This window comes from Sarcophilus harrisii, chromosome 1, assembly GCF_902635505.1.
Source record: "Sarcophilus harrisii chromosome 1, mSarHar1.11, whole genome shotgun sequence".
NCBI lineage: Eukaryota > Metazoa > Chordata > Mammalia > Dasyuromorphia > Dasyuridae > Sarcophilus > Sarcophilus harrisii.
In genome coordinates this window covers 130190386-130262474 of record NC_045426.1, presented here as the reverse complement: position 1 = coordinate 130262474, position 72089 = coordinate 130190386, and the positions used below count along the sequence as shown (strand labels likewise).

At 37.1% G+C, this 72089-nt stretch overlaps 1 long non-coding RNA gene across 1 annotated transcript; it reads left to right on the top strand.

The window, feature by feature from the left end:
- The first annotated feature begins 44494 nt into the window (after positions 1-44494).
- On the top strand, positions 44495-62565 carry LOC105749325. The gene is made up of 3 exons (XR_001120482.3): positions 44495-45014; positions 59558-59692; positions 61290-62565. It is a non-coding gene; the product is annotated as an uncharacterized LOC105749325 (long non-coding RNA).
- The last annotated feature ends 9524 nt before the right edge of the window (positions 62566-72089 follow it).

Here is a 72089-nt window from a genome sequence, read left to right as displayed (position 1 = left end):
GAATTTGAACCCAAAGGCATTTGAAATTGAACATTAGGTCTATGAAATACAGGCTAAAACCATTTGGTCAAATTTAAATCCACTTCTCCATAACTTTGGATATGTCTCTTTGATTTCAAAAATTATCTTACTGTAAAACAGAGATACATAGATGGGAAGAAATTCTGTCAACTCTACCTTATACTTGACTGTCATAGTCAGTCACAGGCAGATTGTAAGTTCTATCATAACTTCCACACAGTACTTGCTTCTGAAGGTCAATAAGCAAAACCGAGGTGGAAGAGCCATTTACTGTTTTGAAAAGGAAATGGAATTTTAAGTCCAGAGGCTTGGGATTCAATATTGACTTTTCCATTGGTTTGAATAAGTCACTTAATTTTCTGGGGCTTCCAGTTTCCATTTATAAGACAGAAATATTAATTATAGCAATATAGATTTAGAACTATAAGGACCCTTAGAGGTCTAGGTCAATATTTTCATTTCACAGAAAAGGAGTCCAATGCCATGCAGAGGGAGATTATGAGGATTAATTTTTAAATTTAATCAACAAAAAGACATTATCATCATCAAGAAAAAATTGTTAAAAATCAGGACATTCAATAGGCAGATACAAATTAAATATGATATTTGTTCTATTTCAGGGATATTTGAGTAGATTAAATATTATAGTAGATGCTAAAACATATTATGTCTATGGTCCCTGGTTATTCTAATTAACTGAATAACAAGTAACATTGTTTCCCATAAGAAAATAAAGGCTTATGTCATTTGCTCTTTAAATATATTCTCCTTTCTTTTGAATATATTTGGAAATTGTTGCTATTTAATAATGTCTGACATTTTAGTCATGTCCAGCTTCAAGGCCCAACATGGAATTTTCTTGATAAATTTTCTTGACATCCACTGGAGTGGATGAAGGGAAAATGAGGTTAAGTGATTTGTACAGGATCACACAGCTAGTGAGTATCCAAGGCCACATTTGAACTCAGGTCTTCCTGACTCCAAGCCCAATACTCTATGTAGTGAGCCATCTAATTGCCTTAAAAATTATAGTCTTTTTCAAATTTAAGTCAAACCTAAATAATAATATTTATATTTATATTTTGCTTGAAGGTTTGCAAACTACTTTGCAAATATTATCCCAATTTATCTCAAATAAAAGCCATGAAATAGGATGACCACAATTGCTATACTATATAGGTTATATTATTCTTTAAATGTCATTGAATTTGCAATTGGAAGAACTGGGTCAGAATTTTGGCTCTAATTGTTACTATTCAGAAGTGGGTACCCAATATATTCCATATGGATTTCTCCATCTTAGATGATTTGGATGTTCATAAAAATCTTATTACACTCATTATTTCCCTTGGTAGAGCCAACCTGGCCTACTTGCCATCCCTTGTACATATGATTCTATCTCTGGCTTCTTTGTCTTTGCACAAACTGTCTCCACATGTCTACAATATAATCCTTTCTCACTTTCATCTCTTAGAATCCCTAACTTTGTTCAAAGACATGCTCAAACATCCTTCCTTATACAATATCAGCCTTTCTTAATCCTCACAGCTGATAGGATCTTCTCACAAACCTCTCTTTTGAAAAATACCCTTTGTAGAAAGCAGGTGGTGCTAGTTAGTAAGTCAGGCTGAACTCAAATGATTTGGGGGGGGATTTACTGTAAATATGGCTTTTTTTTTTTTTAAAGCTCTCCCCTCTCTCAGGTATGTCCTTCCCATCAAAAATGGTAGCTAGTGTTCTGCAAGTGAAAAGAAGCTTACCCTATGTTTCCTAACCTTGAAGCTTTCCACTTTTATCAATTTATAATTTATTTCTAGGAGGATTTAATTATTAAATTCATATACCATGTTTAATATAAAACCACTCTCTCACTGTCCATATAAGCCCCCAGATCATCCCCAAATCATCAAAGTTTTATCTCTCCCTAGAAGAGAAATTCTTAGCAGGTGTATGTGTGTGCATGAGCATGTGTAGATATGTATGTATAATAGACCTTTGAACAGTAATTTGAAGCCTAGAGACCCCTTCTGACAATCATGTTTTTAAAATAAAATAACTTAAAATACAAAGGATTACAAAAGAAACCAGTTAATTGAAATGAAATATTCTCTCTCTCTCTCTCTCTCTCTCTCTCTCTCTCTCTCTCTCTTTTTATCCTCTCTCTATTTGTAAATCTTAAATAAAAACACGCACATACCTTAGTATTTTTGTCAGCCAACAGGGTTTTATATCAAGTAAATTCTAAATTGAAGCAACAGATAAATAATAGACAATCTAACACATCCAGCCAAATGTGAGGAGGAAAAATTGCTTTGTTAGGAAGAAGTCCTTACATTGGTCTGTCTTTAAGACCAGCTCAGTGCCTCCAGAGAAAAGGATTTTAGGTATTATCACTTCCATGCCTATGGGACTGTGCTGAATGCCCCGATTTTATGATAGCTTCTCTCCCAGTTTATTTCCTCTTTTCTGGTGTATTTTCCAGCTCTTTGGTATCCCTCTGCTGTTTGCCCAAGTCTTGAATCACCTTTTCCCATAAATTCTTTTTCAAACAAAACAAAACAAAACTGAGGGACAAGAATGGTAGTAAATCTCTCTCTCTCTCCCCTAGTTTCTTTTTTCTACAGGCAGATTTCATTCATGATTTATATAAATTTTGCATCTACTTATATGAACATTCCCCTCCTCCTTCCTCCCCCATAATGGAGTGCATGTTCTCTGAAGGTAGAATTAGGATTATTTCATCTTTTTTCTTTGTGTCCCATGTACTGAACACTGTGCCTGGCTTATAGTAGAGGGTTTTAAAATACTTGTTAATAATTAATCTCCAAGATTCCAACTACCTCTAAATCCTATGATCCTATCCTATGTAAGGAGAAGGTAAACATAATGGTACATGAATCTAAATCTGAGCCATGGAAAAATGGATTTCTAATGTGTTTTAAGCTCCTGTCGGTTTCTTTAAACTATCTCTTCTTATAGTAAAACAGTCTGCTGAATTTATCAGGGTTCCTTTTTAAGAGCAATAATAAGCCTTAAATTAACTTTGCATTTGGGGAATAACTTTCATCTTGCTGGTAGTGACTGAAAAATAGTATAAACCAGCAAGTGATAGTAACAAAACTGGGTTGCTTTTGGCTCTTCCCATTCCCACAAAACTCACTACATCCTGTCTATTTTCTTCATATAGGTTTTTGCTTTCTAGATGAAGTGGAGTATGCTGGAAAGGGCACTTAATAAATAGTAAAGGCTGTCTGGATTCTACTTCTAGCCTCAGAAGAGTCAGTAAGCCTTCCTGTGACTCAGTTTCCCTACATTATTACTGACTCTGTTCATAGGATTCTTGGGAGGATCCAGGGAAATGGTAGGCAATGAAAGTGCCTTGAAAAGCACAAAACAGGTTATAAACTAATCAGGCATTCTCATGTCCCTCCCATTCCCTGAAAGCTTCTTATATATTGTCAGTAAACACTGAAAGCTCCTGCAGGTCAGATGCTTTGGTTTATTTATCTACACATCACTCTTGGCACCTAGCTCAGTGCTTTACACATAGTAACATTTAATAAATCAATTGAATTGAGCTGAACTGCCCTGAATGAGTAAGAGACGACTGAGGTGAGAGGAGTAGACATGTTATATTAGCTGTCTTCAATTATTTGATATTCTACCAAGTGAAATAGGGATTTGGTTGTTTCTGCTTGGCCCCAGAGGATAGAAGTAGGAAGGGCAGATTGGCTCCATTCAGGGGATCATTTCTTAACAAAAGTAGAATGGAAAAGCTTCAGAGACAGGGGGTCTATCTCCAAGCAGAAGCTAGATGACATTTGCTGGGTATATTGTGGAGGGATTTCTTGTTCAGGTGGTAATTGGCCTAAATAGCCACTGAGGTTCTTCCCAGCATCAAGATTCAAATCATTCTGTGCGCATACTTTTCAGATTGTGATATTTTTCTGTTATTGCAATTTATTTGGCTTAACTATGGCTTGTTTTCTATTTTAACATCTGGGACAATGATCTGCGTATCTAAATAAATGTTTCTTTTTTTTTTTTTTTTTGTAGCTCTCTGGTTCTTATATCATAGGTAATTAGGAGTTTTATGTTAAATTTATATTTTATATGGCGTTTAGTTACCTAAATGTGGGGCTTAGTGTCTTTAATAACATAGAGACAACTAGGTGGTACAGCAGATAGAGTACAGGATCTGGAGTGAGGGAGATCTGAGTTCAAATGTGACCTCAGATAATTATTGGTTGCATGACTCTGGACAAGTCACTTAACCTCTATCTACCTCAGTTTCCTCACCTGCAAAATGGAGATAATTATGGCACTTACCTCCCAGGCTTGTTGTAAGTATTAAATGAAATGAAAATTTGTACAGGACTTAGTAAAGTGCCTGTCACACGTAAGTGCTGCATAAATGCTATTATTATTATTAACATTGACTATAGTTTTCTCTTATAATCATTATAAAGTTTTAGAGCTGGACGAGATCTCAGAGATCATTTAATCCAATCCCTTCCATTTAATCCAAGTACTTTGAGGCTTGCAGAGTGTTTCATTCACAGTTTCTAGGTAATTTGCTCAGGGGCTTTTATTATATCCTCATTCTATAGTAAGGAAGATGAAGACAACAAGATGCTTTAACTTTCCAGATCATTATAATTAGTAAGTGTTTGTTAGTGTTATCAACTGATAAAAATGAGTCAAGTTGGAAGAACTTTAACTTGGAAGTCTAGTTACTTGGGCTTGAATCCTGGATTCTGCTACCTTGGACAAATGACTTTATCTCCATATCCCCTGGGTCCTTCATGAGAAAAATGAGTGTTGAACAAGATGTTCATCTAGGGAGCAAAAAGGAGGAGTCCATGGATTTCAGGAGTCCATAAAAACAATTACCTCTCTATTTTCACTATAGTTGGTTTTCTTTGTAATTCTTTGTCCTTGTTGTTATTTAGTCCTGTCTGACTCTTCATGACCCCATTTGGTTTGTTTTTGTTTTTGTTTTGTTTTGTTTTTTGGCAAAGATAATGCTATGGTTTTCCATTTCCTTCTCCATCTAATTTTACAGATGGGGAAACTGAGGCAAAGAGGTTTAAGTCACTTGCCCAGGGTCCCACATCTGGTAAGTGTTTGAGGCTGTATTTGAACTTATAAATATGAGTATTCCAGACTGCAGGCTCAACACTATCTATTCTGCCAACTAAACATAATTCCCAAGGCATTATTAAACTGCTAATCTATGATGGATATAGAAAAGGGTTAAGAGCTCTGGTCTGATTGATCTCCAGTTCTAAATCTATAGATCCATGACCCTATTTAGCACTGCAATGGTAATAGGAAAAAGAAAACTTTTGGTGTTACTTTTGAAGAAGAAAAAATATTGGTCCTTTAGCTTCCATGAACCAAATCATCTTGAAGGTCAGAGGAAATGGGGAAGAGAGAGGCAAAGACTTATAATAGTTGTGGAATTCTTTTTCCTTTCAGAATTTCACAGGGGATGGGTGCAGAAGTGCAGGGAAAAAATGAGCCAGCAGAGAAGGGGACGCCTTTTAGCCTGCTGCTGGATGTATAGAGTTTACTCCCACACTGAGAAAGAAGTTGGCTGTTTCTGCAGCTTCCAGCCTTACTAAGGAAGGTTTCATGTTTATCTTTGCAAGGACAATTAAGTGGCAGGAATGTGTAATAAAGGGCTGGGCTGCCAAAACAAATAGCATTCTCAAAATGTAATGTAGAAATGGCCATTGTTGCCGTTGCTTCTGCAGACTTCAGAAACCACTCTTTAATGACTTAATCCCATTTCTCTGCAGACAGACCTATCCTATAGCAGAAAAGAGACCATGTGGTCTGATGGTTAGAGTTAAGGCCTGGAAACCAGAATAAACCCAACTTTTTACAGCATAGCTGAGCAACTGACTCATTCTGTAACCTGGGGTAAAGTACATAATCTCTGGGGGTTCTTATCAAGCCAGCTGAAAAATTTGGTAAAATGTAGGATTGGACTGAAGACCATGTGTCAGATAGCTGTGCTGCTTTTCCATAGGCTAAAAGGTACAAGGGGAAGAGTCAGATGGGCAACCCAGCAAGTTCTAGTGACCTTTTACAAAAGTGAGCCTTGAAAAAGAAGTTGGCTGGAATTTCTAAATGAAGAACGAATCTTTTTTGTTGGAATTCTGGATGAATGTTTCTGTCCTGCATTGTTGGGTAGACCTCCTGGATTGGAGGGCTTACAAGGGGCCTTGTTTCTTTTTAAACAAGGGATCTTGGTTTTGCTCAAGAGCCTTTTGCCAGCATTTGTGTTGGGGCTATGCTTATCATATGATTCCCTATATGGAAAAAGGGAGATGAGGGAGGAAAGGAAGGAAAGAAGAAAAGGAGGAAGAGAGCGAGGGAGGAAGGAAAAATAAAGGAGGGAAGGAAGGAAGGAAGAAAGAAGGGAAGGAGGGAGGCATGATTAAAAGGAGTAAAAAAGGGAAGAAGGTAGAAAGGAAAGGAGGAAGATAAGGAAGAAGAGAAGGAGGGAGGAAAGAAGAAAGGAAGAAGGAAGGAAGGAGGGAAAGAAGAAAGAAGGAAAGAGGGAAAGAAGAAGGAAGGGAGGAAGGGAGGGAAGATGAAAAGGAGGAAGAAAAAAGGGAAGGAGGTAGAGAGGGAGTGAGGGAAGGAAGAAGGAAGAATAGAAGAAAGGGAGGGAAGGAAGGAAAGAGCTACGCTGCCCAACTGGAACTAGCCAGTTTAGTCCATAATGGAGCAGCTATTACAACTCACACATCATGTCCTTCATTCTCAAAGAAGACCGTGACACCGGGAAGGTAATTCTCTGCCCAAAGCAATATAAATTTTGATCTTTGATATATGGAATCTTGCAAGATATTTTGAGGTTTATGGGCTAGATTCCTTTTTTAAGGGACATGACTTAAACTCAAATCACTCTGACTTTCCTTGATTGGCCAACAGTAAATAAATCCTAGCCCAAATCTTATTTGATCATTTTTTTTTTTTTTTGGTTCTGATGGCTCAAAGTAAGTATAAATAGCAATTGTTTGTTTTTGTTTTGACCAGAAACCTTGCAGGTCTTTCCTTCCCAGATTGGTTTTTTTTGTTTTTTGTTTTTTTTTTCTTTTGGGGGGAGAGGGTTGATTAGATTTAAAAAAAAATACTCTTTGCCTCATTTTTTCCTTACCCTTAATCAGTGAATGGGTGTTGCCTTAGTCAAATTGCGACTTGTTGAAGACCTTAGTTTTAAAAGGCCAAGATCTCCCATTGCATCCAGGTCCATCTCCAGTCATCTTGATTTATATCTTGCCATGGACTCAGATGGCTTTGGAGAAGAGAGTGAGACTAGAGACTTTCCACAGCCCTGGGTTACTTAAATCTAATTCACTTGCAAGTTATGACATCAAAGTTATCTTCTAGAAGGAACGACAAATAACTAATGAACATTTATAATACTTTTGAGGGCCTGGCTACGGGATCCTTTTATAAAGTTGCCAAGGTTTTTGAATGGTCTGTAAAGATGTAATCACTGTAGGATTTAGAGTAGGAAGCAGCTTTCAGGATCACCTAGTACAGACATTCTTGACCTTTTTTATATCATGGATGCCTCCAGCCATCTGGTGAAGCTCTGAACTGCTTCTCAGTCATGTTTCTAAATGCTTAAAATAAGATATGTAGTATTATAATGGAAACCAAATTTATCAAAATATAGTTATTTTTTTAAAAAAAGAAACCTAATGAGTTTATAGAACTGAGGGCAATAACCTCTGATCTCATCCAATTTCCTCATTTTACAAATGAGGAAACAGATCCTGAGAGTTGAAATAACTTGTCTAAAGTCACACAGGCAGAAAGCTGCAGGGCCAAGATTCCCAACTAGCTCCTGCTTTTATTTGCTTAAAAGAAAAAAATCAAAGCAAAGCCTTTAGCAAGTTAAGTTGTTTGGCAGTTTCCAAGTGAAGAAGAGGCAGATTAGACTAGGTGACTGCTGAGACCATGTTCTGGGAATTTCTTCTATCTTTGTTTTAAGGCACCCATTCATGTGAAAATTTGAGCTCTGACTTTATTTCTTACCCTGTGTGAATTGGATGATTGGGAAGAAACCGAGGAAGAGAAATTCTAATTTTAGTTTTGACATGTAACAATTTTTTTCAAATTGTGAAATAATTATGCTAATTTGTAAATGAAAGGCCGTAACTTTTGACCAATAAGAAATTTCCAATGGGGTATTGAAGTTGGAAGATATATTAAACAGTTTATTCTTCATCTTTTAGAGAAGGAAATCAAAATCCAGAATGATAGTGATTTATTTGTTCAAGCACACAGAGCAATTTGGGATTACAAGCAGGATTAGATTTCAGGTCTCCTTTTATGTATTTTAAAGCCCTTTTTTTTTCTTGAACAAATATTTTTATTTTTAAAATTAATTTTAAAGATTTATCAAGGATTTATTACATTTTCTTGCTTTTCATTCTTTATAATCTGTTATATTATTTCTTGGTCTCTTAAAGTTTCACTAGTTTTCCCTTGCCTAATTCTAATTTTCATAGTTATTTTCATCTTTGAGACTCTGCATTTCCTTCTCTAGTCAACTTTTCCCCCCTAATCTTCTTGTTTTTCTTGGATGGATTTTATTTTTTATTTTTTCCTCAATATCTCTCATTTGATTTTTAAATTCTTCTATAAATTCTCTCCAGACAGGGAGCCATTTCACAGTACTCTATGGAGTAGAAGTTTTTTTTTTTTTTTTTTTTTTTTTTTTACTTCAGTGTCCTTCTCTGAAGATGAATCTCTGTCTGCCCTAATCCCATAATAAGTTTGGGAGTCTTTCTTCTTTGCCAGTTCATTTTTTTTTTAACAAGAGGCTTAGTGTAAGTGTAAATGTAATCCCACTTCTAATTGTGGGATTGGGCAATGGATGATGCTTCTAGCTTCACTTGAGCTCTTCCCTCTGATCTAGAACCCCAAACCAAGAGCTCCTCTCTCTTGCAAGTGCTGACAGGCAGCAGTGTCCTTGTCCCACTGTTTCTGCTCTCCTGGGCGCTCTAGCTCCTTCTCACCCACAGTCCCATCTCTGTAGCACAGCTGGGTCTGATGTTCTTGATCAATTGAGGTTCTTTCAGTCTTCCCAGAGTCAGACCCTGACTCCACAAACAATCTAGAAGGTGAAAGTGTCTGTGGTTCCTGCTGAGGCTCCAGCCACATCCAGCTCACCCCTTAAGGCTCACCATTGGTTGTTTCTGCTGAGATGTTTGCACTTCACAGGGGTTAGTCCCAGCTCTGGGTCTTTCTTCATATCCTCTTGGAGGATCCCTGTTCTGCCCCAAGTTTTTTTGATTTTTCACCAGTCTATATTCACCCTAAGGCACAAATTTGTTCTATTTATTGGGAAATCTGGAGACCTTGAAATTTACCAACCTATTCCACCATCCTCTCAGAATCCTACCCTGCTTTCCTAAATTTGCTGCACCCAACTTACTGGGAATTGATAGCTGGATGGCCTGGTGGACAGAGTACTGGGCCTAGAGTAAGGAAGATTCTTTTTCTTGAATTCAAATATGACCTCAAAAATTTACTAACTGTGTGTCCCTGGGCAAATCATTTAACCCTCTTTGCCTTAGTTTCTCCATCTGTAAAATGAGTTGGAAAAGGAAACTGGAAAACCACTCTGGTATCTTTAATAAGAAAACCCCAAATGAACTTACAAAGAGTTGGACGTGACTAAAAGAAGTAAGGAGGAAGAAAAGGGAGAAAGTAATAGAAAAAAGAAGGGAAGAAGGAAGGAAGGAAGGAAAGAAGGAGAGAGAAAGGAAGAAGGAAATGAGGAGGAAGAAATGGAGTGAGGAAAGGAAGGAAGCATGGAAGGATTGAATAAAGGAAGTGAAGTAAGAAGGGAGAGAAAAAAATAGGGAGAGAGGGAGGAAAAAAAGAAAGAATGAAGAAAGGAAGTAAGAGAGGAAAAGGAAGGGAGGGAAGGAAAGAAGCAAAGAAGAAGGGAAAAAAGTGAGGGAGGAAGGAAGGATGGAAGGGAAAAGAAATGAAAGAAGAAAGGACCATAGTTAAATAAAACAAATTCCACATTGGCCATTTCCAATAATGCTTTTTTTTTTTTTTTTGCCTATTTTGCCTATTCATCATCTGCCTGTCAGGAGGTGGACAGTCCTCTAAAATTACTATTGATAATTAAGTTGATCAGCACCCTTAATTCTTTTAGAATTGTTTATTTTCATAATGTTCCAGAACATCTCTCACAATATCTCTCACTAGTGTGTTTCAGTTTGTCAGTTTGTCATCCTAAAAATTGTTAGGATATGACAAGATTTTTATCACAAGGTTTCACATGAAGACAAAAGTTCAGTTTTCTATTTCTGCAAATGTAGAATGCATATTCTTCAGTGCCATTAAACTCTTCAGTGTCAAAAAATAAACATTTATTAGAATGAACTTAATGGAAACAGAAGCACCTGGAGTTAAGAAGCCTTGGCTTTGAGTGCTCATTCTGCCGCACAAGATGTATGATCTTTTTCAAATTACTTCACCTCTCTGCATCTCAATTTACTCACCTGTAAAAGAAAAGGTTTAATTATGTGACCTTTAAAGTTCCTTACAGTTATAATAGTCCATGAGCATAAGAAATAGTTGATCTATAATCACTTTCTGCTTTGGTTCAGAATTGTCCTATGATTCCACTCACCTGTAATTCTGTGACACATCTTCTTGGCCATCCACATTTATTTTTTATTATTCAAACTTTTTTATTTTCAAAACATATGCATGGATAATTTTTCCAACATTGACCCTTATAAAACCTTGTGTTCTAATTTCCCCTTCTCTTCTCTCCATCCTCTCTCCTAGATGGCAAGTAATCTAATATATGTTGAACATGGTAAAAAAATATATGTTAAATCCAATATATGCCTATATATTTATACAGTTATTTTGCTGCATAAAAATCAGATCAAAAAGAAAAAAAATATAAAATAAAATAGAAGCAAACAACAACAAAAAGAGTGAAAATGCTCAGTTCCCATAGTCCTCTCTCTGATATAAGATGGCTTTCTTCATCACAAGATCATTTATCCACATTTCTATATGTGTCATCTTTATAGAAATTTGTGTCCCCAACACTAAACACTTTACCTGACACATAGTGTCTGCTATCAATGTCTTTTCATTCATTTATCAATGAATCAGTGACATTTACATAATATAATGCTTTTCATATTTAACTCTCATTACAACCTTTGAGAGACATACCAGCAATATTATTATAATCTCTAGTACAGAAATGAGGAAATTGAGATTCAGTGAGTGAGTTCTCCATGTTTCCGTGTTCTTGAGTTGTTTTAGTCATGTATAACTCTTAATGACTCTCTTTGAGTCATGTCCTTGGCAAAGACACTGGAGTGATTTGCCATTTCTTTCTTTAGCTCATTTTATAGATAAAGAAATTGAGGTAAACAGAGTTAAGTGATTTGCCCAGAGTTACACAGCTAATAGATGTCTAAGATTTGATTTAAATTTACAAGGATGAGTTTGCCTAATTCTAAACCCAGTGCCCTATGTACCAGCTAGCTGGTCTGATAGCTGTCATATAATGACACTTAGGCAGAATTTGAACCCAGTGCTCATGCCTAAATTACTGCTCTTGTAGAAATTCCTTGTTTCCTTGTAGAACCTTGTTCCTGGTTTCCTTGTAGAAATTATCCTGGAGTTATTGCAAATAAACTCTAGTCATTAAAGATCAGGAGTGTAATAAAGAGAAGGTCAGACTTGGGTCTTCTAGAGTTACTACATCTTGATTGGAAAAAAGAAGAAAACAAGCATTTATTAAACACCTACTAAATGCCAGACACTGAATACTAACAATATCCCTGGCAGGTAGATATTATTATTATTATACCAGTTTTACAGTTGAGCAAACTGAGACCAACAGGGTTAAGTGACTTGGCCAGGGTCACACAACTAGTCAGTGCCTAAGGCAGGATTTGGACTCAGGTCTTCTTGACTGCAGGCCCAGCACTCTATCTACTGTGCCAATTAGCTGCCTAGGGTAATGTAAGCTCCTTGAGGGTGACATATATCAATATTGTCTTTGTATGTTCAGCACTTAGAATAGTCCCAGACATATAGTAGGCATATAATAAAAGCTTGTTTTTGATTAATTGATTATGTCTCTGATCTGATTGGATTAAAATAGTCTTTGTAGTTCCATTCACTCTGGAGTTGCCAAAACTCAATTTTATCATTTCACTTAGGAGTGATGAGGCTCAAGAGGTTTGATTAACACTAAAAAACACTCACAGAAAATGGATGTAATAACCATAATTCCAATTTATTAATTTCCAGTAAGAACTATAATTGCCAAATGGACCAGACATTCACTTTGGCTAACCTGTCCATTCTCTTCTCCTTAGGGAAACCTACTTAAGAAACTGAATAAAAATCAAAAGTTTACATGTTAAGTATGGAAACAGGGAAAGGTTGTCAAATGGTCTTAAGAAATATTTTCTTTTAGTTTTGATAACTTACTGAGCTATTCTTCCCTTCTGCTCTATTGACCATATATCCAAGTTTCCAGTTGGTGTGGGGGAAAGTGTGGCAAAAGTTTGTTCTCAAGATCTCCATTTTTTCAATCTCCTGCCTTTATAGAATCACAGAATCTCTGAGTTGGATGGGACCTCAGAAGTCTTCTGATCCAAATGGCATCTAACAGAGGAATCCTTGGGCAGTATATTCTGAAATGGACCTGACTTAAACCAGCTTGATACTTTACCTTCAGTATCAGAATGCAATGAGACACTTGTAGGTCATTCAACATTAACAACTTTAGAGATTACCTATTTAAACCATTTCTTTTACAGGTGAGTAAATTGAAATTCAGAGAGATGAAGTAATTTGAAAAAGATCATACACAAAAAGATGTGTTTAGCTGTAGCAGAAGGATAATCCACAGAGATACACACTAAGGACACCACAAGTAGATTCCAGGGAGCAAATCTCCTTTGACTGAATTGCCCATCATAGATTACCAGCCAAGAATCTAGAAACTCCAATATCTTTTACTCAGTAGTGTTCTAGTAAATGTTTTGACAAATGACTCTCTGAAAATAAAAATTCATAATTTTAAGTTTAATTTACATTATTAATGCTTTTTCCATCACTTTATTAAATTAAGATAAAAACAAAACAATAAATAAAGCTCTGATTTGTAGCATTTGCAGATTTCTGAGGTATGCAGGCTTACATTGGATATTTAACAACTAGCTCTTCTAGTTGTTTATAAATATGTCTTCATAAATATTCTGATACTCTCCATAGTATCTGACAAGGTCAGAGAGCACCAAGACTTCCTTGTGACTGTTTTCTCTTCATGAGACCAAAAAGTCATGCCTGAGCCTTTAGTTTCTTGAATTAACCAAGTCTAGATTTCCATGGCTTTTAAGGAAAAAATAAGACTAATTCCCATAAAGACAGGAGTCTGGATGCTGTTTCCAGCACAAATGGTCTAGTAATCTTTGCTTAAAGGCAAGGGAAAACAACTTATTATACAGATCTTTCCATTTAAATAGTTGTAACTACCTTTGTTTTAATGATGGAAGGGCAGAGACATAGTTATGTTATCAGAAGTTCTAAGAGAGTGGTGTATGAACCCACTTATCTGGGAATATACTTTCTGGATAAGATGTCACTGCCCAAGGTGCTGACAGTTGATCAGTATTAGAATGAAACACCTAACCTTGACTTTTTACTAGCACTGAGATCTAACTAAGTGAGCTACCTGGCCACTTCAAGCAACATCTAACTGATCATCCTTTCTTTATATTTCTGAGAAGATGCTCTGGGAACAGGACATTCTGCTTTTGTTATATCCAAAGATAAACTGGAGGCTATCCAAAGAAAAGCAATAAAGATGATTAAGCAATAGAAGGAATGATATATGAAGAAAGATTAAAGGAGTTAATATATATTATATAATCTCCCTGTGTGACAGTTGAAGGGAAGTTCCGAGTAACAGAGTCTGGGCATTCAATTTGTCTTTGGGGAAACAGGAAGCATCAGCGGCTAATTGAACCCAAGGCCTGGCAAAAGGATACAGGTTGGAAAATCTTGCCCTGAAACTAAGGCTAGTATTGAAGATGCTTCTCCTGAAATGAACCTGGAAACTCAAATACTTTGCACAGACCACAGAGAACTTCATTAATCTCCTATACTCTCCAGTGGATCTTTGCTTTTTCCATTCAAGGTGACAGACTTGGGAAGGGAAATCTCAGCATCCAGGAATATTACAGGTTGACGACTATGCATTGTAGGGGGATGGAGGGAGGTGAGCCTATGATTTGTCAATTGTACCATTTGCAATAGGGAGGATTGTATTGTCAATCAAAAAGCTTACTATGTACTAGGTACTGCGCTAAATATTGGAGATATAATCAAAGGCCAAAATATGGTCCCTGCTCTCTTAGAACTTATATTCTAATAGAGAAGCTGGCATGCAAACAATTATGTACAAAGATACAAAATAAATGGAATGTGTTCTCAGAAAGTAGTAAATGGGAGGTGAATGAGAACTGGAGGTATAAAACACCATTTATGAATCACCCCAAAACCTACTGTGAAGGGGAACAATTAAGAACTGGAGATCCTGAATGCCTTCTTGTTTGTGGTGAGCTCTTCAAGGGAACAGATGGACATTCCTTTCCCTCTCCCTCTCCTTTTCCTCCCTCCCTCTTCTTCCCCTCACTTACCTCCCCCACTTTTATCTTTCCCACCCCCATTTTTCCCATTTCTCCATTCACTCTTCTCCTTTCAACTCTTCTCACTTCAACTGTGGAAGGAATGAAATAAGGATTCCTTAAATACTTGGTATGTGCCAGGCATTATAGTAGTGCTTTACAATTTTTAAAAACCATTTTGTTCTCAAAGCAATCCTGGTAATTAGGTACTATTGAAACTTCATCAAAATGAATAAAAAGACTTGTTTCCCAACACAGCTGGATATGAGCTGGAAGTGGAAAGGAACTTCAGAGGGCATCCAACCTAACCCCTCTAACTGATGGAGAAGCTGAGACCTGGAGACATGGAATGACCTTCCCCTAAGTCAAAGAGGTAGTAAGGAGCAGAGTTAGGATTCAAACTCAGCATGATTTTTTAACCCCTCACATTGTCTTATAGAGCCACAGCCTCTATCTATAGTGTGTCCACTTCCCACTGCCTCCACGTCCTTTCGTTGGGCTCAGTGTTTACCAGAGACTGAGAAAATGTGTCAGTGATTTGTATCTTCCCTCTCTTGGTTTTTTGTTTTCTTCACTATGTGGTATTTATTATAAGCAGGTCCTCCTGATAGGAAGGCAAGATCTGGAAAGAAGCAGAATGCTTTCTCTGGAGTCATTCAAGAGGGGAAGAAAGGTGCTGGTTAAAGAATACCAGACTCCTGAGACACTGGTCACAACTCTACTTATACTTCCCATAGTAGGGAAATAAGGAAGAAAGGAGAAAGAGAGGGAAAAAAAGACCGGAGAGAAGGAGGAAAGAAGGGGAAAATGGAGAGGAGAGCAGGAGGGAAGGAAAAGAGAAAGGAAAGAGGAAAGAAGAGAAGCAAGCAGGGAGAGGTGGGAATGAAGGAAAGAAGGGAGAAAGAGAAGAAGATATGAAAGAAGGAAGGAAAGAATTTAGGAAAAGAGGGAAGGAAGAAGAAAGAGAGGGAGAGAGGAAGAAAAAAGAAAGGAAAGAAATGAAGGAGAAAAAGAGAAAGAAAGAAAGGAAGGAAGCAGGGAAGGAAGGAGAGAAGGAAAAAAGAAAGGAAAGAGGGAAGGGATAAAGCAAAGGGGGAAGGAAAGAGGGAAGAAGAAAAGCAAGTAGGAAGAAAAAGAAGTAAGGAAGAAAAGAAGGAAGACATGAAAGGAGGAAGGAAAGAATTTAGGAAGGAAGGAAGGGATAAAAGAAGAAAGAAAGGAGGGAGAGGAGCAAAGAAGGGAGGGAAGAATGAAGGAAAGAGTAAAAAAGGAAGGAAAGATTTATTAAGTGCCTACTATGTATCAAGTGCTGTGCTAAGTGCTTTACAATTATTATCTCATTGGATCCTCACAGCAATCCTGGGAGGTAGGTACCATTTTTATTACCATTTTACAGTTAACTAAACTGAGGCAAACCAAGATTAAATTAACTTGCCCAGGATCACAGAATCAGTGAGTGTCTGTGGTTGGATTTTAACTCAAGTCTACGTGATTCCAGGCTAGTACTCTAGAAAACCTTTTTCTTTTTAGTCTTTAACAGTACAGGCTGTACAAAAAAAAGTACTTTTAAAATGAAAAAGGAAAACTTTTCTTTCCTTACAGCTTCAACTAAATGATCTTGAATGAAGGTCAAGAACAAACATGCTAGGTAGTGTGCCCACCACCATTTGCACAAGGCCCCCATTTCCATACAATTGCAATGCTCCCTCAGGCAGAATATGAGCATCTTTCCATACCCTTCCTCTTGACATGAATCATTGCTGCCTTCCTGAGAAAGCTAGCTCCTTTGCTAAATAATGGTTTCCATTATGAAAACGTGGATGATTTATTTATCTTCCTAAGGTTCTCCAAACAGAGGAAGTTTAATTGGACTTGCCCAAACACTGTCTGTCACCCATGCCCCTTTAGACAGTAGTCATTCTGTGTTAAGAACATAACTAAAATTAATGACATAGTAAAGATGCCTAAACTTTGGTCCCTGGTAGTTGTGGGGGAGCTATAGTGAAAAATGGCAGAGTAGATTTACTGTTTGGACAGCCGTAAGTTTTAGTCACCAAGAGTCTTTTGCTTCCTCCTTGGCTTTAGAATATTTAATCAATATTCACAGGATTGGCTTAGAGCTTTTTTTTCTCCCTTCCTCCTCTAGCTGGGGACTGAAGTTGGGGAAAACCAACCTATAAAATTTTCATTTTGGAAAATAAGTAAAATGCTGAGAGCCCAGGTATAGCAGAAATCATTGGTATGATTTTGGCATGAGGTGGGGAAATGTGGGATGAAGGGGTGATTAGAAGGGAACATAAAGAGCACAACCTAGACTTTGCATGCTATGGTAAGAAAGAGTTTTTTGCTGTAATAATATTGGTGTGGAGAAGGGAGGAAGGATCCATCCTTATAATTTGTTGGTATAAAGACTCCCTATTTTCCCCAGTGCCAATGAAATATTAATATACATATTAATATATTTTAATGTGTATTTTTTGTCTTCCCCTATAGAAAAGAAGCTTCTTGAGGGAAGGGACCGTTTCACTCTTAACTAGCACCTAATCCAGTATCTGCCACAGGGTCAGCATTCGGCATTAATTGATTTATGCACATGTTATAGTCTCAGAGAGTTGCCTGGGGCACTGAAAGGCTAAGTAACTTGGGCACAGGAATATAACTACTATGTGGCTGTTACAACTTGAATTTGAGTCTCTCTTACTTTCTATTAATAATGAGGATGTGGATGATGTTGATTTGGAGAACGATACCAGAAATACCAATAATAATAGCTGACACTTATATGGTGCTTTCAGATTTACATAGCTCTTTACATACTTTAGGGGAGTAAATCTCTGCGATTCACCCTGACCCTCAATCTCCCTGGATCTTTGGCATAGTGAGTACTTTGTCATAGGGATTTACTGTCATCTCAGTGGTGGTGGGTTGGAGTCAAGGCTGGATCATAAAGCTCAGTACTATATCCTCAAGCTGCTGCTTTTCAACTCTCCAAGAAGCTGTCAAACACTCTTGATTTCAGGAGATTATGAAAAAGAGGAACAGGCAGTCCATGCTTGGGAATTTCCACCATTCTACCTCAGAAGTTTATGACTGATTTGTCTTCATGGTCCTTTGAGTCTTAGATATGGTAAAAGTTCAATACTTTGGATGTCCCATTTGAGAAGCCATGAGTAGCCACCATCTCTCTAATCTCAATTTTAAATAGCCTACGTACATTGGATTTGACTGCAGTTCAAAATTCAGTTCTGCCACTTACTGCCTGTAGGAATGTTAACTTAATTAGCCTTTCTGGATTTCAATTTCCTAATCTTAAAAATAATGAGCTCAATTTGATGGTCTCTAAGATTTCTTCCATCTGTAAATCTATAATCTTCTGATCTATAATCCTAGTTTCCTGATTCCAATAAAATCTACTAAACCCAGCTGGAAAGTTTTATCTTGACTCATGATGCTCATCTGGGTTCAGCAATAGGATTAGTAAATTTAGGTGAGGACACTTAGTCAAATGATCATGAAAGACATCTGTCTCCGCAGTCTGCCTGGCAAGTTCATCTTGAAAGAAGGAACCCTATTCATCTTCTACTGCTAAACCTTTTTCTCCACCTCTCTAGTAAAAGTAAAAATTATACTTTTGCTCCATATATCACCCATAGACAAGTGGTCAGGGAACTTTGAAGAAACCTGAAATTACTAAGGAATATCAAGGTAGAATCTTTAGAACTCAATCATTTGTCAATCAAGCTAACAGTGTCACTCTTCAGTATGATGTAATTTTATTCAATGATGTCACTCAATCTGACATAAAGTACATACTCTTCATCAGCTCTGAGCTTCCCCCAGGATAATCCAATGCCTGCATACCTGATCAGTCTTACCTCCAAAAACCTAGATTGTCCAACTCTAAAACAACTTGGTGATACAGCAAAGAGACTGCTGAATGTGGGATCCACAAGACCTGAACTCACATATTTCCTTAGACACTTCTTAACTGTGTGACTGTGTGACTTACTGGGTCAGTTTTTTCACCTGCAATAGTACTTAGCCCCTGCAATTTTTACAAGGATGAAATGAAATATTTGTATGGTGCAAGATGTGAAGTGCTACATAAATAAATACTAGTTTTTATCATTAATAATAATAAATATTAACTGAGGTGATTAAAGATAGAAAGTCTGGAAGGCTACTCTGGTGGGGATTGCATTCCAGAAAAAGGGACACATCCTCAAATGGACAGTATCTCCACTTCTTATCATGAAAATGTTATATATTAGCATACCATCCAAGCAAATGAGTCCCTGTCTCTTCCAAATAGGGCTGATTAAAGAACTTTCATTTTGGATCCTTAGAAACAGAGTGATTCTAATTGTTATTGGTAAGGAATGATCAGTTGCTAAATTTAAGAGGACATTTAGGAAATATCTTTTGAGGAAAGAAAAGCCTGCACAATATTTAATATTTGAGCTTGAGGGAAGCACAGTTTATATCATCATAAACTATTTAGATCTCCTAGCTAACATCTATGCAAGAAGATGGTAATTTTTAAATATCTAGAGTTAATAAGGATGATTCAAGATATGGTACTTGATGCGTAACAGCTTGCAAAGAAAAACAATATTTGAATGCAGGAAATTTAAATTCATATCCTATCCTAGGGTTAAGTGAGGCTAGAGCTATATGGCCCATTAGCCTGACCCTAGGCAGGCCAATTGCCAGAAAGTTGCCTGTATCATTGTTTAATCCCATCTTTCTTTAAAGTAGCCAGAATGATAGCAACAGAATTAGATTGATTCCTGACAAGCTAATCTTGGTATCATGACCCCTCATTCTGACAACCTCCCTCCCCCAAAGGAACATTTTTAGTTTAGTTGTTTCAGGCAAGTGTCATGGGCATGGCTTGTGAAGAGTGGATCATTTGAATGTTTGGATTCTGATAATTTCATAAAGTTAATTATAAATGAATTTATTTAATTGATGAACATGAATGCAATCCTCCAAGAGGGAAAGAATTATAGAACCAGAGATTTAAGCTGCAAGGGATGTTTCAGAGCACCTCTTCCAGCTTTCCTTTACTAGAGGAGGAAACTGCAACCAAGAAAGGTACACAGTTTGGGTAGCACCATGGACTTCATTGTTGTTCCTATGTGTTCCCTTAGAAGTTAGGTAATTGAACAGCTGGATGTTATCAAACACATTGACTGGCCAGTGTGTGTAGAATGTGCTATTATTATATAGCAGAAATGAAAGTGGATGTGTGTCTGCTATCCAGTTTTCATTATTGGAGTCATGAAAAATCCACTTTACCATGTAGACAGCAGCCACAAAACCGGGAATAGGAGTAGCTGCTACTCTTGTTCTCTTGTTTCCTTACTACCGTGCAAATGCTCTGTCCTCTCCCTCTCCTCCTCTTCTCTTCCTCCTCCTTCTTTGTTTTGGCTCTCTGTCTCCATTTCTATATATTTCTCTCTGTTTCTGAATCTTTGTCTCTCTCTGTGTGTCTCCCTGTCTCTAGTTTCTTGTCTCCATTTATATCTTTCTGTCTGTTTTTCTCTGTCTCTGTCTCTTTTTCTGTCTGTCTCTGTCTCTCTCCATCTCTCTCAGTGTCTGTCTCTCCCTGTCACTCTCTCTGTGTACCTCTGTCTCTGTCTCTCTGTCTCACTTTCTGACTGTCTCTGCCTCTCACTATCATTCTCTCTGTATCTCTCTCTCCTTCCTTTGTTCCTCCCTTCTACCCTTATTACTCCCTCCTCTCTCTCTCTCTCTCTCTCTCTCTCTCTCTCTCTCTCTCTCTCTCTCTCTCTCTCTCTCTCTCTCTCCATATCCATCTCCTCCCCCCATCTTTCTCATCCTGCATTCTTCTCTCCCCTCCCTGTAAGGACACACCTCCTCTCCTTTGATCTTCATCTGCAGTTCCCCTCCTAATAAATAACCAGGAGTCCTGGGTTTCCCCTAAGGTGTGTCTCCTATGGCTGCCAACTATCTGTATGTTCAGATCTCCAGTGAGAGTAATAAATATTTAAAGTAAAATTGATAAGACTAATCATATACAGGCTGCTAGTCAAAGCTTGACAGCTTTGAAAAGAGCTCTTCCCCCCAAAAAAGCAATTAAGGCTTGGGAACCCCAAGGGAAATATGAAAGTCAAAGCAAACAGTGAGAGTCTCAGGACAGACTCAAAGAACATGAAAGAAGAAGCCAGATTTAAACTTAGAAAAGAAAAAACACAAAATTGGATTGGGGCAGAGTTGATGATAGCTAAACTGAGAATTAGAAAGTGGGTTCAAAACTTCCTGTGGGAGCGCAGCTTGGCTTGTCTTTGTGCTGCACAGACTGGCTGCCAGCAAATACATCTTTTTTTCATTTGTCAGCATTCTGTTTCTGGTTAGAGCCTGGGATTCCGGGCAGAGGGAGAGACCAATGCTGCCTGGTGCAGACCCTGTCAATTTCCATTACAGTCTATTCTAAGGTGCTGGAATGGAAGGGTTTTAGGGCTGGAAGAGAGGAGATCTTTTTATTTTACAAATAAGGAAATTGAAGTCGAAAGTTCATTTTCTTGCCCAAAGGTACATAGCTATTAAGGGGCAAAAAACGGGCATTTAAGTCAGGACTCCTAACTCCCAGGCCAGTTTCTTCCCCCCTCCCCCCAACCCCTCTGCCCCCCAACCGTGGTGACAGCCTGGGAGCTGGCAAATGGGCAATCTGATAAATGATGGGGTCAACGAGACAACAGTTCCTCAAGCTAAAGAAGCTAATTTAGAAAACTCATTGCACTGATGGCAACAGATCCTGGGGGTATGATATTCATAGAAAGGGTTGGCCCTACCAGTTAATGGATAAAGATTATTTCTAAGTCCTTTCTATGTCCTCTTTTGATCTTGCATCTGCATTATGAAGATTTATCCAAATTCTATTCTTACCATCCAACAATTCACTTATCCAAATTTTCCCTCATGACCCCCTACCTAAACCTGTTTTTCTCCTTATGATTCCCCATCCCCTCTTTTCAGAATCTTTGAGCTTTTGCATCTCCTGATCAAAATGCTCCTGTTCTGGGTCCCTTTCTTCAAGGTTTTGCTAGGCGACTAATTAGCTTCCCAATAAACCAAAACATAAGGATTCGAATAAATAAAATTAAAACCTTTATAACAAATATATTTAGCAAAATAAAACAAATTCTCATATTTGGCAAAATAAAGTATCTCTTTTCATTCTGAGTCTATCATTTCTCTCTCAAGAGGTGGGTATCATTTTTCATCACGGTTCCTTAGGAATCAACATTGATCATTGTATTGAAGAGAATTCTTAAGTCTCTCAGAGTTTTTGACCGTTATTAAGACTTGTAGTCTTTAAATTTTCCCCAAACCATCTCTTTCATAGTGTCTTAAGAACACTGGAGGACTGAGTGAGGCTAATTTCTCTGCCTCACTTAGATCCAATTTACTCACAAGTCATCAGCCTCATAATATTATTGGTCTTTCTCTAGAATGAAGGACAAATAACAAAGTGTAATAGAATTTCATTACATTCATATACCAAAATTTGCCTAATTATTTCCTAGTTAATGAGCACCTCTTTAATCTCCAGGTTTTTTTTTTTTTTGCCACTACGAAATGAACTTCTATATTTTTTTTTTTTAAATATAGGACCTTTTTCTCTTTCTTTGCTCTTTTTGGGATATAGGTCTACTAGTGGTAGCACTAGAGCAAAGCAAATGTACATTATGGTAACTTTTGGGAGTGGGTGGGAAGTAGTTACAAATAGATTTCTATAATGGTTGAACTAGTTCACAATTCCACTAAGAACACATTACTGAGTCCATTTCCCACAGTCTGGCCAACATTTGTCACTTTTGTTTCATAACTGTTTCAGTCTGAGGTTTGAGATAGAACCTCAGACTCTCAGACTTTCAGAAAGCACTTCATGAAAATCTTTCTGATTCTCCCAATTATTACTGCCTTCCCTCCCAAACTACCATGTATTTAACTGCTTGTATATATTTGTTTTTCATGTTATATTTATACTGTCTATATTCATATGAGTACTTATCTCTTCAATTAGGATATAGACTCTATGAGTAAGGATTATTTTGTTTTTTCAACTTGTAACCTGAGTGTTTAGCACATTGTCTGGCACTTATTAGGTTCTTAATAAATAATTGTTAATTGATTGATTACAAGTCGTGATATCTAGATGATCCCTCACAGGACCTAAATGATTATTTTTGTAATTTTAAGAGCCTTTCCATTCCTCATTTATGAAAGGAAGGTTTTGGATGGCTTCTAAGATCTCTTCCAGTTCCTGATCTATGATCCCATGATCCTTTCAGCACTAAATCATAATCTAAGTCAAAGCACTTCTGAAGTATAGAGGAAAGGGGACTGACTTTAATGTAAAAAATCCCAAGTTCAAATCCCATCTCTGCTGCTTACTAGGTGGTACTATAATGCAGAGTATCTGGCCTAGAAGATTCATCTTCCTGAGTTCCAAACTGGCCTCAGAAGTGTTCTAAGTGTGTGACATTGAACAAACCACTTAAACCTTTTTGTCTCAGTTTCTACATCTGTAAAATGAGCTGTAGAAAAGAATGGCATACCAGTCTAGTATCCTTGCCAAAAAAAGGATTATGAAGAGTCCATGTCTGAAAAGGGTCATTTGTCCAAATGGGTCATGAAGCTGAAAAGCTACTCAACAGCAACGACTACCTGTAAATTCTTGGCAAGATACTTGGACTCCACAGACCTCAGTTTGCTCATCTTTAAAATAAGGCAATTAGATTGGATGGTCTATGAGGTTCCTTACATCTGTAGGTCTATATTTCTAAAAGGAACAGAAAAAAGCTTTGATTTCCTCAAGCAAAAAATGGTGATAACAATGATTCTTCCACAAAATATTTTGGTATTTGGAGTTGGACGAGACTAAAGTCGAATCTTACTTAACAGAGAGGAAAGAGAGCTTGCAGGGCAGAAGTGGAGGCAATGAGAGACATTAGAGGTGGATTTACATTCTACATAGTAGACAATTATGTTCCAAAATGCAAATGTCTACCCAGATCTTTTGATTTCAAAGTCAGATCATTCCCACTTTTTAAATTTTATGATTCTGTTTGCAAGAGTCAAAGTCAGTTCAACAAAGTCTCCTTAAACTCTAGTAATTAGGAGCTTCACCTGTTTTTTTTTTTTTTTTGAAAGAAACTAATAATTCTAAGAGGAAGAAATGAAGAAACATGGGGGACAACTTTGCATAAACAAAACATAGAGTCCTTAAATGGAGTATCATGTGTTAGAAGCATTAAGAAAGCCAGTCTGACTGGACTTAGATTTTTGAAGGAGAGTAATATATAGTAAGACTTGGAAGGTAGACTTGGAGCCCTTTTTGCAAAAGGCTTTATAAGCATTTAAACACCCAAAGCTTGGCAGTGTTGGGATTTAGATACCTAACACAGACCAGATGGAGGATTGTTTTTTATCCTAAAGGCAATTTTTTTTTAATGAATTCACGAAGAATTGAAACTCCTGATTTGTGCAGTGCACTCTCTCAAACACCAACCCTAAGAAATAAAGCTTATTAATACCCAAATTAATATTTAGCTCAATTCAATTCAAAAAAGCTAAGTAAGGAAATTGGAGCTTCCAAATGTCTGTCTCTTTCTCATACTGCTACCATCACCCCATATTTCTTGCTCTAGTGTCTTCATGAGCACAGTGTTACTGATGATGGACTCATTAGAGTAGCTTGACCTCTGGAATTCACCTTGGAGGTCAATCTCATATTTAAATACCTAGAAATGTTATTTTAAAAGTTTTATTGATGTCTTTGGTTTTTACATAACAATCATTTCCAATAATTCCTTCCCTTTCCCCTCTCCCTCCTTCATGAGTCTTGATTTGTTAAAAGAAGAAGAAAAAGAAACTAATAGGTGAGCAAAACCAAATAATTTATCCTCAAACATGTCTAAAAGGATATGTAAATGATCTGTAGTCATCTTCCTCAGGAAAAAAGAGAATTTAGTAGACATTTTTTATTTCTGTAAAAATTCTTCTTGCTCCCATTTCCAACAACCTAGGTTATAACCTCTATTTGTGTAAATTTGTGCACAGAAATCTTCAAAGGATGGCTCAAATTCGGGAATCACCTGGAGCTCTGGGCTTTGGAGCTCTAGATTATTGCAGGAATGATTAGGGAGCTCCTCAGGAATCAATGAGGTTCTAAAAAAAAAACCCAAGGCTAATGCATGGGTATGACTAGAAACTTGGTTATTTGGTGTAATTCATGGAAATCATCATCAGTATTTTATCACCACACTTTGTATATAGTTTATATACTAAGAGCTGACTGACTGGCTGACTATCCTTCTTTCTTCCATGCATACCTTTCTGCCTTCAAATATCTGTTTTGTGACACCTCAAAATGTATTTCATATTATTTACTTTCACCTACCCTATATTCTGTCAAATTGCTCTTCTTAATGTTCTTTACTTTAAGCATTCTTTCTCTGTATTTTTGCAAAGGAAGTAAGAAAGAAAGAAAGGAAGGAAAAAGTAAAAAAGGAAGAAAAGACAGACAGAAAGACAGATAAACAGAAAGAAAGAAAGAAAGAGAGGAAAGCTAGAAGAATGAAAGGGAGGAAAGCAAGAAGGAAAGAAAGAAAGAAAAAGAAAGAAAGGAAGAGGGGAGGAAGGAAACAAGGGAGGAAAGAACAAAGAAAAATATTAATGAACCTGCCAAGTGTGAAATGCTTTAAGAGCTTCCCAACAACTCTGGGAAACAGATGTTATTATAAATCCCATTTTACAATTGAGACAGAATTTAGGTGACTTGCTCAGGATTATACAACTAGTAAGTATCTGAGGGAACATTTGAACTCAGATTTTTCTGAATCTAGCTAGGTCCAGGGCTCTATCCACTGTACCCATTTAGCTGCACCATAAGCAGTGCTTTGTGGTTTAATATACTACCTTTTTATCTATGCCCATTAAAATTTTCAAGCTTCCTTCAAGGTTCACACTCCATGCTATCATTTACCTCTCCCCTTGTGGTTAGTGTACTCTCTTCAAACTGTTGTAGATTTATTTGGCTGTGAACCAATATTGTTAAGAATTGAGCCCATGTACTCTAATCTCATATCCAAGACTCTTTTCACAATACTTTACTACCTCTCAATAATCTCTGAAGATTTGACTTGAATAAAAAAGTCAGGGAGGGATGAGGAGGAAAGTACACAGGATGAGCCATCCTGGGCCTTGAAATCACCTTAGGGATGATCCTAATAGTTAATTAGCTGAAACAAATACTGTTGGGAATCCAATCTCTAACCCATGAGCAGATGGGTAGGAATAGGGACAAGAATAGGAATGGGTGCAAATCAAGTTGAGAGTTGAGAAAACCTCATTTTCAGGTATCTGAGAAGGCAGTGTGTGTGTGTGTGTGTGTGTGTGTGTATGTATGTGTGTGTGTGTGTGTGTGTGTGTGTAGCTGAGCAACATTTTTGACTGGTAAAGTGTCTACTTTCAGGTTCCATTTTGCTGCCACACCAAAAATGCACCCAGACAATGAGTGTTCATTGGGACTTCCTGAGCTGTGGTCATGAGCCCCGGATTCATCCTCATCCTTTTCAGGGTCTTCTTGGGTGATAATGAAGCTCTTTGTCCACTCACTTTATACAAGGATTCCGGTGGATTTATGCTAGGATCCCAGTGCTCTCTACAAATTGGCTATGGCATTTCCAAATTTGAGACTGTTTATATACATGGCAATAGAACATAGAGGAAAGCAACTTCAAAGTCAAATTCTATATGGGAAAGATGGTTTCCGCTTTAATTAGGAAAGTCTCCAGAGCATTGGCTAGCTGTCACATAGATGTGGCTTCAGGGATACTTGACTTCAGAGTACAAAAAGAAAGATGAACCATTACTTTTCCTGATGCTTTGTCAGTTTCCCCCATTCCCTGGCCCAGAGTGACTATAGTGGGCTGTGGATTATATATCTTTGGCCAAACCACCTTCTACTTTGATGTGCATTTTACCCAAAAGCCAGTTTCTCATGGTCTGGTCCAGTAAAGGAGGACCCTAAATTGAACTAGTGGAGTCACTGGAGCTGGAAATAATAGCTTTCTTCCTTATTACCACAAGCAGTGTTGTAGCATTGGATCTTAAAGTTTTCATTTGCAGTTGTGTCAGATAGAAATCCTGCCTACATTTTACAGAGAAGGAAACTGAGTCAGGGAGAAATTTAGACCATTTATTAGAGATTCCACAGAAGCCTTTGCTCTCCTTACTCTCACTAAAAGTATGCAAATTGTCTTCTGAGCAAGCTCATCCTTTATAAAATATTCTCTAAAGGTCAAATAGTATTCATGCATTTGTATAAGAATGAAGAAAGTTGTATAGATAAAAGCCTGAGGATCAGGAGATTTGGATTTTAGTTCTGCCTCCAACATTAATTATGCAATCCTGGGCAAATTATTAGTGCCTCAGTTACCTTATCTCCAAAATGGGGGAAATGATGCAAGGATTATTTACCTCTTGATTTTAGTTCACAGATGATGTATAGGAAAACACTTTTTAAAGGATAAAGCATCATTGATGTTCAAAGTATCATTGACATTATCTAAAGGTAAAAATGTAAAGTATGATTACCTGAAACAGAGGTTCTTAACTTTTTTTTGTGACCCGATCTCCTTTGGCTGATGTATATGAATCCCTTTTCAGAAAAAAATTTTAAATGCATCAAAAATATGTAGAATTATGAAATATATAATTTATATCAAAATAATTATTAAAATATTTTAAAAAGAAAACAAGTTTACACACTCCATATTAAGAGGCCCTAATCTAAAGGTACAATTATCCTTTCCATATCTCAGGGGTTAGGATCATGGTCCTCTTGTGATCTGGAAAATCCACATAAAATCTTTGGTCCTCTCTTCATACCAGAGAAGAAGTCTGAATTTTTTCTCTTTGGTGGGATGTTTAGAGTATCTTATTGTAAAATTTGGGTTAAGTATTTGGCCATAGCTATTTAATATAATATTATATATATATTATGAATTTTTGAGTTTCTAAAATTTTTTTTGTATTATCTGCTGGCTTTCACTTATTGTTTCTACAAAACTAGTAAAAAAATTCCCATTTAATTTCTTATTCTGATTACAGATATATCAAAACTGTGATGGGAAAAATCAGGATGTAGAAGGGATAACTGTAAATTTAGGGGAAGATTACATAAAATAGTCTTTCTACTGAACACACAGTCTTTCTTATTGAGCCCACTTTCTCTTCTATGAGACTTCCTCCTCAGTGTGTTCCTATATGGTCAAAGGGAAGCAGGAGCAGGAAGATGCCCCACTCAGCTACAGGACCACATGAAATACTGTTTTAGCACGGACCCACGCTCATGTGCAAACCTAGGCAGGTAACACTAGAAAAAGGTGTGGCCAATAAACCAAGCACATGGAAGTTAACACCAAGGGCTGCCAGGAAAAATTGCACAGCTTCCAAGAAAAATGCGAGCCTTTGCAACTCAGAAGAAAGCAATCTGAGCAGAAAGTCCAAGAGGAGGGAAGAGGGAGGAGTTTTGTCTGCTGTGTGTCCTGGAGATCACCTTGGCTGAACTTTGCCAAGGGCAGAAAGGGAGTCAGACTTACTAAGGCCTCTTGGGCATGATGTTAGCCTGAGCTGGGTTGGGTTTGGTACTTGCTGCAAGCAGTGCCTCAGATGGCCAATCTGAGACTGAATGAGAAATATAGGTCTGGGAACAGATGACATTGTTCCCATTAAAAATCATGTCATTATCAGTGTTCAGCAGTATAGTTTTATAGTCACAGTGACTCATGCAGACTTTTTTTTAAGGAGGAAAAATACAAAAACGCAAACAGCCTGTTGAAATGGACTTTATGCAGATTTCTGGCATTTTGACTCTGAAGGGATAACCAGGGGTTGTTTTCTTTGTTTTCTTTTTCTGAGGCAATCAGGGTTAGGTGACTTGTCCAGGGTCACAGATAGTAAGTACCTGGGGCTGGATTTGAACTCAGATCTTCCTGACTCTTCTAGGGCTAGGATTCTACTGCACTACCTAACTGCCCCTAGAAAGTTTTTTTTCTTAATTATGGGATTTAATTTCTATTTTTATATTTACTTAGTGCAGCCTCTATGCCCAGAACTATATTAATCACCTTACGGACGGTAATGAATCCTGGAAACTAACATCCTGATACTATCATTTTAATTTATTAGTAAATGTCTCACACTGTGGTGGAATTAAAGAGTTCCAAGAATTGAATTCCTGTCCCCTATTTTTTAAAAATAGGAATAGCACCTCTTATTTACTAAGAAAAAAGATAATTTACATACAATTTGAAAATTTAGGGAAGAAGGAAGCATGAAATGGACAGAAAGAGCTCTGGAATTAAAACTTTTCTTCCAATCTCTGCTCTGCCACTTGCTGTTTTTGTGACTTTGGTGAAGTCAATTCACTATTTTTGATCTCAATTTCTTCATCTATAAAAGGAGGTTGACTTTAATTAGCTTCTGAGATTATTATCAGCTCTGATTCTGAGATGTTATCTGGGCAGAGATCACATCCCTAATTCAATGCAATTTAGCAATCATTGGTTAAGGGCCTACTGTGTGCAATACCTGGTGCCAGAAATGACAACAGTGTAATAAGATACCCCTTTTCCCCACAGGGGTATTAAGCTAATAAAGGGAATGTGATATGCACATGCATGTAATACAAATTGGAATAAGTGCAAATGAGAAATCAAGGTGGTGTAAAGATTCCCAAAGGGAAAGGTTCTTCCTTCATTGAGTAAGGATAGATCAGGGCAAGATGCAGGTGTGTGTGTGTGTATGGGGGAAGGATACCCGCGTTGGTTATATGTGTATGTGTATGGGGTGATGATACCTTTGCTGGCTGGCAGAAAAGGAGAGATTTCAATGTTGTTGTCCTGTTCCATTCAACTCTTTGTGACTCTATTTAGGATTTTCTTGGCAAAGATACGGAAGTGGTTTGCTATTTCCAATGGCAGTTCTTTTACAGATGGGGAAACTGAGGCAAATAGAGTTAAGTGACTTGCTTAGAGACACTCAAATAACTCATGGCTGAGGCTAGATTTAAACTGAGAAAAATTAGTCTTTCTTACTTCAGACCTAGTACTTTATTCACTCGGGCACCTAGATGCCCAATAGTCAAGGATAAAAAAAAAAGTCAAGGGACAGTGTGATGAAGATGAAGAGAATAGGAAGGGATTGAGGAAAAGTGAGTTTTCTAATTTGCCTGGAGATGACACTAGAATGGACATGATGTATCGGGATTGTGGAAAACTTAGAATATCCAGCTGTGGAGGCAGTGGAGACCAGACCCCCTAGAAATTTTTGAGCAAGCGCTAGGTTTAACTAGAGAAGTGTATTGGGAAATTATGTGGGCATCAAATTTTGCAAAAGATTGTAAGAAGACATGTGGGGTCGTAGGCTCATAAATTTTGATCTAGAAAGGGTTGAAAGGGCCTTCAAGTTCAACTAGTTCTTTTTGCAAGGGAAATTGCTTTTAAATCATTTCAGAGATCTGGGCAAGCATCCTATTTTTACAAATAGCCATGGAAAATGATCATTATATATGGTTCCATGAACAACATAACTTTGTGTAAAGTTTTAGGGGCATGTAGCCATGACACCTGCAAGTAAAGATTTAGGGCTGGAACGGATCTTAAAGGCCATTAGTCTAATCCACTTATTTTACTGATGAGGGAATAAGGTTCAGAAAATTTAAGGAACCTAATGTCACAGGTAGTAAATGGCTGATCTGGGGTTTCAGCCCAAGTCCTTTTGACTCCAAAGCCAATATATTCTCCAAAATATTCAGCCTGACTTGTAGAAATGTTCACATCAATCATAAAATTTTATAACGCTCTGCCTTGACACTGTTAACAGGGACAACAATGTCTAGATTGTGTTTCTTTTTTTTAATCAGAAAGAAAGCAACTAGATATAAAAATATCTCCCTTTTCCTACCTAAGGCAATTAGGTGGTATAGTGGTTAGAATGCCAGACCAGGAAGTTCAACTCCAACCTCAGACATTTATTAGCTGTGTAACCCAGGCAAGTTACTTAAACTTGGTTGCCTCAGTTCCTCATCTATAAAATGAACTGGAGAAAGAAATGGCAAACCACTTCAGTGTATCTGCCAAGAAAACCCCAAATGAGGTCACAAAGAGTCATATACTAATGAACAAAAACAATTCCCCCTCTTACCTAGAAGTGGTGATGAATAGCTACGTAGATGAATATAAAACCAAAAATTAAGAATTCAAAAGCATCATTATTTTGGTTTAATGTCCACAGGCACTGGTCTTTGTAGGCAGTTACTGCCTTTTAAAGCTTTTCTCAAAAATGCATAAGTGTTTTTTTGCTCCTAATAGGACCACAGACAGAGAGGTCATTGACTTTAGTATCTTCCAAAGTATATATTGAGCCCAGCCCTGAGCTTCTAAGTGCTTTGATATGCATTTGCCTATTGGTTAACTGATTTAGATGCTTCTTTCAATATCCTTTCCCTTTCCAATCTCTACACTTCCAGCTAAGTAACTCTACTCTTAAACAATCCAAGACACATAGAGATCTCTTAATTTCTTAAAATCTACATAGAAAAAAGTTTCCTTCTTAGAGACATAGAGCCCACTGCTCTACAAACAGAAGCTTGTTCTTCCTATCTGACTCGAATCTTGTTTCTTGCGATTGAAACTCTGAAAATTTACTGTTTCATGAACTGAGAAAGTGATTGGAAACAGGTTTGTACAAACAGTATCAGCATTTGTAGTTCAGTTATATCTGACTCTTTGTGATCCCATTTGAGGTTTTCTTGGTAAAGATACTGGAGTGTTTTGCTATTTCTGTTTCCAGGTCATTTTACAGTTAGGGAAACTAAGGCATCCAGGATGAAGTGTATTGCCCAGGGTCACATAGCTAATAAGCATCTAAGGGCAGATTTCAATTCAGGAAGATGATTCGAGGCTCAGTACTCTATCCATTGTGCTGATCTATGCTATATGTAGAGGTAGATAGATAGTACAATGGAGAGTACCAGAGCCTGGAATTCAGTTTTCTGGGCTGGGGATTCAGAAATAGATAGATGCACAGCTCACGGAAGGCAACTGGGCCATTTGGTTCCCAGAGAGATGTCCCATGCCATGCCCTGACCTCTTCTCTGGAAGAGCATAAGGTTATGGTCTTTGACACTGACTAGCTATGTGACCTTGCCCCTATCTGCCACCTTTCCTCATCTGTAAAATGGGGATAATAGTGTCCTCCATAGGTTCAAAGAAATCATCTGTAGTCCAGTAGCACCAGGGATGGATTAAATGTACTCCATTTTGTTCCCTCATGATTCTTATTTTCTCATTCAATTTTCAATACTCTGATAACTTTTGTTATAATAGATTTTCTCATTGCTGTTGCCAGTGATGATGACGACAATAATGATTTAGGGCTAGCTAGGTAGGAAAGTGGTTAGAGCGCTGAATCTGAAGTCTAAAAGACTCATCTTCCTGAATTACCATCAGACTTCAGATACCCTGAGAAAATCACTTAACCTTGTTTGTCCCAGTTAGTTCACCTGTAAAATGAGCTGGAGAAGGAAATGGCAAACCAGTCTAATGTCTTTGCAAAGACAACTCCAAATAGGGTCACAAAGAATGGAATAAGACTGAAATGATGAACAAGAAGTTGGAGCAATAAAGAAAGAATGAGTTTTGAATCAGGAAGACTCAAATTCAAATCCTGCTTCAGATACTTACTAGCTATATGTTGCTAGGCAAATTACTTAGCTTATCTTAATTCTCATCTCTAAAATGTGAGGTTTGTACCCAATGATCCTTTGGGCTTTGAATCTATGGTCCTATAAGAGTAGAGAGTAGTATAGTGCCTTAGGGTGTTGAGAGTTGGAACCCCTGAGGTTGGGGGTCAAGGTCTGCTACTGAGATGCAGGCTGAGTGACGCTCTCATGCTTTGGGTGCTGCAGGTAATTCCTTACCAGTAGAAGTAAGGAGCAGAACTGCAAAGTTTTCATCAGCAGAGGGAGTGTCTCACCTGGAGCTTCCTATTCCAATGAATTCATGGGTCTGGCACCCAAAATAAGCAAAAACTTCATTAGCGAGGATTCCTAAATAATACAGAGCCCCAAATGGTCCTAATAACTTCGAGTTCCTTTTAAAAATAGAACTTCAGGGGAATGGAGCCATTTCTCCCATGGAGGGTGGGAAGGTGACAAAGGCCATGAGCCTGGGATCCTTGTGTTCTCAGAGATCTTTTAATATCCTTTGGGCAGCAGCCAAAGTTCTAGTTGTGGAAAGTCCCAGAGTATTCCTCTGGCTGCCAATGTTGAGTTTATTCTGATTTTTTTTTGTCTTTTGAAAGTTAGAACTGAAGATTGTCAAAATTAAACAGGGTCTTGGAGGTCACTGAGTCCAGCCCTCTCATTTTATAGCTGAAGGTCACGCAGGCCACAGAGTTTAAAATATTTGCCCAAGGCCAGGCAGCTTCTGAGTCACACTACCTGGCTGTGAGCTAGACACTCTTGATATAATGCCCTTTTCACTAAACCAGGATATAGGTGGGGATTGTATTCATGCTCAACATTGGCAGCACGTGAGAAACAAAGGCGTAATGGTGCCTGAATTGCCTGACTATAGTGCAGTTTCATTTGTGGTGCAATGGATAGAATGCTGATTTTGAGTCAGCAAGGACATGAGTTCAAATCTTCAGATCTTTATTTGCCATGTGGCTCTGGGCAAGTTTCGGCCTCAATTTTCCTCATTTATAAAATGAAGCTAATAATAACCACTGTATATAACTCTCAGGGCTTTTGTGAGTCTCAAATGGAATAACGGACCTAAAAGACTTTGCAGATTTCTAAGTATTATATGTGTTGTCGTTCAGACATTTTCAGTCATGTCTGACTCTGTGGTTTTCTTGGCAAAGATACAAGAGTGGTTTTTCATTTCCTTCTACAACTCATTTTATAGATGAGGAAATTCAGGCAAACAGAGTTAAATGCCTTTTTTAGGGTCACACAGCTAATAAGTGCCCGAGGTCAGATTTGAACTCAGAAGGATGAGTCTTCCTGATTCCAGTCCTGGCACTTTATCCACTGTATTACCTAGCTGATTCTGTCCATCCTTCTATTCATCCATCCATCTATCTATCTGTCTGTCTGTCTGTCTATCTATCTGCCTACCTGTCTAGCTATTTGTTTATCTATCTATGTCTGTCTGTCTGTCTGTCCATCTATCTATCCATGTATGTATGTATCTATATATCCATTCATCTATATCTATGTGTATATATATATATATGTATATAGATAGAAATGTATTTACACACAAATGTATACTTATAAACTCAATATAACAATAATATCTAATATTTATGTAATGCTATAAGATTTTCAAAACACTATGTTAACTAATTGATCATCACAACAAATCTGGGAGGTAGGTGCTACTATTATCTCCATTTTACAGATGAACAAGTTGAGCTACAAGATGGTAAAATGTCCAGAGTCACATATATATATATATATATCTATATATATATATATTTATATATATAAAATTCTAGTCATACATAACAGAGACACACATTTTAGCATAGCACAGTGATTGGGGAGCTGGTTTTAAAGGTAGGACTCAATTCTAGCTTTTGAGAATTTGCTGGCTGTGTAATCCTGGGGAAACTATTTATTCTTTCCATACAGATTGTTGTTTGTCCTTCATTCTTGAAAAGGATCATGACATGGGGGAGGCAATGCCATGACACGCAAGTGAATTGGATTGAAATGAAGCCACTTGCCTCAGTTTCCCCTCTAGAGTCATTTGGGTCCAGTGGTCAGATATAGATCAGGACAACCAGAGATGATCCTGGATGCAATGGGAGACCTTCATCTTTTTTACAATATTAATGTGAATGGGTAGAGGGGCTTCCTATATATATCTAACTATATACACATACATGTGTAATACTTATGCACACATGCTTTGCATGTGTTGGATAAAGATAGTTCCTTTAAAAAATCTTTAGAGCAATAAAGAACAAATGATTAGAAAGTGAAAGGACTTTAGCAATCTCTTCTCCTATTTTAGATAAACAAGCTGAGACTCAGAAAGTGAAGTTAATTGTCCAAAATAAATATTATGTAAGCTGCCACAAAGAGTCAAATCTAGATCTGATTTGGCGGGCACATTGGACAAAGTACTGGGGCTGGAGTCAGATCAGACACTTATTAATTGTGTTATCCTGGGTGAGTCATTTCACCCTATCTGCCTTAGTTTCCTCATTTGTAAAATAAGCTTGAGAAGGAAATGACAAACAAGTCTAGTATCCTTACCAAGAAAATCCCAAATAGGATCAGACAGAACTGAACAGCAATGACAGACTCAAAATCTAGCACTTTTCCCAAGAAATTGTTATTATTATTATTATTTTGCCTGTGCTTAACAGCTAATCCTATGTGGTCTCTAGGGACAAGAGTATGGGGCCTAGGGATATGGGAAGTAAATACACGGGTGCCCATGGAAGTAAGAAAAATCACTGCTTTTCTGGGAAATGAGTAATTGATGCAGAAGCAATTAGAAGATGCTCATTTGCATAGGTTACAGGATTGGTTCACACCCATGCATCCTGGAGGTCACTGATGGGAACTTAGTGACTAATGGCCATTCTGAATCATAAATGAAACAGCATTTCTTTTTATGATGTAATAAAAACCTAGTGAAATGAAATGTTATTGATCCAGACTCTATGAATTAGGAATTTGTGATGATTTGAACAAAGAACAGGCTAAAGCTTTCTGTATACTATAAGAAAAATGCCTTGGTATGGGCAATTAATGATAACAAATAAAATTTCAGGAGAGACATTTAAACTACTTAAGGAAATTAACTTTTCAAGCAGTAGGAGAGGTGCCATTTATACATAAATAATACATGAAATGCAGAGGATTCTTATCTCTTAATTAATGTTGGTTTTTTATGATATTTTCCACAGTAAAACTCTGTTAGTATAGTTTGAGCGACTGTGTTTAAAAGTCATAAAGATATATTTTGGATAATAGAACCCCAAAGAATTTAGGTCTGTAAATAACTTTAGGGAGGAAATAAGAGTCCAATATTTCCATTTTATTTGTGAGGAAACTAAGTCAGAAAGGAATTAAAGTGATTTGCCTGAGGTCATACAATATGTTAATAGAGAAATGAGCACTAGAGTTTTGTTTATTAATTTCTAGCCAGTACATGTTCTTCCACCATACCACACACTAGTCCAGTAAATACTTGCTTGAAATCTTTTAAAACTTTTTTTAAACTTCAAAATAGAAAAAGAAAAAAATTATGTGCACAGCAGAACTTGAAAAGATTCAAAATATGAGACAATAAATTTCCATTTCAAGAAAGCCCATATAATAAATACTATACATTTTGTTCAGAGCTTCCTTTTAGGTTTTTTTTTATTCTCTGCTGTGTACTTTTTACTTTATTCTTTTTTCCCCCCTTTCCTCCCTCCCCCCTCTAGAATGCTACATTAATAGTGGATATATTTATGTATATACACGTGCATACATACATATAAATATATACATATGGATACATACATATATCTAAATATCTAGGTTGAAATTTGATGCATGAAATTTGAGAGGCTGTATGGTACAATGTCCGAAAGTCTAACCTCAGAATCAGGAAGACCTGACTTCAAGTCCCACATATGACATAGATTGACTATGTGATCTTGGCCAATTCACTTACCTCCTGTTTACCTCAGTTTCTTTAATTGTAAAATGGGAATATCATCCAGGGTTGTAATAAGGATCAAATGAGATCCTATTTATAAAGTACTTAGCACAGTGCCTGTGGTAGTTATGGTGTCACCCTTCAGTTCCCCCAGATTTTGAGTTTCAGAACAGTTCTTGATAAAAAGGGTGGATAGATCTGGAGAGAAGCAGACCTGGGGCCAAATCCTCCTCCAATGTTTGTTACTGTGTGACCCTGGGCAACTTATTATCTTTCTTCTGCTCAGTTTCCTCATTTGTAAAATGGGTACAAATGTAGTTCTTACTTCATAGAATAGTTGTGAATATTATCTGAGATAACTATGCAAAATGTTTTGTAAATCTTAAAGTGCTACGTAAAATTTTTTATCATCATCATTACCATTACATACTATTTGGAGTTCCTAGTACCAATGGAATAACAGATCTTGGGGGAAAAATGAATTGCTGATCGTTGATCATTAGAGCAAGCAGAAAACAGTTAAAGGCTTTTGATTTTTAGCACTTATTCAAGGATAGATTAATAATTTGCAAATGGAGTTTTCTGCAAAGACATTTAACATTACTTAGATAAATGGCTAATGGAATAATTAAATATAATGGCTACTACATTATATGAAATGCAGGGATAGGATAGATTAGGGCATATGGTGGTGGGATATACTGCTTTAGGAGCAAAGCAAATGTGACCTCAAAAAAGGTCTTGGCTAATCAGGCTTGGCAGGGTTCCTGCAAAGTTACAGCGTGAAAAGAGTAGAAAGTAAACAGCTTAGGCCCCAGGAAAAATTATGAAGCTGTAGAAGTTTATTTTGGGTCCTCAGCCTTCCTTTTCGGTAATCCTACCAGCTTTCCCCACCTCTCCTTGGTGGTAACCCCTCTGTTTCAGAACCAGCCTGTTCTCTAGCCACAGGCTTTCTCCTCCTCCTCCCCCTCCTCTCCCAAACTGGGAAGGTGAATATTGTCTACCTTTGCTGACTGGCACAGGAACAAAGTCTCTATTCACCTCTGCCAGCCATTTGCATTTTAAGTACTTTATCTCTAACTGCAGAATGAGATGTTTTTTCTCCAAATAGCATTTGAGAAATTAATCAGATGAGGAGATATTGGGACTGGGACAAGCAGAAAGACCATCCTCATTTGCCCTGAAATCTCCCTCTGGCTACCCCAAAGTCTAGTAAACAAAGCAGATTTGGTCCTTTGAGAGGTGAGTTAGAAAAAGCTACAAGTCTGAGTTGATGGGTTTATGTTCAAGGAATCGTTTTCCAGATGATCCCCTGTTCTTTTAAAAGGAAGGAGACATCTTAAGGGCCATGGGAGCTTGTTAGGAGACTGAGGATTAGGCTTCCACTTCAGCCCTTCTTTCCAACTCTTTTTTTTTTTCTTCAAATGTTCTTCATTGGTGAAGTTAACAACCATTCATAAACATATTTCATTAGAATGAGAAAAAGGAGCATAGAAAAAATTCTGAACTATTTTTGATTAGTTTCTAGCAAACAGACATATATATGTGTTTATATGCATATGTATGTATATATAGGTGTGCATATATATATGTAAAGAAAGCAATTTTCTTATTATCTTGCTAAATCATATACATGTATATACATATTTATATGTGTATTTATATATTTTTATGCATATATGTACATTTATGTATGCATATTTATAAATAAATATACATATACAATATGATTTAGCAAAGTAGTAAGAAAACTGATCTATTTGTACCCCTTTCTCTATTTTTTGTTTTTTTGTGCATTTAATATTTTATTGATATTATTAATGCATTTTATTTATTTGCGTATACCTATTACTACCCACCAACCTGTTCCCCACGCCCACCCCAATCACATCCTTATAACAAATGTGTTTAGTCCAGAAAATTCATGTGATAACAGTAACAACACGATGCAGGTAAATAGACTTTGAAGACCTTTTACTCCTAATTCCCCTTCTTCTAGGTGGAGCCCCAGTATTGGCTTTTCCCCAAGCTCCTTCCCTTCTCTCTTCTGCCTGAGTATTCATTGGACTACATCTTTCCCTCCTTCTGCCTTTAGGTGCCCAGATGCAGGTCTTCCAATCCCATTTTCAGACAATGCTTTCTCCTCTCCCTCTGTCTCCAAAGTATAGATCAGTGATCCTCAAACTTTTGTTCTTAGTATCTTTATACTATTAAAAATCATGGAGGATTTGTCCAAGAGTTTTTGCTTATGTGGGTTATATTTATAGATATTTATCATATCATATAAAATTAGTTTGAATTTGTAGATCCTGTGATAAGGCTTTGGAGACTCCCGGGATTCTCTGGACTATACTCTGAGAAGCACTGGTTTAAGTCATGTCATTGTTCCCTGGGCAGGCCATCTACTCTTGGGGCTAATTGTTTGAGTTGCCTGTGCTCTAGTATCCTGGATAAGTTGGTACTAGGTGGGAAAGGAGGAGAAACAGTGTGGGGGGGTCTCTTTGCAGAGCAGGAGAAAGGAGCCCTAAGTTGAAATAGTGGCATCTGAGGGTGAGTAGAAGGACTCGAAATTAATTTGCCTTTTCAGGAATCATGCTTAGGGTCCTTGTGGTAGCAAGTGCTTCCATGCCAGCGGATTTGTTCTTGGTTCTCCTTTTGCCACTCTTGGTGTACCCTTAAAACATGATCCAGTCAGGACAATAAAGCATCAGGGCTGGATTCCTCCATTATTGGCCAAGATGCCCTCAGATTCTGAGGCTGGAGATCAGAACTGTCACCCCTTGCAATCTGGTGAGGAGTCTCACCTACAAAAGAAATAAGAGTCAGGGGCAGGATGCAGTGATGGAATGGGTAGTTAGTCTCCTTTAGATGTAAAAATCCAGATAAGGCTGTAATTTAAAGTAAAAGATGATATGTTAAAAGATACATTAAGAATTATATACGGCATATAGATTATGTTCATTGTCTCAGATCACTTAGAAATTAAGTGATGATGTTGATATTTATATAAATTATATTTAAATTTATATGTTTATATTATAAAATATATTTATATATAATTGTGTACATAATTATATATTAAATAAATTATATTTATATTTATATTACCATCATTATCTCATCAAGTCCCCATTATCTACCGACCTCTAAAACACTCTTTGGGTGGTGAGTGACTCATGGCCCAACATCATCTGTTTCCATGATCTCATTCGTACCCATCAGGGGACATGTGCCCTCTTCTTCCGTCCCTCTCCTCTCCTCCTTTTACCTTTTCTCTGGCAGCACACACTCAGAAAGCTGAGTTCCAGCAAAGCCGGCTTCCCCTGGAGGCGTGGAGGTGCTGTGGGCTTAAGAAAAAGCCCTGTCCCAGCCGGGGTCAGCTACCCGCTGCTCCACCAGAAAATTTATATGGCGTGGCTGGTCCCAACAAGGCCCGTCTGTGTGTGAGCTGGTTTGCTCTTGGGGCTGAGCTGGCAGGAGGAAAGCAGTCTGAGGAGATGATTTAGGGCCTGCCTAGATGCTCTGCTTGCACCAAGGGGAGGCTGGAGGAGAATATATAGACAGTCTGTACTCTGTGACTTTCCTGTACTTCTGCCTAGAAGGTGACTAGAGGTACCCTCATGAGACAAAAAATGATGACACAATTTCTGTTTGGAGGGTAAAATAGCCTCCTTGGTCTGCCTATTCAGGGAATAAAATCTGAAGCAGTTGTTTCAGTTACATGAAGCACTTGGGGGACAACATGGATAGAGGGCTGGGCTTCTAGTCAGAAAAATTAAAGTTCCACTCTTGACTCAGAGACTGTGATACTGTGATTCATTCCATGTTTCTCGGTTTCCTTCTCTGAGAAGGAGCATAAACAGGTAAAATAAACATAATGATAATAGATCTGCTGAGGATCAAATGAACCAGCATATGTAATATTTTGTTTTATCCAATCATATGTAAAAACACTTTTTAACATTTGTTTACTAAAATTTTGATGAGATAGTATACATAAAATGCTCTATAAATGGCAGCTATTCTTTGGATTTGTGTGGAATTAACTGATTGGAGACCTCTGGTGGGAATATAGCCTTAAACTATACTTGAATTGTGACTTGAGAATTTATAATAATAAATAGAACTACAGCTAAACGTTGGAGGTGTCTGTCCAACCTGTTTCTCACTACCATTTAAGTACTTTTTTTAAAAGGTGACAATAGTTTTTAATTCTCTTATCCAAGGACATCTACTTGTATAGCAGTTTTTTAGGGAAATTTAAATTAAGAGTTTGTTATTGTTGACTTGTATTCTTTTGTTTCTGGGTTAGATTTCTGGCTGCACTTCTCCAAACAATGGGAGAAAAGGCCAGACAGGGGTGGTGGCTTCTGATTCACGGTATTTAATCTTGTTTCTACAGTTTTTATTTTGCACTCCTTTTTGCTGACAAACACCTTGTCAGATAGGAGATGCCCTTTCTCACAAGATCATAATAAATCCCTTTTACTTTTTCTTACTCTCAGAATCTCTGATTGTTTTTATGGTCATCTCATACAGATCAAGAATTTTGGAAGTATCAATTGAGAGTTTAGAGAATGGACACTCAATCATAGCACGGAAATGTTGATAAACACAGCACAAGATTCCCAGGCCATCTTTCCCCATTACTTTTCCCCATACACTTTTCTTTGCTTCCCTTCATGGGTTGGTTTATCAATTTAACACTGTAGGAGAGAATAAGAATCAAGAGCTGAGTAATCCATTTATCTTTTTCTGACTTATCAGCCCAGGAGCAAAAACTACAAATTTAGATTTAATGTCAGGAAAACCAAAACCAAAACCCAACAGTCAGAACTACCTCAAAGTGAAATGGGGTACCTCAAGGGGTCCTGGATGCCCTGTCATTGGAGGCCACCTAGCAATCTGATTGACCACTTATTGGATATGCGATAGTACATATTTCTTTTTATGGATTGGGTTGAGCTGAGTGGCCAATGAGTTCTTTCGCAACTCCAAAATTCTGTGTTTCTGTAATCTAGGGAATTGTAAAGGCGGGTCAAAGACTCATTCATCACATGGATATCATAAATTTAATTCCTGGATGATATTGAGTCTCAGCATGGGACCTCTGGAACACAGCTGAGTCCTTAGGGTTTCTTTTCTGAGTTGGAGGAAGCAGGATTGCTGGCTGTCTTTTGAGTCAGACTGCTGGAGGGAAATGCCTTCCCCAACATTGGCATTAGCTCCTTGCAGCTGAGGGGAAAGGCCTCGGGCTACTCACTCTTAAATGCACTGGACTCAGCTCACTGGCTCTTGCTTCTCCAGCATTTTAGGAGTTCATCAGCACACCCCTCTCCTTTTCACACCCTTAATGTGCTTCAGAGCCCAGCCCCCAGGACAAGTTCTCCAGAGAGGCTCCGGACCGACAATGACCAGACCCCCAAATTGGAAGTGGCCCTCTGGAGGGAGGTGAAAAGCCTAGAAAAGCCTGGATCATTGAAGCATTAGATAATCAACCACTGAATAATTCAAGTATGGTTTTTACAAAGATCAGTATTTAATTTCCATGACTTCCTGTTCCTTTAAAATGGCCCAACACAATTTAAAACTTGGCTCTGAGGATGGAGCTGACATTAGTCATAGGAATTCTTCCTTAATTTTCTGTTCCTGGTAGGGCAGGCAGGGTAGATTCAGGGGCCATTCAATTAAACAGTGTGTATTGAGCACCTGCTATGTATGTGCCCAGCCAACTCCATCCTTGGTCTTGTGGGTATGAATATCCAGAGCAGCAACCTGCCCCCAGACCCATAAAGGAACTAGAGATACCATGATGGCGTCTTAAGTGTTAGGTGTGGTTAATAGAGGAATTGATCCTTGTGGCAGGCAGGCAGAAGGCACTGATAGAGATCAATTTAGCTCCATGGTCCTACCCTTTGGAGAGGTGATCCACTCTGAAATCCAGGTTATGTCAGACCCCTGAGACCCACTCTCTATACAGGTCTCCAGCAGTCTCACCTTGTCATACTTTGTCAGACATCCCAGTCATGTCCTTGAGGTTAAATTTTCCCTGTAAAACCTATCTGTGGACCATCCCATGGCTGCTACCTTTCTTTGGGTCAGCCCCCCACTGCACTCTGCCTTGTGGTTCTTCCCCTTTCCATTTCCCCCATTCCACATAGTATCTCCCCTAACTCTGATGTAGGGGAGATAGCAATGACTCTGAAGCTCTTTTGACCTAAGAGTGCTCTTGTCTGTCAATAATTGTAAAATGTTATAATATTTCTTCTATAATGCTGGAGAAACTGAGGCAGGAGAGAGATAAGAGAGTTTTCAATATTTTATTAATTGGAGAGTATAATTGACTGGACAGGACTCTCGTCTCAAATTATCCAGTCAGATAAAGATATACTGGGACCACGGAATCATGTTGGTCCCAGGGCTGGAAGAGACTGTCATACAGCCTCCAGCAATCAATAGGAGAAAACCAGCTTCTTAAATACCCACTAGAAACAAAGAAGGGTAAGAAGCCCTGGAAAACTTCTGTCAGGATGGGGGGAGACCATAAATCCTAAAAGCCCAGAGACAGGATGTCTGAATACCCAGAGATAAAGATGTCAGTGAGGTCTTGAGGGATATTGTAAATTCTTGAGGACAGGGAAAAGTCAGGAGTTCTGCTCTCTTGTTTATCTTGCTAACAATTTATAACCCTAGAGTAAACGGTTCCCAATCTTAATGGACCAGAGTGGGTTTTTACGGCTTAAGGGATTTGAGACAGAACAGTTAAGGAAACTCAGACAAAGGAAACTAGTTCAGGGAAACTGAGTCAGAACAGTTAAAGAGAACTGTGGCATAACACTTCCCTTAGATTTTAGGGAAGATATATTAGTGCTCCTGAAGTTCTCTGACCTCATTCTAATAATCTGTCTGTCAATAATTTAAAAGTCTTCTGGCCTTAGAATAGTCCTACAAACATTACTACCTGTCAGAGAGTTAATCTGTTGGTCAGTAATGACCAAGTTCCTGAGACCACCCCTCAAACTTACCTGAAAGCTATAAAATTAGCAAAAAAGTAACATGAATCTCTGATCCGATTTTGTATAAATCTATCTTCTTCTCTCAGTTCCCTTGCTAATTTCTTTTGGAACTTAGCCCACTTGTATAGCATTACAATTACAAATAAACTTTGCCCCTTGACAAGGAAATGGGTTCAAGCCTGAAAATTCTTTTAAAAGAGACACCTTGTGATACTGGTCTGGGACTCCAAACTTTTAGGGCCCCCCTTTCTCAACCTCAACATTTGGTGATCCAGTATGGGGAGAGTCTAGGCTCCCTCAGCATAATTCCCTCCTTGTCAAGGTAAGCCCCCTATTTTTTTCTCCCACAATCCTATTGCTAGGAGACCCCAAGCCACTGGGATAAGGCTTATCTAGGTCATCATAGCTCCATGTTCAGAAAGTTTTCCCTGACTAGGGATTCCCGCACTGGAAAATTCTTGCAATTTTCGGCAAAGTTAATCTTTGCCACTCTTTCACTTTCTTTGAAATTCCAGAGAAGATCCAAGTGCTATAGGAATGCTTTTGACAAAATTTTATGGCTTTTGGCAAGGATGGGACAGTCCTCTTTCATGTCATTTTGTCTGTGTCTGTGTCTCTGTGCAGAATGTCTGCGTCATGTTTGTTCTGTGAGCTAGATTTTGTTACCTAGAAAGATCTAAAATGTAACCAGAAAGGAAAAAACAAACAAACAAACCTCTCTGTTGTAGTTAGAATACTAGGAAAATTTCTTTAAAAGCCTAACATTTTTTCTGTGGACTTCAACTCTGGTCAAGCTGGGGGCTACAGAAAAAAGTTAGCTAATTAAAATTATAATAACATCTTAGCAGATTCTCAAAATTTTGAAAGCAATAATTAAGAAGTTTGGCAATTAGTCATTTTAAGATTTCAAGAAAAATTCCTGAAACATTGGGAATAATTCCAGGAATTTACCCCATTCTGGAAGAAAAGAAAAAGATAAAAGCAAACCAGGTAAATAGCAACTTTTTACTAATCCTTCTTTGACTATCTTGTCTGGAGTTTTCCTTCTGCTCCTTTGGGAAAGCACCCCAGAAAGAATTAAGGGACCCTCTCCACTCCACTCTGTGGAGTGGTCCTGAATGTATCTCAATTGTGGGGATTTCTAACAAGGTCAACACAGCCTAAGTCCCTCTGCTAACCCCTCTCTTCTCAGATCAGATTAAAACTCAAATTTTGCTTCAACTGTAGAAGCAAAACCATGGGGACCCCATACAATCTTGCAGAAACACCTCCTCAATCCAGCTTTGGGATGTGGGGGTCAGGCTCCATGGTGAACATTCCCTGAGACCTGAATCCTGAAACTAGCACCAAACGGATATCCTGGCACCACTCACCCCAGCTTTCAGCAGGTTCTGTCCAGGAACAGCCTGAGAAGAATTCAGGTATCCCTGGCAACATCCAGCATGGCAATGTGAGGTGAAAAAGCCAGTGAGTCTCTGCATTTGGTAAGCATTCCGTTCTCTGTCTCAGTTGTGTAAATGTATTAGCTATATAATTTATGGCAAATTATTTTATCTCTGCCCAGTTTTCTGATTTGTAAAGAGAAACAATAGTTGTTTTAAAGATCACATGATTGCAAAAGTGCTTAGCATAAAATGTGCTATATGAATGTTAATTGTGTTATTGGATATAATTGCTTCATATTCAATAAATTTATGGGGTTTTTATTTAGATGTAACCAACAGATAAATGATTTCTATGTGTGTATAAAGTATTTTGGAAATTTGTTTGAGATAGTAAAAGCAATTTTAAAGGAGCTCCAATAAAAACCCACTAAAGAGATATGTAAATTGTAATCTCTTTGCACTGATAATATTAAAGAAGAGTTTAGGAACTTTAGGAAAGCAAAAAAGCAGTTTGGTAACTCTGGATACAGCTTGCTTTTGAGTTATTTAAAGTCAGACTTCTGAGGGCCCTGTCAGTAAAAACTGGCACCTTAACCCTTTTTCCGGCTTACAAAGAGAAATAATTTGCTTGAATTGGAAAACAACCAAATTGCAATTTAGTTTGTCTAGGACATTTCTAGAGAATCCTATTAACTAAAGTTTAGTCAATTTTAAAATCTATTCTATCTCAATTTTAAGAATTGTCTTGTTTTTTTCCCTAAAACAAAAGGGAAACATTTATTGGCCATCACTTAGGAAAATTCTAAATTGTTAACTACGTTACTTGGAGTTATTGTCATCATGTTAAGCCTTATCAGTTCACCTCCAAGAATGAGGTGTGCAACAATACTAAGAATATTTGGGGTGGGTATCAGCAAGCTCAGCCCCTTTCCTGGGGTCTCTGCCAACTCCCCTTAATTTGTAAGCTTGCCAGTTTTCTGGAAATCATCAGGGTAAGCAAGGTCATCAGCCCTGAGAAATAAGCCTGTTTAGGATTTATAGTTTCTAAACAAGGGATGGATCAATAAGCTTGTTTAATGATTGATTCTTTACGCTGGGATAAATTTAAACATATACAACATGTTAAACAAAATCTCCTATGTGTATAAGTCCTAGTAAACTTTTAAAATAAGGTATCTAGCCCTAAGAGAGTGATAGAATTTGCTATTAGAGATAAAATCTCTTGGGATTGTAACTGATATTCTTTTGGGTTCTGTATTTGATTGCCTGATCATTAAGTCAGTAGCCCACCCTTTGAGAGAAATGTCATAAGTTTCTAGATGGACATCTTCTCTGGGCAAGAGTTGAGAGGACAACCTTAGACTTTGCTTAAGGTGGAATCCTTCAGACTCAGTTTTCCAGTTCTGTTTCTTTGTTTCCCACTTGATTATTTCTAAGTCTGACTAATTCTTACTGCATGATTGGATAATAGATCTAACTAAGGATGCTTTATCCTGTCATAGCTTGCTTTGATGCTATTATAATCATGTCCCTGTTTTTTCCTCTTATAGAAAATTTCTATAATCAGAGTAAATGGTCAATAGAAGCCATGAGCCCAATACAAGTGTCCAAGGGACATAATAATGGTTTTCTCTCTTAGATCTTAAAAATGCTTTCTTTTGCATACCATTGCATGAAGACTCACAATTTCTTTTTGCTCTTGAAAGGGCAAATCCAGGGAAATGGAGCCTCTCACCAGTGCACATGCCAGTATGGGTTAGATGGTACCTTGATCTGCAGCCCATTTGGAGAGCTTCTCTGACTGCAGCCATACAAACTCTAAACTTATAGCCCCTGCTGTCCCATGTAGGGCTATGAAGTTCTTTGTTTAAAGGTCCACACAGTTTTATCAGTCTGATTAAGACTCTGAAAACCAAACTAATCTCTTGCTCCCAGACTTACCCTTACCTAAAGTCTTTTACATTGATGGAAGGTGGGGCCAGGACTTAGGAATCTGTGGAAACCTATCCCAGACCCTTTGCTTACTTCTCAAAGAAACTTGATGTCTTTGAGGTGATCCTCCTGCCTTAGAGCTAGCTGCCACAGCTTTTCTATTTGAGGAAGCCTCTAAGCTCATCATAAGGTTCATAGCATTTTGGAAGCCTGCTCCTGGTAGACACCCCCCCCCCCCCCCCGTTCCCCAATTGACTTTCCAGGTGTGCCATACTGTGCTCCCTGACAACACTCAGTCAGGCGACCTTGAAACCCAGGTAGTAAATGGTTTACAGGTGAGTCCAGTTTTCTTCAAAATGGGGAAAGGAATGAGAGTGAACATCTATACAAATTCCAAATATGCTTTTCATATTTTGCATACTCATGGAGCTATATGGAAAAAAGGGGACTTTTTTTGCTATCAAAATTCTCCTTTTAAATAAGCAAGAGAAATTCTACAATTATTGCAAGCTGTCTATGAACCTAAAGACACCAGAAGTGAACAGGTTTTCAGATTCAGCTGCCCATGCTGCTGCCCATTTGCTCCTGACCATGACACCTTTACTTCCCCAGATCCTTGATTCTTATGCCCCTTCAAATAACTGTTTGCAGAAGAAAGGAGATACACTCTTTCTCCATCTGGGTGGTCTCAAACACCCTCAGGACAGCTTCTAATCCCAAAGGCAAGCCAGCATTTTTGACCTGCCTAGCTCCTTGCAGAGCGACTATGGCCCAGCCTTCACCCCTCAAATAACTCAAAAGGTGATTGAGACTCTTAAGATTAGTTTGCTTTCTTTCTTGTTATTTTTCATTTTTTTCAGGTGTAACAACACTCCAAGAATGAGAGTTTTTGCTCCTAGGATTTTCTCTCCAGTTCTTCAGGTGTCATTCTGTGGGCCCTGCCAGTATGTATAATATAATAAGTCTCCTGAATCCAAATCTAGTACTCTGAGTTGTGCAGCCAAAAGTACTACAGATACTATCTTCAAGGATTTATTCCTTCAGACATATTCTTTAAATTGCCTGATATGGCTGCTAGAGACCTAGTAAAAATTCCTGAACTCGGGTACCAGAAGATTGATGACTTGGAGAGTGGGAGAATTTCTTTTCTCTTTCTAAGAAAGAAACAAGGTGATGGAGCAGATGAAAGCACTGGGTCTGGAGTCAGGAAAACCTCAATTCAAATGTGGTCTCAGGAATCCAATAACTATGCAAAGCTGGGAAAGTCATTGAACATTTGTCTTCTTTTCATCTATAAGATGGGGATAATTACACAACACAGGGCAGCTCAAAGATTGCGTGAAATATTTGCAAATTGCCTACCACAATACATGTTCCATAGTAAGTACTTACTAAATTCTTATTTCCTTCCTTTCCTTGCCCTTTTCTTTAGATATAGCTCAGAAATCTCCCATGTCCTGTTTTAGAATCTCTTTCACCATTCTTTTGTTGTTGCCACAGTATCTTGATGTCAGTTTAACATTCTTACCCTTTTTTTAAAAAAATTCTCATCTTGCTGCCAGATCACCTCTGTATTTTTTCTAGGTTTTATTCAAAAGAGAAAAGGATATCATACAGACAATTCTTTAGGGAGAAGATTATATCAGTCTTTGGTCTCTGTTTTTAACACAAAGCAGTGTGTAGTTCATAATAGATCTTAAGCAAATATATGCTCAATCAATAAATAGTCAATAATGAATAAATATTTATTAAGTGTCCAGTACTTACCAGGAGGCACTGTGCTAATTCTGGGAATATGAAAAGAGTCAAGAAATAATCCTTACCTTCAAGGAATGAAATATTAAGAATAGGGCTGTGGAGACAGAATCAAGATGGAATGAGAGCTAGAATTTTCATCAGGCTTTTCCAATACATCTCCTCCACAACTCCACAGAAAATGCATCAAGCCAAACTGTGAATGAGAAAATCATGAAAAGTCAACAATAAGGCATTTTTTCTAGCCCAGAATAGCTTAAGGAGACAGAAAAAGAGTTATGTAGATTGGACTTTGGGGTTGGTCAGGAACATAGTATTATTGTTATCGGTTTCCCTTTGTTCTCAAAGATATCAAGAAGCTGATGTCTTGACTTGCAAGTGAATTGGATTTTAGTGACCCAGAGTTGTGAAAAGTGATCAGCCTTACTTGCTTCTCCAGAGACATCTGAGTTATGTGGCAAGACAGCAGCAACATGTAAGTGGTAGGCAGAAAGCAGCAGGCATCAGTGGTAGTGACAGGTAGCAGCTCAGAGCATCCAGGAATAATAGGGGACTGAAAACCTGAGCAGAAAGAGATCCTGGAGACCTCAGGACTACCACCAAGTGTAGAAATGGGTACCTTTTAGTAGCTTTGTTAATTATAATGCAGTTCTGGGTTACAGTTCCAGGGCAGAAAGGAAAGCCCTGGTTGAGGTCTTGAAGTCTCTGTCCTAACTTTATGACGAGCAAGAAGAAATATAATTCTTTGGCTCTGAGCCCAAGAACATATTGGAAGCTCATTTCTAGCCATTAGCTCTACAGATAAAACTGCAGTGGAATAAACCAGGATAGGAGACCAAAACCAGAGGAGCCAGTAATTCAGTCACTCTGAACCTGTAAAAATTCCCAGCAAGTTAACTGTAACTGAGTACAGAAGCAGTCTATGGAAACTTGACCACACACACACACACAAGTCAATAGAACCAAATTGGGTGAAGAATTTAAACAACAAACCAAGAGGGAAATGAATAGACCTCTCCAAGATTACACCACTTTGGAAGCATTGAAAACTTAAGAGAGTTTCAGAAAGAGTTGTGAAAACGGGAGAAAGACATAAAATACAGAAAGACAGAAAGACATAAAATACAGAAAGACAGAAAGACATAAAATACGTAAAATACAAATCAGTCATCTTTCTCAGAGATGAGTAGGGCTCAACATATGTTCTATTGGATAACATAAAGTCCTAAATTAGGAAATAAGTTAGAAAATGAGTAAATAAATAAGCAAAAAGGAACTTACCATAAAAAATCAAGATGTTGACAAGAGTTCAAAATGCATAAAAGAAGGGATTGACTTGAAAACATCTATAAGCAAAGCCTTGAATAAAAACACAAATTGGTTACTAGCCCAGCAAGAATTCTTAAAAGAGTTAAAGAAAGAGATGATGAAAATAATAAAAAATATTTTAAAAATCAAGTCAGAGAAGAAGAGAATAAATTTGGAAACAAAATGAGAGATATAAAGAAAAGTATAAAAAGGGAATTAACAGCTTGGGAAAAAGAAGTATTAAAAATATTAAAGACAATAACTCTTTAAAACCCAGAATTGATCAAATAGTAAAAAGGACACAAAAAATACTGAAGAAAATAACTCTGTAAAAAGCAGAATTGGATGCAGGCAGCATCTTCTTTCATAGCTCTTTTTTTAAAAGTTATTTTGGCTACTTAAAATAGTCAAAATGATTTAATTGGTCCAAGTTATTCTTAAAACAATATTGCTATTACTGCATAGAATGTTCTCTTGGTTTTGTTCCTTTCACTCTTCATTATTTTGTGCAAGTCTATCTATGTTTTTATAAGATCATTAAACTCATCATTTCAATAATATTCATATGCCATGATTTGTTTTGCCATTCCCCAATTCACAGGCATCCCCTGAATTTCCAGTTCTTCACCACCACAAAGAGAACTGGTATAAATATTTTAGGACTTATACATTCTTTTCTTTTTCCCCCCTAATCTTTGGAAATGAACCTAATTGTGGTATTGCTAGGTCAAAGGCAAATAACTCTTTGGGCATAATTCTAGATTATTATCCAAAATGGTTGGATCAGTTCATTGTTCCATCAACAGTGAATTAGAGTCCCACTTTTCTCCTAGTTTTACCCAATCGATTTACGGTTTTATGTGCAATCATTTCCCACCCCCCCCACCCCATTCTACTGTTACAGAAGCCTTTGTTTTATTTTTAAGTCCAGAATAAAATAAATCTTTTTAAAGTAGAATTGGCCAAGTGAAAAGTAATGATTCTATGAGACATCAGGAAATAATAAAACAAAATTTTTAAAAGACCTGAAAAAAATAGAAAAAATGTAAGACATCTCAGAGAAAAAAGAAAACTGACCTGGAAAATAGATTGGAAAGAGATAATTTAAGAATCATTGGACTATCTGAAATTCATAAATAAAGAAGCCTCTAAATAGCATATTTCAAAAAAATTATAAATTACCCAATTATCTTAGAAATAGAAAAAAAGTAGAAATCAAAAAATAAATCCACTAATCACTTCCTAAAATAAATCTCATAATGAAAACTCCCAGGAATATTATAGGCAAAATCCAGAAGTCCCAGTTCAAGGAAAAGATACTAAAAGTAGACAAAAAGAAATAATTTAAATACTATTAAATATTTAATACTTAAATACTAAATACTATGGAGTTACAGCCACAATCACACAAGATTTAGAATTACCATCATTCTGGAAAGTGCTTTGGAACTATGACCCAAAAGCCATTAAACTGCCCATACCCTTTGACCCATCAATACAGCAACTAGGTCTGTACCCTAAAAGATGAAAGAAAAAAGGAAAAGAACCAATATATACAAAATATTTATAGTAGTTCTTTTTTTTTTTGAGGTGGAAAAAATTGAGGAGATGCCTCCTATTGAAGAATGGCTGAACAAATTATGATATATGAATGTGATAGAATGCTATGGTACTGTAAGAAGTGGTGGAGAGAATGATTTCAGAAAGAACTGGAAAGACTTGAACTGATGCAAAATGAAATAAGCAGAACTAAGAGAACTATCTACACAGTGAGAGCTTTATTGTAAACAATCAACTGTGGAAAACATCAATACAAAGGACTTATGATAAGGACTCATTATAAAAAAAAATTCTATCTACTTCAGACTTAGAACACATATCAGAGTATATTTTTTCCCCCACTTCAGAATATGCCTAATGGAGAATTTATTTTGCATGACTTCATATTTGTAATAGGTTTTGTATTTCTTGCCTTCTTAATGCATGGGGATAGGGGAAGAAATCTGGAACTGAAAAATAAATTAAAATTTAAAAACAATAAGATTGCCAAGAAAGAAAAAGTGAAAAGAAAATTGCCTAGTTTGGGTTAAATAGTAGAAGAATTTGTTAGTCTATTATCAGGCCCAGCTCAGCCTCTGTAATTAATTGTCTAGGTCAGGAACCTCTATGCTAAATGGGCCTATCCCAGAAAAGCAGGGTGTTGTCTCAGTATACTCTGCAGGTGATTTAGATTTTGCCTTGTTTGAATTCAGTTTGCAAACTCATGATTGTTTAGCTGGAAAAGTCTTGATTTCTACGTATCTTTTGACCACTGGACCCACATATTTTATCACTGATAAAACTGTTGAGGTTCAGAAGGGACCCTGAAAAGTTGGGATTGCAGAATGTGTTGTGAAGTTGTCTTTAAAGAATTTGTGGGCTTGAACCCATCTCCAAGTCAAGGGCCAAAATTGTAATTGTAATGTGAATTGAAGCGGGTCAAGTTCCAAAAGGATTTAGCAGAGAACCAGGAGCAAGAAGACAAATTTATAGGAAAAGACAGAGAGATCTGATTCTTCATGTCACTGATATATTGATTTTATGGCCCAGAGGTAGAACTAAGGAGTGATCTGCTATGCACCTTACCATTTGTCTCAGAAACTCTGTTATCACAGACCAACAGATTATTATCTGAGAGCCTACAAAATTGCTAGGACTCTATTATAGCCAGAAGACTTTAGAATCATTGACGGATTATAAGAACAATAGCACTCTAAGGTTAGGGGACCTCAGGATTATTGCTGTATTTCTCCTAGAAGCTGTACCCTATCAAAGCTATCTCTCTTCCCTATGCTTAAAGATGAGAGGGGTCGGAGAAATTCTGAAGGACAGAATTACAGTCACTTGGGAACCTGTTTTTCCAGTAAAGTTCATGAATAACACATCCCATTTTCCTCACTCCAACCATAAGAAATTGCTAGCTTTGTCCCAACTAGTTTGCAAGTCTCCCTAAATGTAGATCTGAATACTAAACACAGCTGCATCCACAGCATCTGGGAGCATCTGGGAAGACCAGTGCACTCAGTCCAGCCCTTGGATTAAGGAGAGAATTCAGCAACTCTGGCCCTGAAGGGGAAGTAGAGCAAGCCACTTTCCTGTTTTATGCAAAATGCAATTTGATAACCTCTGGCTATAGCTCTCCAGAGAACAGCAGAAACTTTACTTCTGAATTTTAAGAACTTTTAAATCCACTGCTGTCAAAGAGCAGACTCTTAGTAGAGCTGATGAATAATTCAAAGCACTGGAGTTCTCCAGAGAGGTTTGGGCCCAGTTTGGGGAAGAGAAAGTCGGATGGGTTGCCTTAGCAGCTGTCTCAATGGAAAAGTTCTCTGCTCTTCTGTCCCTTGCCATCCTCCTGGCATGGGTTTCACATGGCTGATGCATGAGGAAAGGGGCGATGTCAGTGTTCCGCCAATGGGATGGTTGAAATCTAAGACAAAGAGAAGCTGGAGGAAGTTCTGAGTAGAGGAAAGAAGAAAAATGACTAGAAACAATTGTCTCTGTGGTATTTGCATGGAAAGGGAAATGAGGAGGGGGAACTGGGAAACAAGGGTGATTATTGCCAAAGTGAAAGGGACTGGGACAGCTGGTACTGCTGCTCAGGGATCCCTTAGGCTCTATGTTGTGAGCTCTGAAATGACTTGGGAGGAAGAGAAAAACATCTTCTACCAGCCTGAGGGTAGTGACAGCTGGTTTCTTAATAAGATTTTCAAATACACAATATCTCTTCTAGAGGCAAATTATTCCAGTTTTCTGCTCTCTAGTGTCCTTCCACTGGAATATTCATAGGGATTGATACCAACAGATAAATTCAATTCAATCAATTCAGGAAACAAATAAATTCTGCCCTCAAAGAGTTTACATTCTACTGGAATGATTCAACTTGGACTGAAGCAAATAGCAAGATATTTTATGGAGGGAGAGAATCAGGAGATTCCACATAGGAAGCAGTACCTGAGTTGGACTTTGAAGGAAGTAAGAAATTCTCTGAAATAGGTGTGAGTCAGAGGGCATTCCCAGAACCAGAGGAAGAACTTGGGAGAGTTGTCCTAAGTGGGCAACTGCTGTCAGGTTCCTTTGACCATAATAGAGAATATGTATGTTAAAGGAAAAGATTTTATCTAGATTACAATTCAATGCAACTTATAGCCATCAGATCATATTCCTTAGTTGTATGTGGCGTTAAATGGCTACATTTGCATATCAGTTCATTAGAAAAGATATTCATTGAACATCATCTAGATTTTGGTGCTTAGATTGAATTATTATTTGTGTCAATAAATTGTATCACATCAAGCAATAGCTATTAGAAAGCCCTAGAGTGTACATGGTGCAAGGTACCATAAGACTAGTTTATTATCTTTCAGAATCTCAAAATAAAAAGTCCATATGAGGAATCACTTTTTTTTTTGTCCTAAATCTTGGTTTCCACAGTTGCAAAATTAAAGAACTGGACTAGATCTAGTGACTAAGACCTTTCAGCTCTAAATCATGGGAAACTCTCTAAAGGTTTATAGGCTAATTTCTGTTCCACAGTCACTCAAACAAATGTTTACTATGCTTACCGGTGCTAGGGCACCTTGCAAGTTTCTTTCCTCAATTTCTTCCCAATGGAAAAGTTCTTCTGTCCAGCAAAATACAGAAAAAGGTAAGAAGTGTTTTGTGGGAAGAGGGGAAGAGGCAAATAAAACTGAATGTTAATGGAAATTTGAGAAAATATTTCATCTTTTCATGGGAAACCAAGCCAGTAGCATAGAACTTAGCCCAAGCTTTCTCACACAAGGAAGAGAGACAGCCAAACTGAGCCTTGCTTCAAGATGAGGGAGTGGGCGTTGATCTCAATATATCCCTTACTAATCCCCAGCAACATTCCCCCAAATTCAAGACAGGCCAACAGCTGTGGATGTGTAAATCCCTCTAAATGAATCAATTCTTCCCAAGTGTTTTAGATTCATTCTCTGGGAGTGAGGGGCAATAACTTCCTGGCCACCAGAAAACATGTGGGGCTTTATTTCCAAACTGTCCTGAGGAATGAAAGTGGGGATTTCCCAAACTTTTTGGTATCCCAGAATCTTGATATACAATGATTGATATGGGATAAGGTATAAAGCATCAAGAAAGCATCTGGACTAAGGGACAATGTGACTGTCTGAGAGGGTCTTTGGGAAAGGGACTGTTCCATCAATCTCCAGTCATAACTCATTTCCCCTCTGAAATGCCTTCAAATCCTTCATTAATTCATTCAATAAATATTTGGAAATTTGCTATACTTAATATTCTTGGCAGACAATAGAAAGGCATGGAAAGGGGGTGGGGACTAGATCATAAGAACTGATTCAGTTCCATTCAATCCTGTGAGTATGGGTATGTGCACTGGAGGGTACACACCTATACCTGCTGTATTCAAACACTATGGATACAAGAGATTTTTTAAAAGTGATGGTTCTTTTCCTCAGGGTATTTATAATCTAAATAAGTTTGATACTGGTAGAATGGGATAAGGAAAAGGGAATGGTTTATACTAAATGCTATGAGAAATATGTAGAGGGACAGGTTGCTTTCAACTGGGATAATCAAGAAAAGCTTCATGAAGTAGTTAGTGTACTAGCATCTGTTGCAGGAGATAAAGTGCCAGATCTGGAGTCCGGCCTCACACCCTTTCTAGTGACTCACTTAAATCTATTTGCCTCAGTTTCCCCATTTGTAAAATGAGCTGGAGAAATAAATGAAAAACAACTTGAGTGTTTTTGCCAAAAAAACCCGAATGGAGTCATGAAGGGTTGCACAGTTGCACAACAGAGAGGTCTGCTAATTATTTGAGACATGCAATAATTTGATATGATTATTTTGTGACAGCAATGGTCATATATGGATGCTTTTTACTGACACAAAGGCAGAGCTTCTTAATCTTGAGTCTCAACTTTTAAAAAATATTTAATAAGTGTATAATATAATTGTTTTCCTTTGTGGTGCTATGATTTTGTTTTACGCATTTAAAAGCATTATTCTTAGACAGCATTCATAATCCATTTGGCTGCTAAAGGGACTGATGTCACAAAAAAAAGGTAAAGAACCTTATACCAAGGTGACCCAGAACATCTGAGCTTGGCCAGATGAAGCTGGATTGAACTGGTTTCCCCACGTTTAGGTAATTCTTTGTCATGCAAGGGTTAAATTTAGTGCTATACACATATATTTAATTGCTCTTCCATTCCAATGAAATGGGTACAAGTTACAGTAGTTCTTAAAAGGGAAAGCATTTCAATGAATATTAGAAATGTTTTAGCAGCTATGGGGAAATTAAGCATTTCAAGGATCATTTAAGACCACAATAAAATAGGATCAGTTTTACTAATGTGCAAAAACAAAATATTGACAAGAACTGACAATTTATTGATGCCTAATTCTCAGAAAGGAAGTGAAGTCATTAAAAAGTACCTATTTAGTTGATCTCATTGCTGAGGATGCCAGGTCCATCAAAACTGGTCATCATATAGTATTGTTGTTGAAGTATATAATGATCTCCTGGTCCTGCTCATTTCACTCAGCATCAGTTCGTGTAAATCTCTCCAGGCCTTTCTGAAATCATCCTGTTGGTCATTTCTATTCCATAATATTCATATACCACAATTTATTCAGCCATTCTCCAACTGATGGGCATCCACTCAGTTTCCAGTTTCTAGCCACTACAAAGAGGGCTGCCACAAACATTCGTGCACATACAGGTCCCTTTCCCTTCTTTATGATCTCTTTGGGAAATAAGCCCAGTAGTAACACTGCTGGATCAAAGGGTATGGACAGTTTGATAACTTTTTGAGCATAGTTCCAAACTACTCTCCAGAATGGTTGGATTCGTTCACAACTCCACCAACAATGCATCAGTGTCCCAGTTTTCCCGCATCCCCTCCAACAATCATCATTATTTTTTCCTGTCATCTTAGCCAATCTGACAGGTGTGTAGTGGTATCTTAGAGTTGTCTTAATTTGCATTTCTCTGATTAATAATGACTTGGAGCATCTTTTCATATGACTAGAAATAGTTTCAATTTCTTCATCTGAGAATTGTCTGTTCATATCCTTTGACCATTTTTCAATTGGAGAATGGCTTGATTTTTTATAAATTAGAGTTAATTCTCTATATATTTTGGAAATGAGGCCTTTATCAGAACTTTTGACTGTAAAAATATTTTCCCAGTTTATTGCTTCCCTTCTAATCTTGTCTGCATTAGTTTTGTTTGTACAAAAACTTTTCAATTTGGTATAGTCGAAATTTTCTATTTTGTGATCAGTAATGATCTCTAGTTCTTCTTTGGTCATAAAGTCCTTCCCCTTCCACAGGTCTGAGAGGTAAACTATCCTGTGTTGGAGAGGGAGGGAATTGTTGAAACAAGGTCCTCCAAGTTATAAGTTTATCTCTACTGAAATATCCTATTTTCACTTAAAAGTCAAAAGCTAAAACAGACTTGTTTTCCCAAATTTTCCAATTGTTTTTGATGACATCATCATTAAACCCTGACATCATCTTTGACTTCTTACTTAACCAAAGCCATTACTGAATTCAAATCTGGCCTTACTAACTATGTGACTCTGGGCAAGTGACTTAACCCCAAATGCCTCAAAAAAAAATTATAAGAGCTCTCTGGTTTATTTGTTTATTAGTCTGGTTTTTTGGTCCTCTATGAAAAGGGGAAACAGTTGTTTATTGGATTAAATCTAAATGCTTCAGCCCATTATTTAAGACTTTCTCATTTCCCCCAACCTATTCAAACTTAATGATGTGACAGCTTTCCTGTGAACACCCTCTCTCAAAGTTGGCAATTGTTCAAAAGATTATAAACATTTGTACTTGCATATACCTTTGCTCAAGCTTTCCTCCCATCTAAAGTGCCCTTTTTCCTCTCTTTTTCATTAATTCAGATCACGCCATTCCCTCAATACCTTCCTCAAAAATTATTTTTAAAAACTTTTTCTCTCCAAAAGGAAGGAAGTTGGATTAGATGATCTCTTGAGGTCCCTTGAAACCCTAGGATCTCTCATTCTTCCATAAAAATGATCTTTCTCTGCTCTCAATTGCACCCAATTCAGAAAAGCACAGTTTAGCACTTTGTCATATCACTGGTATGAATAATGATGATGGTGAAGATGTTCTTAACTTACATTTGTATAATGTTTGATAGTTTCAAAGTACTCTCATATATATTATATCATTTGCTCTTCACAATAATGATTTGAAGTGGGTAGGACAATTATTATTAGCCCCGTCTTACATAGGAGATAGGAGCAACTAGATGGTGTAGTAGATAGAATGCTGAGCCCGCATTCAGGAAAACTCATCTTCAGGTGTTTAAATCTGGTCTCAGACACTTATTAGCAATGTGACCCTGGGCACTTACCTCTGTTTGCCTCAGTTTCCTCATCCATAAAATGAGCTGGAGAAGGAAATAGCAAGCCATTCCAATATCTTTGCCAGTTGCACACAACTGGACAACTATGTATATATGAGATAATGGAGGAGCTTCCTACAGTTCTAACCATCCTGATCTTTATCCAAGGTTATACAATCAGTTGTTGTTTGTCATATCAGGGAGGTGATGCTATAATATACAAATGACTGGGATTTAAGTTTAGGACATGAACTCAAATCTTCCATTTTAAATTTTGTCCTCTGTCAATTATACTCCCTCATTTGGTAAACCCACATGAACCTTGCCTCCCCCACTATAGTGCAATATCCTTAATAGAAATAATGATATCTTTTTATTCTTTTGTATCCCACTTTGGTACCCAAAGTATGACAGAATACACAATAAATCCCTATCAAATGCAACCATTCAACTATTTGACTGAAGGGTTTATTTACATTGAAAGGCTTGCATTCCTTTTTAAGAGCACTTGTTCAGTGAGGAACATTGTTCTCCTTCTTTCCCATCACACGGTTGCACATTCCTGATCTCTCAAATGTCAATGTATTGAGGGGACAGATGACATAGTCTACCTAATGGTTGACACAGGGAACTGTTAAATCCACAGTCTCTTCTCTACCATCTCCTTTCTTTCCTATCAGGAAGACATAGGATCAGAGAAGTTGTTATTGTTGGGTTTTGTATTTCATTTTTAGAGAGGACCAATGACATCATGGAAGGTCTTGACTTGCATGTGAATTGGATTTAAGTAAAGCAGAGTTGCACAGTCATTAGCCTTACTCTCCCTTTCAGAATCATTGAAGTCCAGTGGCAAGACAAAAGTCAAGATAATAAGACAATTGGCAATGGTCCTAGGATGCAGTGGATGTGTTTGGTGTCTTTGGTGTTTGACCAAGCTCTAAAAGCTTCATAGTCCCTGCTTTAGCCACTTTCAAGGCCTTCGGAACAAATTGTCCCATTCTACCATTTTGGTGGGGAAGACTTCACATGCTTTGGGTAGACATCTCCCATCAAAGGACATAAAATATATAGGAACCTTAAATGAACATTCTCATTTTATGGGCAAGAAAACTGCATCCATTAAGTCATAAAGTTGTTCTTTTTCTATCTAAAATAAGTTTTTAATGCTTTTATTTTTTTTTTACAACACTTACACTTTTCTCTCTTTTCTATTCCCCATGAAAGCAATCAAAAGGAAGCCATGATATGAAAGAATGAAAAAGAGGAAATAAACAGTTAAGCATATCTAAGAAAAGTCTGACATTATATGCAGAGTTCCAGAGCCATAGTCTACCACCTCTTTCAAGAAGTTAAGGATGGGTAGGTGCCTTCACATTATCTCTTCTTTGACAACTCTTTCTTTTATTGATCGTAGATTAGTTAATTTCACATCTTTTTGCACCAACATAAATTCTTATTAACCCCTTCAGTCTTTTTCAGCTCCTGCCAAATTAAACTTAATACAATTTTCTTATTTATTTTTTTTCATTTCTCTACTATGATGGAAAAAAGAAAACATTTCATTGATGCCTTTTGTCCTTATATTATAATTATTTCTTTAAAAAAAGATAATTTCTCCCCCTTTTCTTGCTCCCTCAAATCATTTCTTTGTAATAAAGAAATGTTCTACACTATCAACCAAAATGTATCTCTAATCAGATTGATAAGCATTAGGATGATCCATTTGAATTAGGAAAAGAAAAATTCTACATGTTTTGAAGCAAAATAAGTCAGAATAAAGAGCTAATGCTAATGCTTATTTTTTAAAGCTTGCAAGTATTCAGAGTAGCCTTCAAAATCTCTCCTTGACCTTTGATTAAACCTCCTTTTAAATGAAGAAACAAGATCCCAGATAAAGTTTTTAAAACCTCTTTCTTTTTAATATTATTGTCTTTTTGTTTTAGTTACTGATCTGCAATAATAGTTGCAAATATTATTCATTGCAAATGACCAGTGTTTTGGCTCCATTATGTGACCTAGCCCTGGATCCTAACCATCATTTCTAATTACCTTCAATGTTGTTTCTATGGGAAAATGTTTTCCAGGTGCTAAACAATTGACTTACAAGCTTAGATAAGATCAGATGCACTTATGGTGGTATGGACCTAAACCAACTAACCCAACAAATTAGCTTTTGGAATATAGCCCATTTATAATTTGAGGCTACTGAATATTGAAGGTTGTAAATTCAGGTGCATAGTGGGGCTGATGTAGGCCAAAGATGCTATTAATTAGAATGTACTGACCATTTATTTGTTTAATTTGACCCTGGGCCATCCTGCAGTTTCTGCACCCTTCAAACCATCTGGAACAACAATACATAGTATTAAAATTCTCTCACTCTGTAATTAATATAGGAAGGATATGCTTATTCTAGTTGTCCAGATTCAGACCTTCTGCTGTTGGGGAGAAGAGGGAGGGTAAAAGGCAACACTGACATATTCCAAAACCCTAAAGAATAGAGTTGAAAGGAAAAGTGTTGCAAGGGGTAAAGATCAAAATCACAGCATTTCAGGTGGCACTTCCCTGTATAAAGTATGCTGCATTCTAGGCTCAGTATCTCAGAGGTCAAAGCGCTGCATGCATTGCATCTCCTCCATAGGTTTGGAGGGTGCCCTCAGGGGGGTTTAGTGGTATCTCTTTTGAGGGTGTCATGGACTTGATCTCACATTTCCCTATTAGTTACCAATGAGTAGACTATAATTCCATTTAACAACTTAATATCACTTAGCTTTTACAAAGGGATATTTAATTTGATTATAGTAATAATAATAATAATAAACTGTCAGAGAACTCTTTCCTTTTCCCACCTTGATCTCTGGAGAGACTGGACTTAGCCTTAGTTCAATTTCTACATAGAATTAATTCCACCAAGTTCAAGTCCAAATATCTTGTTATTTGTCTTTTGTTTTCAAAGAGGACCAGTGACATCACAGAACAATGTCTGGACTCCTGTATGAACTGGATTTAAGTGAGGGGGAACTGCACAAAGTCATCAGCCTCTTTTCCAGAGTCATTGAAGTTCAGTGGCAAATCAAAAGTCAGGATGACTGGCAATGACCCAAGATATAGTGGATGACTTTGGTATCTTCAATGTCTGACTGAACTCTAAGCTCTCCACAACACCTGCTTCAACCGCCTTCATGGCCATTGGAACAAATTGTTCTCATCCGCTCATTTGTGTCCAGATATGACATAACTAATGGATGAGTTTTCATCTCATTTACCACTGGGGTGGGTCCCAAAGGTCATTCCTCACTCTTCAAGACATCGATGCTGAGCAGGTTCCAAAGCCTAGACCCTGGGACCAAGACATCTGGAAGTTCTCTCTTCCTGATCTTTCAGCGCTCGCAAGGTCACAGTCTCCAATCACTTCTTCTAAGATGAAAAAGAATAAATTCAGAAGCAAAGGAGTGACTTGTTTAATCAAACCAAATGTTAGTCTTAGACAGGAGAAGGATCAAAGCATCTCTTATAACAAAAATGGCCAAAGTCTATCTTGCTGAAGGCACTCCCAGTTCCAACCATGGAGCCAATATAAAAGTCTTTTTCTAACTTTATAGTTAGCAGAACCAATTACAGAATGTCTCTCTAGAGTTTTTTTCCAGGCACATCTATTACTTATCATCACAGCTCTTCCAGAAACTGACTATCCAGGTTTCTCAACATGGGGAAACATAACAGAGGCACTTTTCCAGTATATTGCTTTAAAATTCCAAACAGGCCCTGAGAAGCATACAGAGATATACATAATCAGCCCTTCCCATGGAAACAAACAAACAGAATCACCTTGGTTCCTGATCCCTCCCTGCCCAGAGTCTTTAGGGAAAAGGGATCTGCAAAAGACTAAAGTTAGATCAGAAGAAGGTTCTCCAAGGAGTCATTGTTTCATTTTGTAGCACATCTCCATGGCACTGGAGCTTCAAAGATGAGTCCTTTGCTAATCTCTCTAAAGGGAACAACAAGTTCATATGCTGAAAAGACTTATTTTTGTCAGAGATGCTTATTAGATTAGATATACTTTAACATAGAGGAATGGAATTTTTGCATTTGAAAGTATTTTGTTGCCCAGAAGTGGAGTGAGTCTATTGGATGATGGTAATGATTATGTTTGGTATTGATCTTTATCACCATCATTGATTTTTTTCTCATCAATATAATAATTATCAACAAATATGAACATTTCAGGATTTTTGTTGTTGTTCATTTTGGTTATTTATATCTGACTCTTTGTGATGCCATTTGGGCTTTTGTTGTTTATTATTTTGGTAAAGATACTGAATTAGTTTGCCATTTCCTTCTCCAGCTAGTTTTACAGATGAGGAAACTGAGGCAAAAAGGATTAAGATTGGAGTAATTGGTTGCTTCTTTTTCTAGTTCATTTTACTGACAAGGAACTGAGGCAAATGGGATCACACAACTAGTAAGTGTCTAAGGCTGGATCTGAACTCATGAAGATGAATCTTTCTGATTCTATGGCCAGCACGCTATCCATGTACCAGTATGCAAAGAAAAAAAAAATGAGTTGTAGATGACATTGTGAACTTGGTTATGTTTAGCTTGGTTTGTTATTTTATACTAAATTTAAGCTTGTCTTAAAAAGAATGTATAGAATGCTGGGATGGAATCTTAAAAACAATGGATAGAGTCAGGACAACTTGGGTTCCTATGTTCAAGTCTGACCTCAGACATTTAATAGCTCTGTGATCCTGGGCAAGTCACTTCATCCTGTCTGCCTCAGTTTTTTCATCTGTAAAATGAGCTAGAAAAGGAAATGGCAAATCACTCCATTATCTTTGCCAAGAAAAACCTACTGGGATTATGAAGAGACATGAGTGAAACAACTGAACAATAACAAAATTACCCCCATGTTCCCTTTTGAACTTTATTCTGTTTTTTTTTAATATTTCAATGATTTTTTTTCTTAGCTTTTTTTCCCTTGCATATTTGTCACTACTACTAATTAAGTGGTACAGTAGATCAAACCCTGGGACTGGAGTAAGGAAAACACAAGTTCAAATTTAACCTCACTTACTATCTGTGTCACTTAACCTTTGTTTCCCTCAGTTTCTTTATCTGTAAAATGGAGACAATAATAACACCTACCTCCCAGGGTTGTTGTAAGGATCAAATGAGGTAATAATTATGAAGCATTTAGTACAGTGCCTGGCACAAAGAAGGAGCTCTTATTACTAACTAATTATACCCCTATTAAAAGCTTTCCTTGGAAAGAGAAAAGTATAGTTAATCAAAAAAAAAAAAAATAAACACACACACAGAATATTAGTATATCTATTTCTACTTATATATACCTATAAATCTTTGGACACAGAGAGAATATTAGTATATATTTGTACATACACACACACATATATACAGAGAATATTTGTATATCTGTACTTACATATATCTATATAAATATATATGTAAGTATATATATATATACATATACATATATATGTATAGTCAAACAAATTGACACACTGGTCATGTTTGAAAATGTTTATCTCATTCTGTACATCTCTAGTTACTTCTCTTCCAAGAGATGGTAGCAAGCATGAATTTCTAAGCAATTTGTAGATAATAAATGAGTCCTTGCACTATCCCATGGGATAGTCTAGTTACATCATCACTGGATTATGGAGGAGAAATGGAGCACTCTAAAGGCTTACATAGCTATTGGTAATACCATGAGTCACACAATCGAAACTGAAGTTGTGACAAGCTGGGGGCAGGGTTGCATTTGGCCTAATTTAGAGAGAGGTGAGCAAGTATAATAGAAAAATACATTGGATTTAATATTCAGAAAACAGTATTCAAATCTCAGCTCATCTACTATTCATTTATTCTTGAGAAAGTTATCTTATCCCTTAGAGTCTTCAGCTTCTTCATCTGTAAACTGGATGTAATTATAACAATTGCTACTTAACTCACAGGGTGAGGAAAGCAGTTTGCAAATTGTAAAATGGTAAACAAACTGGAATTGTTTCTGAGAAGCTTTGTGGTACAGGTAGGAAACATGCTGACTTTGGAGTTAGAGAACACTTACCACTTTTGTAACCTTGGAAAGTACCATAATTTCTCTTGGCCTCAGTTTCCTAAATAGTAAAATGAGTATTTTAAATAGATGATCTGCCTGAGGCATTTTAAAAACTCCTACTTTCAGATTCACACTCAATTAGGAATATGGGAATGATATTTCTCAATGATTAGAGGGATTTAATAGTATCCCAGAGAGAGAACTTTTCTTGGGATTCCTAATCCAGGAAAGTAAACAAGATTCTATTAAAGTCAAAATTCCTAGTATAGGGTAACCAAATCTCAGGATTAGATAAATATCAGAAGGTGATGGTAGCAACAGTCCAAGGCCAGGATTATTTATACTGAGTACAGACAGAGAGGAGCAATAATCATTGGTAAAGTAATAGTATGCAATTCCTCCATACAATATAATATTTTATTATGGCAGCCATACATTAATCATATCTCCTGTTTTCTCTGCTGTGTTACACTGGGATTGAACAGTTATATAAAAAGAAGCATAACATGCTTGGATGTGTATATGTATGTGTGTGTATGTATGTATGTTTGGGGATCATAAGTGATGTCTCAAGTATGAAAAAGGGGGGCATTTCTTCAAAGAAGTTAGAGATTGTGGCTATGGAATATTGAATATAATGTCAGAATTTTTTGGTTAATTTTGCTGAACTGTTTTTCTGTTCTTATCTTTTGTTATAAGATTTTACTTTTTAGAAGGGAGAGAAGGAAGAGACACATTGGAAAATGTAGATGATGTGAAAACAAAAAAAATGTCAATAAAAATTTAATTAAAAAAAGAATGAGGGAAATGATTTTTCTAATTTATATGTTTCTAATTTATTCTAATTTTATTAAAGAATCCCTCTGCCTGCATTGTGGTTTTTTGTATATTGTTTTTCAGCCACCCCTCCTCCCCCAAGTAGGATCTGAAGAATAGGGCAAGAAGTATTATGCTCAATATTTAACTATACTATGGAACTGTGCTATATAGGAGCCTTATAAAGTACATATGCATTGATAGATTTTTGCTCACTGGCTTTTTGTTTTTTAATCTTTGTTACAGAAGTAGGGAAGGAGAGAGAGGCATGTTTGGAAATTAATATGATGTAAAAGCAAAATCAGCATAGAAATTAAAGAGAAATTGGATAAATGATCACCCAAAGCACCATTCCAGTAAGTTAAACAGCTATGATCCCTGCTACCAATGTATTCATTGCAATGTTTAGAGAGTCAAGGCAAAAAAGCACAAAGACATTAAACTAGGAATCTAAAGATCTGGTTCCTAGTTCCCACTATATATTTTGTAAGAAATAAATAAAAGCAGTGTGTAGAGCAAAGACATTGATATAGTGAATTCTCAGATGAAAAAATTCCCTTTAACAGTGCAGGTTCCAACCTTCTTTACAATTTGTAGTCTCAGATACTTAAGCTTGTTGTTTGTCCTTTATTTCTGAAGAGAATCAATGACATCATGGCGTTATGTCTTGACTTGTGAGTTAATTGGATTTAAGATAGAGACAGAGTTGCACAAAGTCACTCACTCTTAGACAATCATACAAGTCCAGTGGCAAGACAAAGTCTTGACTGGAGATGACTCCAGTTTGACCAAGCATGAGTCTACAGCACCTTCTGTAGCTGCCATTGTGGCCTTTGGAATGAACTATTCTTATCTACCCATTCCACCAGAGAAATACTTCAGGTAGACATATCCCTTACTACTCACTGATAGGCTTGAAACCAATCAGAAGGAAGAGAGAGAGGAAATAAGGAAGGAAGAAGGAAGGGAAAGAAGGAAAGAAGGAAAGAAGGAAAGAAAGGAAGGAAGGGTGGAAGAAAGGAAGGAAGAAAGGAAGAAAGAAAGAAAGGGTGGAAGAAAGGAAGGAAGGAAGAAAGAAAGAAAGGAAGGAAGGAAGGAAGGAAGGAAGGAAGGAAGGAAGGAAGGAAGAAAGAAAGGAAGGAAGGAAGGGTGGAAGAAAGGAAGGAAGAAAGGAAGAAAGAAAGGAAGGAAGGAAGAAAGAAAGAAAATCAAAGGTAGTCTGGCATACTCTGTTTTTGGCTAACTTTTTTTTGTGTGTGGTTCATTGGTCATTCCTTAATAATATGTTCCAGGATTTTGCCAAGGATGGCTTATTTTTCACTAAGGCTAATAGGTTCTGCTCTTCTCAGTTTTGAGAACATGTGCAAAATAAATACCAGAAGAATATTGACGGAAAATACTTCCAAAGTAAAAAAAATCACTGACTTGAAATACACCCCTCCCTCCTCCTTCCTTGCATGTCTCTACCAGGAAACTAGAGGACATTTCAGAAAGCTTTGTGGATTCCCCTCAATGCAGCAGCTAGACATGGAAGATATCAAATGTATCTTCTTCAAGCACTTCTTATTTTGGCTCAAGCCTCCCTTTTTTTGGGGGAGGGGGAAGGGTCTTAGAAACCCTTGACTCTTTTTAGCGGCTCCTAACTGGAATCTTCCTGACAGCAAGAGTGAAGGTTTCACAGAGGCTCAGAGTTCAAATACATCAGTCTTAAATCTGGCATAGAAGAAGTGAGAAGAATACACTTGCTGGATGGATGTGGCTCATGGGATGCCCTTGTCCTGGCAGCCATTTTTCTCCCTACTTTCAAATATTCCCTAGCACTCTCTTGAAAAACTGCCACCTTTCCTTTTTTTGTGTGAGAAAATTGAAACTCAGAAATACAAAATTATTTGCTTAAAATTCCACACACAATCATTGGCACTTATTAATAAGGGCATCATAAATTAGAAACATTAAATGGGGCAATTTGAAGAAATGTATATCTTAAAGGTCCACCTACATTACCAGGAGAACTACCAAGCTCAGGGAATTGTTCTCCAAAGGTAAAATAAGAATAATAATAGTACCTACCTCAAAGGATTTTGGAAGGATCAAAGCAGATAAAATTTGTGAAGTGTGAAATCAACATCCCAGAAATCAGTACAAACTTTCTGTTCAACCAAATATGATTGGGGGCAGGAGGTATTTAAAATTAAACACAGATATTTAAATGAGACTAAGTCAAGTCATTATTAACAGAGATATTTATGGCATAGTAGGTAGAGAGTACTCTTAGAGCCAGGAAGACTTGCCTTCATGTTCTGCTTCTGTTACATCCTGGTTACTTACTATTTTTAAATATCTGAGATCATATCTGGACTCAGATATTTTTGCTTCTAGGCCTAGCTCTAGACTTAGCTGCCTCTTCTCCTTCATCCATCTATCCATCTATCTATCTAACATCTATCTTTTTGTCTATTTCCATGTCTATTCAGGTTATTGGAAGGAAAATAATATATTTTAGAGAATATTGTGTTGGATGGTAGATCTTGGTAATTAATTTAGTTCATTGCTCAATTTCCTTAAAGATCAACTAGATTAACATTTAAAAATAGAGATGTAGCCAAATTTAAGTTTTATAAACATCATTAATATTAGAAAATTGTTATTTAAATGTTTTAGAAATATTATCATTAGGGATTGTCATTTATTGTTCTTGTTTACTTACAAAGCAAGTATAAGTTTTATAAATATCATTATCACTAGAATGTTATTAAAAATAAAGGAAAAATCCCTACTTCTGGAACATTTGTGAATGTTTTATGGATACAAATCCTTTCTGAGATAGGCAATTTCCCTACTAAACAGGGATTTATAGGATCATGGAACAGCAGATCTCCCAGGAAGTTTTTATCTATATTTTAAGCCATAACTTCTAATTCCAAATTTCATTGTCATATTCTATTTCCTTAACTAGTGCTTTGCTTCCCAAATCTGCCTCTCAACTGAAATCCTCATCTTTGATCAGCATAAGTGATTTAAAAAAAGACATTATGCTAAATTTCTTCAACTGGATTTAATAATCCATAGTATTATAGAAACTGTTAGTCGTTATTAGGCTTGACAGCTCTTGGAAAGTAACCTTTCATGTTCCAGAAACATGTCCAGGAAGACAATGGACCTTTATATACCAGTCATGCTGGCTCTGAACTATTTTTTAATAGTTCCAGGGATATCAATCATTAATGAACCTATAACAGAAGAAAAAGAGACCACCAAAATCTGAAGAGGCCGAAAGTCAAACACTACCAAGTCTTTTAGGCTTTGTGTAGCAAGGTTACCCAACACCTGGGCAAACCCTCAATGCATCTTCAGTATTTCCTATGTACCCTGTCCTGTTCTGGTCAGTTTAAACAGAGAAAATACACAGCTGCTTCCAGGTTCTGTGGTCACATTGACTGGTTGTGCCCTCCTGGAGGTGACTATAATTTTCCCACTTTATGAAGTACAATGAAAGTTGTTACATGAAATTGCTGAATGAGCTGAGGTTCTGTCCTGATATACCCTAGAGCTCATCAGCTTTGGGACATTAGAGAAAGTTTTGTTTTCCAGTGTTTTATCATTTGATGTTCAAATTCATGTATTTTTAAAGTAAATATATTTATTATTAATGAAGTACTATGCATGATCTCACAATGAAAGATACTGTTATTTAAGAACTTTTCTCTTATGTTCCACTGTTCCTTTAAAAAATGCTTTTCCCTTAAGAATCACACAGAACTTAGTTTGCTTTGGACATTAACAAAAGCTTAGAATTTAGCTGAAAATCATAAGATAAAAGAATAGATTAAAAAATAAAAAAAGTTCCATTAATGGTTGCAAGACTATAGACATTAAATTATTATCCAAAATTAATCTTGTTCTTTGTAATAATATTACCAATGAAAATGCAATATATAGCAAATCCTTAATTGTAAAGAATGTTATAAGATAAAAGATGTTTAAGATTATCTGATTATATTCTTAGAATGTAATGATGTGAAGAGATAATCATATTATCAGTTCTTTTATGGTCAGGGGATAGTAAAGGTGAAAATCTTCAGTTTTCCAAATACAGGGGTACAAATAGACCAAATCAACACAGTAAATTTTTCATCATTAGAATTAAACTACTAGATTTGAAAAGTATATTCATTTGAAGTTAGGACTGAAAAAATACAATTTATTCAGTCTCTTGATATGTCAGAGCTCACTGCCAATCTATTTCTCCCTCTGCTTTACAGTGTAGTATTAGAAGTCAGAGAGAGTCAAAGATATCATGGCTGGTAGTCAGTATTTTTTCCATAAAACCTCATTCTGATCCTTGATACATAGATATTTGGGATCAAACTTCAGGTCTCAAATACATCTTAAATGTATAAGTACTTACTAGCTTCTGTTTGACCTCTTTTGATATTTAAGAATTTAAAACAAAGCTCCTACTGCTAGATTTAGAAATAAAATGTTGTATTAGAGTAAGATATCTAGGATCTACAAGAAAATAATCCCCCCAAAAAGGAAAGGAATAAAAGAACAGGCTTAAACATGAAGCAGTGAGATTTTTGACAATTTCTTAATTGTCAAATTGTTAAACTTTATTAGTTACATTATTATTATATTCAACTCCCAAACTCTGGAAATAATATTTCCACTTAAATATGTTATCAGAATGGTCAAAGATTTTTGAAATAAAGATCATTCCTGAAAATTGTATAAGAAAGACACAATGTGAGTGGAATTGACATAAAATCATTAAAATATTTTGCAAATCTTAAAGAGCTTTATGCATATTAATGATAATTGTTAATATTATTGTCAGTCCTGATGTGAATTTATCAATGCAGATAGGCAGTTCACTTAAAATTTATATTGTCCCAGAGGGTATTCAGAAGTTAAATGTCTTGCCCAAGGTCACACAGCTAGTAGCTTTCACAAGTAGGTCTTGAACTGAGGTCATTCTAATTTCTAGACTGGCCCTTAATCCAACCAATCCAGCCACTAGACTGTCTCATTGATTGTCTGGCAAAATTAAGAAAATAAGTGAGCAAACTATTCTCTGTCCATCCTAGAGTATTATTTCCTCCAGCTGGGCTGGTATCTTTCCAGTAGTGAATCCCTAGAGATACTGCTTGATCCTGGCCAGATCTGCCTGTCCATTTCCTTCCACCTGCAAGTCCCTAGCTGAATTATCAACTGACCAGCTCCCCTTGGGAACTTTTCTACCCTTCTTTCTTTAATCTCTCATTCCACTTACTTAGACCTCTAGTAAGAAGAAATAGTTTTTAACTTCTGCCCTAGTTTGTTGTTCTAAAAGTTCCTAAAATAAATGCATAATTCTTTTTAAGGTTTTCTAAGGGCACTGCTGATAGTTACAAGTAAATTGAAGGGGGAAGTTAAAATCCCAAAGAAAATTACAAGATTATAAAAATGATTTAGAAGTAGATCGTGGGGCCACAATCTAGTGGATTGTGCAGAGCTAGAAGGAACTTCAGTCTCTCACCACTCAATTTATAGGTAAAACTGAAAGTGGCGGAGAAAGCTTGAGGTGCCATTTGGGATATCCAATCTAACATAGAATTGGTGACATGGGACCAAAATTTAAGAGAGATGCTAAAATTTGACATATAGGACTAGGAATCATCAGCATGAAGATGACAATTAGAGACTTGATTTGATGGAGGATGATGAGATCATCAAATGAAGAGGAATAGAGAGAGAAAAGCCCAGGACAGAAACTAGATGCATATTCAAGTTTAAGAGGAGTTGACTCCGGGACACATTACCTAAAAGAGGGGGACAAGGAACTCCAGGAAACCTTGATTAGGGAACACAAACTATGCCTCCTTGAAGAAGCTTGAAACACACAAAGGTTACATAGGTAGAAGCAAAACAAGCATAGTGTACAGCTTTTGAGAGGGAAGAGATTATTCTGAAAAAGGTGGTTGGTCAGTGTTGTCATTGAAGTCAACAAAGATGAAGACTAGAAAGAAAAGGCATTCATATTGGCCAATGAAGAGATTTTTAAAAAAGCTTTTTATTTTCAAAACATATGTATAGGTAGTTTTCAACATTCACCCTTGCAAAACCTTGCATTCCAAATTTATATTCCCTTCCCCCATCCTCTCCCCTAGAGAGAAAGTAATCCAATATACGTTAAAAGTACAATTCTTCTATACATATATCCACAATTATCATGCTGCGCAAGACAAATCAAATCAAAAAGGAAAAAAAATGAGAAAGAAAACAAAATGCAAGCAAACAACAATAAAAAGTGAAAATACTATGTTGTGATCCATACTTAGCCCCAACAGTTCTGTCTCTGGGTGAAGATGGCTCTCTCAATCACTAGACCATTGGAATTTACCTGAATCACCTCACTGTTGAAAAAAGCCAAGTCCATCACAGTTGGTCATCACCTAATCTTGTTATTGTTATGTATTATGTTCTTTTGGGTCTACTCACCTCAGTTCATGTAAGTCTCTCCAGACCTTTCTGAAATCATCCTACTGATCATTTCAGAACCACAATATTCCATAATATTAATATACCATATCTTGTTCAGCCATTCTCCAACTGATGGGTACCCACTCAGTTTCTAGTTTCTTGCCACTCCTAAAAGAGCCACCACTAATATTTTAGCACATATGGGTCCTTTCCCCTGATTTATGATTTCCTTGGGATACAGACCCAGTTGAGACACAGCTGGATTAAAGGTATATACAGTTTGTCCACCCTTTGGGCATAGTTCCATATTGCTTTCCAGAATGATTGAATGAAAAGACTGGAAATAGTTTCTTGTAAAAGGTGGGATTTTAGACAATGAAGGCAGGAGACAGAAATGAA